This window comes from Leptidea sinapis, chromosome 27, assembly GCF_905404315.1.
Source record: "Leptidea sinapis chromosome 27, ilLepSina1.1, whole genome shotgun sequence".
Lineage (NCBI taxonomy): Eukaryota > Metazoa > Arthropoda > Insecta > Lepidoptera > Pieridae > Leptidea > Leptidea sinapis.
In genome coordinates, this window is record NC_066291.1 from 4,074,928 (window position 1) to 4,147,016 (window position 72,089).

General features: G+C 34.6%; 5 protein-coding genes across 5 annotated transcripts; 4 read left to right on the forward strand and 1 right to left on the reverse strand.

Moving 5' to 3' along the window:
* Positions 1-1,922: 1,922 nt before the first annotated feature.
* LOC126972817 (26S proteasome non-ATPase regulatory subunit 11) lies at positions 1,923-3,616 on the reverse strand. The gene has a single exon (XM_050819894.1). It carries the CDS (start codon positions 3,463-3,465, stop codon positions 2,203-2,205), a length of 1,263 nt encoding a protein of 420 aa, XP_050675851.1. The 5' UTR covers positions 3,466-3,616; the 3' UTR covers positions 1,923-2,202.
* A 3,773-nt stretch (positions 3,617-7,389) lies between these two features.
* Positions 7,390-9,530, forward strand: LOC126972777 (uncharacterized). The gene has a single exon (XM_050819818.1). It carries the CDS (start codon positions 7,493-7,495, stop codon positions 9,425-9,427), a length of 1,935 nt encoding a protein of 644 aa, XP_050675775.1. The 5' UTR covers positions 7,390-7,492; the 3' UTR covers positions 9,428-9,530.
* Positions 9,531-10,433: 903 nt separating this feature from the next.
* On the forward strand, positions 10,434-45,270 carry LOC126972803 (WAS/WASL-interacting protein family member 1). Its single transcript, XM_050819869.1, has 8 exons — positions 10,434-11,135; positions 13,454-13,752; positions 33,705-33,843; positions 34,925-35,150; positions 36,023-36,132; positions 37,821-37,927; positions 38,869-39,043; positions 45,128-45,270. Exons 1-8 carry the CDS (start codon positions 10,793-10,795, stop codon positions 45,202-45,204), a joined length of 1,476 nt encoding a protein of 491 aa, XP_050675826.1. The 5' UTR covers positions 10,434-10,792; the 3' UTR covers positions 45,205-45,270.
* Positions 45,271-45,382: 112 nt separating this feature from the next.
* LOC126972854 (uncharacterized) lies at positions 45,383-46,825 on the forward strand. The gene has a single exon (XM_050819956.1). It carries the CDS (start codon positions 45,388-45,390, stop codon positions 46,216-46,218), a length of 831 nt encoding a protein of 276 aa, XP_050675913.1. The 5' UTR covers positions 45,383-45,387; the 3' UTR covers positions 46,219-46,825.
* A 15,853-nt stretch (positions 46,826-62,678) lies between these two features.
* Positions 62,679-64,657, forward strand: LOC126972852 (myb/SANT-like DNA-binding domain-containing protein 3). The gene is made up of 7 exons (XM_050819953.1): positions 62,679-62,908; positions 63,024-63,249; positions 63,355-63,516; positions 63,597-63,620; positions 63,703-63,780; positions 64,189-64,267; positions 64,361-64,657. The coding sequence occupies exons 1-7, from the start codon at positions 62,859-62,861 to the stop codon at positions 64,582-64,584; spliced, it is 843 nt and encodes a 280-aa protein (XP_050675910.1). The 5' UTR covers positions 62,679-62,858; the 3' UTR covers positions 64,585-64,657.
* Positions 64,658-72,089: the final 7,432 nt, after the last annotated feature.

The following is a 72,089-nucleotide window of genomic DNA, read 5'->3' on the forward strand; positions in this document are numbered from 1 at the left end:
AGTAGCTATATCCTTTAACTGATTACATACTAAATGGCTATCATAGCTACAATCTTATACTATGTGATATCGCTAAGGTGTCTCAAAAATCATTAGCTTTGTCTTGGGTATTTTAGAGGTTGTTCACATTGTTTCATATCAGCATTCTCTCAGCCTTTATAATGTAAAACGAGGGTACGTAAAACGAACGTAAAGGGTAAACAAGGAAATATATATCCATTCAAAACAACTTTATGAATGTAAAACAATGCTAGTAAGTTGGATAAATTCACTCACTTATACAGAAACTGAAGAACTTTTAACACAATCATATTAATTTAACAGTAACACAAACATTTTATTATAGACATACTTATACAAGATTCATTCATTTGATCACAAATACACATTGACTCACACACACTTCATAATACCTCTCACACCTTACTTATCACTCACAACACACTCAATGCACACACCTTATTTCTTACTATACATACTTTTTAGATATACTTCTTAGTAGTTAGGAGTTTGATTGTCTGTAAATAATGCAATAAATATTAATAAGCTATGGAAGAGCGGAGTCTTCTAACACAGGCGCTATAGTGCTTAAAAGGAGGCTCCAATCATGAATATTGATTTATGTACATACTTGCTAAAGAAAATAAACATTTTGTATTCTACATAATTATTTTGAATTGTGTCTTGTGGGACAGAAAGAATAAGCAGTTAAAGCTCAGGAACCTATTTGTCAGTCATACTTAAAAAGACTCTCATGAGGCTACGACTAACCGAACAGTTACAAAAAGTCAGCTTCATACTTTCATTGGTTGTTTAATATGACATACTCTTGGTTTTGCTTGTAGGTCTCTGTCAAGTGTTTATAATCCTTTCCACCCCAATCAGTTAGGTATCAAGTACCTATACCCATATCATTGAGGTTCATTGATTTGTGAATACTGTTAACTTGCTGTAAGCCATTTTATAAGACAACCTAGACTTCAGTAGCCATATTATTATGGTCACAAAAAAGGATGATATAATTTAATGCAAAGACAAAATTTTGTACCTACTTTGGACCAATAAAAGTAGCCTTTATAATTTCTTTACAATAAATCCACTAATGCTTATGATAAAAATCCATTGATAATAACAGATTCAGTGACAAGATTTGATACATATGAACATATTAGCTACCATGACAACTAAAATTGTAAAACATTCTTTATTTGAAAATAAAAAGTCTTATCTGTTGATAATGTGTTCCTGTGATTTTAGCAAGTCATGTTGAGAGCAAACATGAATGTAAAGTATTCAGAATATATTAACATGCACAACACATAAACAAAGGATTTGAACTGAGTCCCCTAGCATCAATATCACTAACCACAGAGCCAAGAGGTCAACAATACCCATATAAGAAAAAATTTGGCTGAAGTATTAGTATTATATTACAAAAACAACATTGTATTTACTTATTCTTAGTTTGAAGACAATGAATCAGCAAGGATCACTGAACTTAAGCCAAAACTTTACTCTTAAGTGTGGCTTAAGCTTAAATTCATAACATGGATGCTTAAATACACATCGAGACACACTCAATTAGAAGCACAGAATATGTATTTGATTTCAATAATGTAAAATAAAACATTAGGCACAGTAACAAAAACATTAATCATGATGAAATTTTATTTTTATGTCAGGTTTTTTGTCCACTAACCTAGTGGGGGTTTTCTTGTTAAAGAGTATATTAAAAAAAATATTTAAATATTCTTCTTTTATTGTTTTTTGGTTTGAGCTGGTCTTGTTACCAATGCTCTAAATAAATAAAACAACAATAAATCAATCTATGTCAAAACTTATGTTGTAAATGTAAATTATTTTATGTATTTGCCAAAACTAAGAATAGCTCCACCTACCTACAAAAGTAAATAAAAGATATATCTAGAGAACACGTTTATTTCTCAATTAAACAGAATATTATAATTTTTCACTAGCTTAAGTTAGAAAGAAATAAGTAATATAATGATGCATTATTAGTTCATTAAACATCCATTTCCAACAGTAAATAAAGGGTCGGTTTTACTATGATTAGTTTATAATCTGTTATTTAAAATGAAAAACTTTAGCATGTTAAAAAATAGCATTTACAATCATTTCAACTGACAATTTAAGTTTTTTCTTTGATATAATAAAACTTTAATGCTACAGATTTACCTCGGCCTATGATAACTTCTTAGCTTTCTGATAAAGAGTATCAACAACTTTGCTCATGTGGTGGATTGTTTCCAATACTGTTTCATAAGTCTTGTCAAGTGGTGACTCATCAAAAACAATTAAAACACCCTCACCCTGATCTAGGATTCCATTTAGTTTCTTATCAAGTATCATTTGAGACAACTTCTTCTCCACTTGCACAACAGGTAGACGAATAGAGCGTGCAACATGATCAACTTGTACCCTCATGTAAGGTTCAACAATACGGCATAAATTCTGTTCTAACATAGTGTCATATAGAGCACCAAGATGTGCACGAACTACTGCATCTTCTTCCAACTCAGGTTTATATGTTTTCAAAGCCGCCTGGAAATCTGCAAGGGATCTCTTGTGAGAAGCTGTTGCAACAGCTCTCATGGCTTCCAACTCTTTACCAGCATATTTAAGGGCAGTTTTACTACCACAAACTATTGCAACCTCTTCAGCCTGACTCAGCATAATTTTAGACAATAACATATACTTGAGTGCAGTCAAAGCTTTTGGACTGTCAGCTCCATCATACCCTTCAAATGCTTCATAAAAGTATGAGTAAGCAGTTTTGAAATCACGCTCATCTGCAGCATGCAGGATACCTGATTGTAAATCTAATGCTGCTTGCATTTTGGGAGGACAATATATAGCATTAGCTGTTGTTCTAGCTGATGTGAGAGAAGCACGAGCTTTTGGTAAGTTGCTGAGAGCATGATAGGTTTTGCTTTCCAATAGTAACACTTCAACCAACAAATTTTTATCATCTAACTTTTTCAGTTCTTTGAGTAGGGCAGTTGCAAGGTCTAGAGCTTCAGTGTACATACCAGTATCAAAATATAGAGCAATCAATCTCGCCTCTAGGGATTGTCGTAAGAATGTACGTCGTTCTTCCTTGGCCCATTCTATACATTCTTTACACAACTGAACCTCGATTCCAATGCCAGCTTCTAAATCCAAAAAGAAATCCACTAAAGAACGTACCAGCTTTGCTGCCTTAGCCTTGCTTATCAAACTTAGGAAAGGTCTCGTAGCTTTTATCAGATCAGCCAGCTCCTTCGCTTTTCCTTCTTTCTTGTATTTCTCGCCGAGATTTAAGATACCTTGTTCTTTAGCCCTTATATTTTCTTCATCATCTTCAGGGAGTTCTCCAGTACTTACCATTTTGTCGGTCATGCGGACGTCGTCGTCCCTGTTCGATGATGCGACTCGTGATCTCTCAAATAACATTGCACCGGCCATTGTGTATATTTATCACAAAAATGTATTTATATAGTAGCGTGAACGAGGATAACACTTTTTCTTTGTAATTTTGTATAATCGCAAAGTCATCGACGACCTTTTCATAAAACAAATCGTAGACGCGTACAAAGTTGCCACATCTATTGAAACTTGAAAGATTTTACCAAAACGTTTGACAAGTACCTAGCATAGTTAACTAGTATGGACTGTGGATTAACTAGTAAGTACCGTAGACAAGAGAATTACGGAATCCCAAAGTGTTCAATATCGAAATTGGTTTCCCAGAGTTCGCATTATAGGAACACATATTTTGCAAGCCGACAAGGTATTAGTTGTAATAGCACGCAATATAAATTTTTCATTATACTTAATCTACATTTCACAACATGATGCATTTTATAATAATAGGATTGAACGTATAGATTTTAGGGAAAAATACTTTATTTGTTTGTGTAACTTGAAATAATTTAGTATATTTTTAATTCGACATTTATATCATAAGATCTTATTTTTAAACCTATTAACACGCTATTGGATATATATTTTACTAAAGCCTATACCTACATATTACGCATTTTACATTTATTATATATTACAGACTGTTTATCAATCACCTATCTCAATAATCTCTTAAATCTCTAGAAGACACCCGTAGGACAAAATAAAGAAGGATTATTGCTACAGAAAAGATTCCTTCTACTCGCCACCAATATATATTCAACTAGAGACAATAACTTCCTTACTTTTAGTTTTTAATATTGTTTTGTTAACTTGCAATGAGCGATTCTCTCCTAACACAGATTATCTAAATCTACCAAGAGAGTTTCATATGTGATTGTAAATGACTGTGTACAAATAAAGAAATTTTGAATTTGAATATATACCATAAGTATATTTGAATGACAAAAAAAATGTTTTTGAATTCACAATAACACCTACGTTATTTCAACGCTATAAGGTTGACAACTTTATTTTCTTCCTAATAAATTTTTTGAATTTTTCTTATGATGTAATTTTGCGTTTTAATCTTTTGCACTTTTGCTGCAAAGGTTTATACTTGTTAAATATCATTTTTCGAAGAGTGTCATCAATACGCGGCTCAGTAAATTATTCAGGAGTAATAGGCGGAGCACATGAAGCTCTTAGTGTTGGTAATTGATCTACAGTACGTTGAAGGTTTCTAGAAATAGGTGGAAGCTCTCTTTGTGAGTTAATTATTTTTTGACATTCTTTAAACATTCCTGCAGTTCAAAAACAGATAATAGGTTAATAATTGTTTTTGTGTAAATTTTTCATAATATTTAACTCATGTTTTCATTTTTGACACTAATGAACCAATAGTATACAAATGATTCAAATTGTTTCAATTTCAAAATAGCATAAAAATAATAAATAAGTCTAAATAATGTTTATGTATTCTGGGTAACGTCCGGAACGACTGAACCAATTTTGGTGAGACTTTCTGTTGAAGTAATTAGGTATTACTTCACATTCTTCTAAATAGTAATAAACAAAAAACTTAAATATTAAACTTAGACAGAAATGATAGGTGACCTTTATTTTCAACAGAGTAACAAGAGCCACTAATATGTTGTTTATTTTTGTATAATCTAAAAGTAAATAAGTACGATAACTTTTGAATATGGTAGGCACAACACAAAACTTTTCTTTTCTTGATTCCAAATAACATTTTGAAACAAAAAACTTTGAACTAAAACAAGAATGTTTTGAAGACTTCAAATTTTTTGTGTGTATAGAGAAAAAAAAGAGTCTCTTCTCTACTGTTCCATCCACCGGGAGCCCACTCATATAAGTTGAAACAGTTTAATCGATAAAGAATCCGTTTCCTTTTCATCGTTTTCCTTACATAATTTAATAATATCCGGACGACCGAGCTTTGCTCGGCTTTTTAAGAAAGTACAAAATTTTAACAAAAAACAAACTAATAGAATATCTTAATTCTCGAACCGGGGTCTTCTACTTTCCGGTTCGCCCAGCTATTATAGTCTGGTATATAGTGGCGAAATTTACCATTGTATTCTAATATTATTGTAGCAGTTTCTCATTAAAACACGGATAAAACATTTTTTTTTAAATTGAAACCTTGCTAGATCGATTTCTCGCCCCCAAAACTTACGGTATACTAAATTTCATTAAAATCGTTGTAGCCGTTTCCGAGATTCAGATTGGGAAATTTAATCTTAATATTTGTTTTGAACCATTTATATTCAAATTATAAGTACTTACTGTTAGATGCGATATATCGATGGCAAAATTGTGACTGCACAACACTATAACCAATATATTTTAGCATATTTCTAAAAATGGCTATAATATGAGTTTATTTACAAACATAGTAGGCATAACCACAAACGTTTCAAAAAATAAATTCAAAATCCAGCATTTTATTACTCATTACAAATCAAAAATAGCTCACACACACTAGCTCTAAAGAAAAAAGCCGCTCTAGTTGCCCGGACGTTTGAGTAGTTAAGCTATTTTTGATTATTACAGTTATTGTTACTGTTACAGTTATTGTTACGATTAGTAACAATAATTGTAACAATCAAAAACCTATAAACCTGTGAAATGACAACTCACCCGTATTCATCTGATTTCTTACTGCTACAGCTTTAACAGCCTTAAGTAATGCAAGCCAATTTTTGATTAAATGCGTTTTTGGAAATGAACAATATAAACAAAAATACACTTTTTTCGCTTTAAAACAGTGGGTACTTTAAAACAGTAGGTACTTTAAATCACACACGCGATGGTCGACAGACTGGTGTTCAAGATAAAATAAATTAGCGTCAGCTTATTGTTTTGCATTTCAAAACAGACAAGGTGAGATATGTTTGTGGATTTTGTAGTTAAGTAGTTAGTTCTGTTCGCGTACGTTAGAAAAGTCAAACCAGTGCTGTACAGCTCAACTTATAGTAAATTCTCCAGGCTTGATAATTGCTCCGAGATATATTATATGTACAGACAGATTCTACAGATTCATTTTCATCGTTTCGTCATACTCAAAAATCAACCTTTCTAACCAATTTCATCAAAATCTTCAGAAGCTATTTTGAAATACACAAAATAAATTTTATAATAGGTATGTAACTTATAACACGTTGAAATAATATATAAGAGTCACTAAAAAATGTTGTGTGTACAAACTACAAAAGCAGAATATAAACTTCTTTGGAAAACAAATTTTAAATCTCGTTAATATTAATTATCCTAATCTGTTCTCTAAACCAAATGTTTTTTGTCGATATTAGAAATTATTTGATTTTCTACTTACTCGCGGCTATGCGCTAAACCTGCACGATACAACGCTAGTAGGGAAGATGTTCTACTTTTTCGCGGCCGCGTGCTATGCTTGCACGATACAACACCAGGAGTGAAGATGTTCTACTTACTCGCAGCCGCGCGCTTAACCTGCACGATACAAAGCTAGTGGGAAAGATGTTCTACGTTTTCGAGGCCGCGCGTTGAAACCTCGTGAACCTCGGAAATGATATCCATATTGTTGAAATCATAAATTTGGGCGGTGGCCATTATGGATTTAATACATGATACTAAATTCGTTCTCTGCACCCTCGAGAACCTCGGATTCGATATCAATATTGTTTAAATCATAACTTTGTGCGGCGGCCATCTTGGATTAAAAAAACAAAATGGCGCGTAACCGAAAATAGTGACGATTTGCCATAAAATTTCTCTCATACGTCGATCAAGAAGTTTCACTTCAATAAATAATAACAAAATACTATAGATTTAAGAAAGAGATTTTATTGGACGAAAATTTGAGTGCTGGTTGGTGTCAAAGTATAAATATATTAATTGTTTCTTTTTTTGTAAGAATTTGTCAACTCTATGCATGATCTTTTCACCTAGACTTTTGACATATAAATAAAATTCAGCCTGAAACTTAAAAGTGTTTTCATATATTATTCGTTTTTATATTACACGAAGTACAAGTTAAATTTATTGATATAGGTACCTACTTTCAGGATCAAAATATATAACGAAGATGTCGTCTCATAGGAGATTAGTTAAATATAATTTAGATAAACAGGGGTCAGATGGCTTTCTATTTGATATAGCTAAAATAGTAAAATACTTCTATGAAGTTCCAGTTATTTTTTTAACAAAAACTGATTATTCTGATAAACTATTTAACACAATGTGTTCTATGCGCAATGCATTACAAGGAGAGACAAAATCTCAAGTAATTGATATAATCGTTGATTTTCACTTACAATGGCTGCACATTGTTAACGAAGTTGAGCATTTTGCGATGCGCATTAATGAACTACCAAGAGATGAGATATATGAAGCGATAAGTTTCACAATTGATGCAACAAATGCACGACTCCATTATTTTCAAAAATATATGGATAAATATAAGCCCACTTTGTCGAATGAATATCAATTTAATATAAATTCTGAGATAGAGTTACTTCAAGCAATGCACATAGACATTTCTCATATACTTCATGAAAAGTTAAAATGTTTTAGAACTTTTGATTCTGATGATGAGTTCAAGTACAAAGTTAAAAGCGTTACCGAAGAATTTTTGGATTGGATTGATTCAGTAACTGATTCAATGGCGGTTGAACTAACTAAATATGTAAACCCAAATGTACGTCTTAATGAAGATCTGGCTAAAACTTTGCAACATATTATAAATGAACTTAACATATCAAAAAATGCCACAACAGAAAGAATGCTTAAAAATTTAAAACTTAAAGGGAGAGAACTCGCCTCTATGATCCGTACTACACAAAACCACAATTTGGAAATTGGCAAAATATATAAGAAAATTAATGAGTTGGAAAGCCAAATATATAATCTTAACTTAGAACCTACTAATCCAGCTAGGCTCGCATTGGAACAAAAAAAAGATTACTTAGAGAAACGGCTTCAGAATCTTGAAAGCGAAAAAACTAGTTTAAAAGAACTTCAAAATTTAGCTGATGTCCATCTTGAATGTGTACCAGAGGATGATTTATGTATATGTGAAGATTTTTACACATTTCGAATTTTCAATCATGACTTACCACAAGAAAAGAGAGAGCATTTAGTAACAGAACTGTGTTATGTATGGGATTTGGCCGTCTTTGGAGAGAGGAGCCATAAGTCAATTATTTCTATTTTGAGCGCTGCTGATATAAGAGAAGAGTATACGGATGAGTTAGGTACGTATTATATTGACGAACATAGTAGAAAAATATATAAAATCCCTGATGATGAAACGTTGTATCAACTTAATGAAGTTGGAGAACTGGTACCTCTAACGGACGATGGGAACCACGTTTACTTCTACGATGAATGTGGCCGATATTTTATTGACTCAACGAGGCAGCGAGTTTATAAAGCTTATGCAACAGCTAGTGAGTATATGTTGGACAGTTCAGGTATTCTTTTAAAAGTTAAAGAAGAGCGAGACGGTGTTGTATACTTATATGACAACTATGGCCGATATTATATCAATGACGAAGGAAAGCATATTTATCGTGAAGACGATACTGCAAGTGAATATGAAAACGATGGTTTTGGTAATCTTGTACGCATTCGGAGTCACTTAGATATGTTTGAGCTATGTCCTGATGATGCCAGAGTTACTGATGAATTTAAATATTTAAAGTTAAATGTCGGTAAAGCTTTGCGTGAGTGCATAGCTGAGGTCATTTTGCATCAACCAGCAGATCCTATCAAATATTTAGCTGCGCGCCTTGTTAAATATAGGGAGAATATAGAAATGAGAGAAAAGCGTGCTCAAGAGGAGGAGTGTCTTAACGTAGAAAGAGAAATCAAAATTGCTGAAGAACGAGCTGAAGCGGAGCGGCTTGCGAGGGAATTAACTGTAGTTAGCCATGGCGGAAGTGAAGTAACTCTTGATTCTAATCTTGTGAATTACACATCGATGCATCCTGAATCTGCCGGTGCTAGTACGACATTTTGATGCATATTATGTCATATATTTAGCATTAATTTATAAATTGAGCTTTATATTGTTATAAATTTTGGTAAGAAGATAAAATTCAAATTAAAAATGTCGTTTTTTAATCTTATACCTGCCTAGATAATTTACCGACATTAATATATATGACGAAGTAGAAATTTTCAATATTTAATTAGAAGTTTACTTTTTCCTCAGACCACAGGATGCAAGATTGCCATCGCATCTCAATAATAAATTTATATAATTACAAATGATTTATATAATTATACTAGCTGACCCAGCAAACGTTGTATTGCCGATATTAAAATCGCGATACAAAAGTAACTGTTGCTCGTGGATTGGTGAAAATTTGAAGTTGTATGTATTTTTTAATGCTGACTCATAATCCAACAAATTTAAAAAAAATGTCAAAGAAATTAAAAAAAAAAATTCGTGTGGTCCCTTAACATTTAGGGGTATGAAAAATAGATGTTGGCCGATTCTCAGACCTACTCAATATGCTCACAAAATTTCATGAGTATCGCCGTTTCGGAGGAGTACGGGAACGAACATTGTGACACGAGAATTTTATATATAAGAAGTGGTAGGCAGTGTTGCTAGGCCCCCCACAAGATGGACCTATGATCCTGGTCAATATTATCGGAATAGGTGGGGTGAGGGCAGGGTAGGACCGATCGTCGTGATGATCTTTGGAGGAGGCCTTTGTCCAGCAGTGGCCATCTTTCAGCTGAAATGATGATAAAGATGAAACTCACGCCCAATATGTGCAGGTACTGGCTAGTGTCAGACCTATTGGAAGTCCTTCATAGGGATGAGATCTTCTCGCACTAGTCCAGTCACTATTTTTATTACTATTCGCTACTTTCGTAACATCTTATTCGAACTGGTTGTCATTATAATATTTTTCTTTCCATGTGGTAGTTGGTACACTTCTACTGCCTGCGCCTTCGTAGACGTAATCGTTAACATTAAAATGGCAACATTATATGTGACAGGCGACAGCTGACTCCGCCATATTGAAATTTAAGAATTACTATTTTATTTTAATGTTCGTTCTTGACTACGACCGTTTAAAACTATGTGTTTATAATACAATAAAGTTATCGGCAGTAAATGATAACATTTCGATTATCTCGTTTCATTGAGCTTAAAATGAGGTTAATATTGTGCCTTAAACGTAGGCAATGATTAATGTTTTCGCAAAAGACTCGACTTTATTTATGTAAATTAGAATGAATAAGTGTTGTGTGACGTGCTTCTGGTCGAGTGTTGTCATTTGGAGCCATAGAGGAGCTTATGGTGGCTGTTGACACTTTTAATAAAAAGTTTATGGCTGTGTGAATTAAGTGATAAGTGATTACTAAGATGCCTCCAAGACCTCCGCCACCTCCTGGGCCTCCGCCCCCGCCAGGGCCTCCACCGCCGCCTATTTTCGGTGCAACAAAATCGGCTTCATCTGATGATAGAGGCGCCCTTCTTAATTCCATAAGACAAGGAGCAAAATTAAAAAAAACAGTAACAGTGGACAAGAGTGGACCCTATATCCCTGGGAAAGTTTCAAGTGTATCTAATAGTGGCCCTGTTGGTAATGGAGTAAGGAGTGGAGGCAGTGTTCCCAATGGTGGTGCTATGCCTGGTCTGGGAGGGTTGTTTGCGGGGGGCATGCCAAAGCTACGACCTACAGGAAAGTCAACAAGCAATGTTGGATGTAAGTTTTTCTATAATTGCTCTGCCAGTTATTTGTTAAGATTTTTTAATGCAACATAATACTATTAGGACTCCTTATCAGGAGATATAAGAAGAATAGAGGTACTATTAGTTTGCTTAAATTCATAAAAATATTTCTTGCAAATGCTTATTTGTCATATTTTTTTTGCTTAAAATAACATATAAGTATATTTTTTCACTCATTTTATGTATCCATTGCAGTCTGGTCTTAATTCTTAGACATGATTAATTCTTAGACATGAAAAATAAAATTAAAAAATAATAAACATAACATATAAAATACAATATTGATAAGAGTACTACAGTTAAGGTGCATATTTCCCTACAAGTACTTCTTAGGAGATTTCTCTTTAAATTAAAAGGAAGTACTTATGAATAATTAACTTCCAGTAAATGTCTTAATTATCAGTAATTTGCTAATAATTATTATAATATCTTCCTAGGAATATACGAAATTGCACTTAATTTTCGTAAAACAATGTCTGTGCTATCATTTAGTGGGCATGTTATCAAATGATAAGAGATAACTCATGATAGTGTTTTACAACAACAATTAATTTTGATGATATAACTACATTTATATAAACTCCCAAACTATAGTACTCAAGGAAATTACAAAAGTAGCATGTTATTTTTCAAATCCCCTATCCATTCTTGTACATACAAGAGATACAAGATATACACATGTATATCTAACATAAATCTAGAAATAAAATACAGTGCTTGTCTTTCTTGTTTTTTTTTTTGTTATATTAATTTATTGTCTACTCTGGATATAACACTTATTTGATACTAATTTGTATGCTCTTAAAAATACTGTATTTTGTTTTGCCCACAAAGCTGGGCTTTTTGGTATTCAGCAAAATCATCAAATATGTTAGCTCTGATTATAACTTTACTTACATTTGAACTACTATTTATTAACCATTTTAATACAGCAGACCATATTTTCATGGGTAAGGATCGGACTCTGATCAGATGTAGTGTGAAAGGGCTCTTAAGATGAACTGTAATACTTAGTCTGGCCATTGTACAATATTTTGCAATATTAAAATGGAGTGGGTTAATAAAGAGAACCGAATCGCTGTGATTGCATTACACAAAGCAGGTATGGAGCCAAATGAAATTTTTAAAACTCTCCATATGCTTGGTATTAGTTAAATGTTTGTGTACCAGGCTATTAATAGGTACAATGAGACCTCTGTTTGTGACAGAAAAGAAACTGACCTTCTACATAGTGTTTGTACAAAAAAGGTGGTCAAAGCAGTAAGGGAAAGAATTCGAAGAAATCCTGTCAGAAAGCAAAAGATTTTATCTCTGGAGATGAAGAAGATAGCACCTAGAACCATGTTGTGTATTTTAAAAGATGACTTAGGACTTGCAGCCTATAAAAGATGTACTGGTCATTTCTTAACTGATAATTTAAAAAAGAATAGGGTGATATCCAAACAACAACTGAAGTGGTACACAAAGGGAGGTCACAGAAAAATTTTGTGTACAGATGAGATTTTTTTTACAATTGAGCAATATTTTAACAATTAAAATTACAATATTTATGGTCAAAGCTCTAAGGAAGCTTCCCAGTCAGTTGAAAGAATGCAATGGGGACAATAACCGACTTCAGTGATGGGCTTTGGTGGGGTATTATGTAGCTATGAAGGAGTGCCATACTTTTGTGAAAAAGGTATCAAAACATCTGCACATGTGTATGTAAGGCCCTTAACAACACTATGTTCAATATAACCAAGAATGGTCCTTCTAGCAAGACTCGGTGCCTGGTCAGAAAGCTAGGTCTTTGCAGTCTTGTTTGGAAACAAGCATTTTGGACTTCATCAGAGCTGAAGACTGGCCGTTGTCTAGTCCCGATCTTAATCCACTGAATTATGATTTTTGGGCAGTTTTAGAGAGTATAGCTTGCTCTAAACGAGTCCCTCAAACAATCCATACAATTGGCAGTGAAGAATTTTCCCATGGAAAGAGTGCATGCTTCTATTGATAACTGGCCTCAATGTTTAAAGGACTGTATTGCAGCTAATGGAGACCACTTTGAATAAGCTTTTTATTGTTTAAATTGTTTTATATTTATGTATTAAACTAACACACTGTAAAAGTAATAAATGTTATATGCAATAGATTTTTTTTATCTTGGTTTCTGTATATATGGCAAGACTAGGTATATTATGTGCATGGAGTTAAACCAGCACAAACAATCTTAAAGTATTGTTTATCCATACTAATATCCCACTGTCATACCTTGATGGCCAATCCTATTTAGTAATTATTTTGAATTTTTAACAGCTTCTTCAAATGGCCTAGTCAGAACCGGCAGTGGTAATGTGCCACGATACAATCCCCCCCAACCACATAAGTCGCCGGAAAAGACAAGGTCATATGGTTCCCCTAGTGGGAGCCTTGTAGCAGCTATATCAGAAGCGTTAGCGTCAAGGGAATCACCTAGAGACACAAGTGACCATTCGCCGAGAGAAGCTCCCAGAGATCCTCCACCAGCCAGGCCTTCAATAAGGCGGCAACCCAGCGAGGTCAAGACAAGAGGGCCGCCGCCAGAACCTCCCGTACAAAAGCCCCCAATCCATCTGGTGAGTAATCATATTGATTGAATAATTTATATTTTTCGTTCAAAATGAAGAACTGATATTGTCTTGCCAAACAAAGGCGACGATAGCTAATAAGCGCCATCTTCGAGAGGTCCGCGTCGGGCGCAGAAAGACATAAAACACCAAACTAAAGTACCTTGCTATCTGCATTTTTTGCCTTTTATTTGTAAATTTTTATATAACCAAGGCATGTCAAATGCCCAATGTAAAAGTCAAGTTCGCGATTTATCACACTCAGATAAGTTTTACGTAAGTAAAGTCTAAGAACGCTCTCTAGATCTCAGCCAGTGACATCAGGTCCAGAAAGACACTAGTAAAGGTTCCGTAGCTGTTCTAGCGCGTGCGGAGGTGAAGCTATAATCCCAATGAACTGTTGAACCAAGTACATCATTGTAATTTGATTGCAAGGGTCGCAAATGATAATTTACCATTAGATTATCACAAATCATGGAACGGTCCTTTGTAAGTGACAAATCTTAGGCGCGTTGAGCACATTATTTTGTGGGTATTGAATGAGATTGGGGATGGGATTTGATTTGGTCTTAATTTATAACAGCTGTATTGACGATATACTTAAATATAATAATACTAGCTGAAGCGACAGACGTTGTTCTGTAGATGGTAAAAAAATACTGTTTTATAGGAATTTGCCAATAATATATCAAAATATCGAGAATTATTTCGTAAAAAATGCTCCCTATTATAATGAAATTGTTTCACAGCAGAACTGTCAAACCGTACGCCTCACCGAAAATATGTCATAAAAAAACAAATATTGGAAATAAAAATAATTATGGGTCCCAAATCGAAATAAAAAGTATCCTATCTCTCAAGTTGGACTGAACTATACTCCATGAAGTAATCACCATTTAAATCTGTTCATTAGTTTAGGAGTCCACCGCGGACAAACAACGTGTCACGTAATTTATATATATAAAGATTAGTCGACTTTAAATCTGGCAGTAGACCTTTATCAGTCTTACCTACAATTAACAAAATTTTTTGAAAAAATAGTTTACTGAATCAGTCGTAACATTTTCATCATCATCTTTGCCTAGCGCAGTTAAAAAGAAACTGTATTTCGTCTCACTCTCAACGGTTGTTATGGTTACATTCTACGCAGTTTCGTGTTGAATATGTTCAACTTTGGTTGCTGCGGTAATTTACATTAACGTAAATAGATGATTAATTATAATCCCGCCCACGTTTTACAGGTGCTAGGTACTCATACTGTAAACATGTGCAACTCTACTGGGAACACTCCCGGCGCGGCTATTTACGGTTTTTTTGTTTATGGTACTGTGCAGGTTTAAATTTAGTTATTATTAATACTACACGGTCTCCCGCATTCGCCTTATGCGTAAACTAGACTCATAGACTAATGTTTTATACATATCATTCAAGTCAAAAATGCGTTGGTAAGAATGAGTTTAATTTTAGGCTTTTAATTGAATAATAAATTTTACTATGCTTTTGTGAACTTGTACATTCGTTTATTACGTATTAATGAAATCCATACGGTATATTTGCTTGCCTTCCTTTTATATAAGAGGTGACAAATGAATAAGAGGCTATAGGAAGTTGTGAGGCAATCACATCCGCAAAAGCAGGGGTGAAGGGGCGTTCCCAGCCTTTAAGTCGTATCGGTTCGGAAAAATCGGTATTAACCTGAACAACTCCTGAGAACTCCCCGTGATATATGCGGTATAACATGCAGTAAGAAACCACATCTCTACGCAACGCAAAAGACTCAAGCCGATCGGAGATGACTTGATCGTCGATAATTCGAAGCCGCTTTTCGTATGCGGTCAAACGGATGATTGTGGTAATAGGGGGCGCCCGCGCAGAGATGAGAACAGTACTCCACTTCGTGTGAGGCCGAATTTGCACCTAAGCTATAAGAGAGATGTGAGTTTCTCTCTTCATCTTCTGCCGCATTTATAATGGGGAGTGATCAGAGGAGCTATTCGGGTGGATTCCAGCGGCCGAGTTCCGAGGCCGTCAAAATGTTATATACGAACGTTACGCAATGCGTCTTGCAAGAAATTTCTTGCCTCGCACAGCCACTTTGTGGAATCAATTACCGGGCGCTGTTTTCCCGAACCGATACGAACTTGGACTTTCAAGAAGAGAGCATACTCTAACTTTAATGGCAATGCATCTCCTGAGTCCTGGTGCTGCAGATGTCCATGGGCTGCCTCACCACTCCCCATAACGTTCACGTTCACCTCTTGTCCGTTTGCCCCCTCTTATATATAAAAAAAACCTTCTGGGACACCAGCGTGTATAGGTTTAAAGTTATAGCATATACCGTTGCTACATTCCCTCCGATTGGCTCCGATCAGCCAAAAAGCTGGTGATCCATTTGCACAACCTCTCAGAAAGCCCATAGGATGGCAGTTTTGCTATAAGCGCTTTGAGCCGACTAGACCGTTTGCGGCCACTCATTGGTGACAGTACAGGTGGTGACCATACAGGTGGTGCTGATTGATGATGCATCATCGCAGAGCCTTAACCGTTGCGGACATAAACTTTTTTACTAATCTTCCTTAAACGACATTGGTGAGCACTTACATGGGATTTTTGGAAATTTACATGTAAGAGGATAAAATAAGAGATGAAACTTTAATTGTGGAAACAAAAGTGACGCGCCATCAAATTGATTGCGGAACCAAACAACAGGGGAGTAATTCTCTATAGAGCTGTATGTATTTTGTTGATAGTGGCGAGCGGTTGTCCGCGACCGTGGTGTCTCCGTGAAATACAGCCCTTAGGATAAAGGGCATAGAGTTCTGTGATTTGGGTAGTATCGTTGAAAACAAGTATACAGTCACAACATAAAACGAAGTGCAGTAAGGAATCTTGGGGTAGATAAAAACCAAACTGGACGATGGATAATAAGATAAAATTTAACACTGGATGCAAATGATAAATAATATACATTTTTATTAATATACTAGCTGACCCAGCAAACGTTGTATTGCCGATATTAAAATCGCGATACAAAAGTAACTGTTGATCGCAGATGGGTGAAAATTTGAAGTTGTATTTTTTTTTAATGCTGACTCATAATCAAACAAATTTAAAAAAAAATGCCAAAAAAATTAAAAAAAAAAAATCGTATGGACCACCCTTAACATTTAGTGGGATGAAAAATTGATGTTGTCCGATTCTCAGACCTACCCAATATGCACTCAAAAGTTCATCGGTCAAGCCGTTTCGCAGGACTTCAATGTTTAACACAATGACACAAGAATTTTATATCTATATATATAAAAATAAATTGCTGTTCGTTAGTCTCGCTAAAATTCGAGAACGGCTGGACCGATTTGGCTAATTTAGTTCTTGAATTATGTGGAAGTTCAGAGAAGGTTTAAAAGGTGAATAAATGTGAAAATGCTGCAAAATTAAATAAAAACAACAAATTTGTTTTTCCTTTGATGTGTCCATACATAATTTCTATGAGAGAATTTATTGACGCACGGTTTGACAGTTCTGCTGTGAAACAATATCATTACGACAGCAGGGTGCATATTTTACGAAATAATTTTTCATGTTATGATATATTATTGACAAATTCATATAAAAACATTATTTTATATATTATATACAGAACAACGTCTGTCGGGACAGCTAGTATTAGATATTTATATTTCCACGCGGAGGTTAGCAAATGGGTTTGTCCTCACTCCTTAAATATACACAGTGGGTGGTGATTTGTTTTATAATAGTACTATTTATATTCAAGTTAGCGCACTGTAAAATACATTTGGAATGTACTTGTGGTCGGTTATTGAGTTCGGATGACGATGGTATTATGTAAATTTAATCTTCTTGAACATCAAGTACTGTTCGTTGCAAGGAGTTGTTCAGCCACTTGATTTGTGTTAGTGTAGCAAGATAATACTATAACAGTGAATACATTAAAACATAACCTCTCTAAAATATGGAAATATAAAGTGGCGAATAAATATTAATTCACTAGGTTTTTTTTGGTTTTTATTATCTTATATATAAAATTCTCATGTCGCGGTGTTTGTAGTTAAACTCCTTCGAAACGGCTTGACCGATTCTCATGAAATTTTGAGTGCATATTGCGTAGGTCTGAGAATCGGACAACATCTATTTTTTATCCCTCTAATTGTTAAGGGTGGTCCACCCCATTGTTTTTTTAAATTTTTTGACATTTTTTTTTAAATTCGATTAAGGAGTCAGCATTAAAAAATACATTCAACTTTAAATTTTCACCCATCTATGATCAACAGTTACTTTTGTATCGCGATTTTAATATCTGCAATACAACGTTTGCTGGGTCAGTTAGTCTTATATATAAAATTCTCGTGTCACAATGTTAGAACTACCTTACTCCTCCGAAACGGCTTTACTGATTTTTACCAAATTTTATATGCATATTCAGTAGGTCTCAGAATCGGCAACTATCTATTTTTCATACCCCTAAGTGATAAGGATTGTTCACCCTAAAAAAATTGAAACTATCGGTGACTTTACTGTCCCAATATACTTAGAGATAGAAGTTTGAATGGAAATTGCAATTCACGCGTTCCCAATATAATGCGATAAGAATGACTTATCGGGTATATTGGGACAGCTTCAGATTATTGACAGCTAATTACTGACAGTAGGTAGTAATTTATCTCAAATTATCTAATTCTGTAGATAGTATATTAGGAACGGCCGTTAACAGCATGAGACTATCTAGTCGTATAAATTATCTGAGTGAAATTTGATATAAATACTCGGATTTTGGATAGAACTTCTTTATTGTATCAGGCGTTACTTTGCGGAAATCCATAATTATACAAATGATTTAAGTTTTCTTTAGTGTTAATTCTGCCAATATATGTTTTTAAAATAGTTCGACACGTGTTTCACAGTCTCGTGCCAGATTTTGGCGAGACAACACGTCCTGAGGATGCCTCGTGGAGAGGCGAAACACGTGTCGAATTGTTTTAAAAACAAACATTGGCGGAATTAACACTAAAGAAAACTTAAATCATTTGTATAGAACTTTTTTTGTTGATGAGATACACAATGTGATACACGGATATATACAGCGGAGTTTTGAACAATGCTTAACTTGTAAGCATATTGGGATGATGCCAATTACATATTTTCACTGCGTTTCTATTTGTCCATTACACATAACGTAATGAGCGCTGAGGTGGCGTACGTTTTGTTTTCAACGACGTGTGAAGAATAACTTATAAATTGCATGAGAATCCTTTAGAAAGATCTTGTTAAGTTCTATCTGAAAGTACGTTTATAATTTCCGCCCTTAACTTTTTATACAAAATGACAGTAATAACTATTAAGTCCTATTTAAACCTTATATATTCAGACAAATATTTTATTCAAAATAGGATGTGACATCACTTATTGTAAGTCAAAAACTACCATCCATTCGAAAGAGATTGCCTCAGACCTGAGAAGAATGGGCGCAACAAACTCAACTGGCTTTTTTTTTCATAAAAAAATATGTTTACAAAGTAATATTGTACAATTAAACTTATTATTTAATAGCCTGAGAGCGGTCGCTCCATTCTCAACCTGTAGAATCTACCACACAATTTACCACACAAACGTTTTTGAACAATTCTTTTCAATATCGTAATATTTTTGTTTTGAACATTTTCTGGGATCTTGTTGTAAAAGTATATACATCGCCTCACAAAAGTCTAACTAACTCGATTTAGCCGAGTAGTAGGCATAACAAGTTTATGTTTGTTCCTCGTGTTAACATTATGACTATCACAATTTCTAGCAAAATTCTCAATGGGCTTATGAATATATAAAACAACAGTCAAAATGTTTATTTCTTTATATTTTTCTCCTAATATTCTTTAGGATCTCTGTTATAAATAGCGTGAATAGCCCTCTTCTTCAGCACAAAGATGGTATTATAATGCTATGAAAATAACTAAAGTATACTAGTCGCGCTGTATCTTTGTCAGTTAACTATAATTTTTTTTAACGGCATATGCTGCAGAACTAAGCCTACTCGCCAATCCTTCAATATGGGGGCCCCATTGCAATTTGGAATCAAGAGTGATGCCTAGAAATATAGCAGATTCCACTGGTTTTGCCACCTCTCCGTTTAATAAAATATTCGCATATTATAAATCTTATTGTTATCTTAATATATAAAAATTACGTGACACGATGTTTGTCCGCGATGTACTCCTAAACTAATGAACGGATTTGAATGGGGATTTCTTCATGCAGTGCAGATAGGTCCAACTTGAGAGATAGGATACTTTTTATTTCGATTTGGGATCCATAATTATTTTTATTTCCAATTTTTTTTTGTATGAACATATTTTCTGTGAGAGAGTATTTTAGTGACGCACGGTTTGACAGTTCTGCTGTGAAACAATTTCATAAATACAACAATTACGTTACGAAATAATTCTTGACGTTATGAAAAATTCTTGACAGATACGTCATTTAAAACAGTTTTTTTTTATTATCTACAGAACAACGTCTGTCGGGTCAGCTAGTATGTATATTATTATTATTATATGCAGACCTCAGTACTTAGCGTTACGTTGAACGATTTCGCCTTGCTCCATTATTCGATAGAGAATACAATCAAAAGATTAGGCTCTGTCAACTGTAAGGCTTCGACGTGTGCCTAATTAGATTTGCAATAAACAGAATTTGGGCAATTAAATTTTTTAAACAATCACTTTAATCTTATCAACGGCCTTTTGAGCCTTTGGCTTCTATGGTGTATTGAATTAAAGTTTCTATTGTGTAGATACCTTTTATGCAAACTGATTTAGATTTTCGAGTTTATTACGAAATTATAAAATATAAAGTCGATTGCTACAAACTTAGATCATTTATATTTCTTGATAGTCTCTGACAGCTCTGAAAACGTCGTAAAAAATTAGGTTGACAGTGCATCTCTATTTTGAGCAATGCACGCATAATAACACTAAGTGACATACAAATCGCGAGTGTAAGACGTAGCTTGTCACGCACACTACAGTAATAAATCTGCCCTGTCAGCGGTTGTCTAACAGCAAGAGGCTTCATCTGGACGTATAAATTATCCAAGCCCGTTAGGGGTTTGTAGTATTGTAGTATAAGTCATCTTTTCAAGAAACTTTATACCAGTGGGAGGCTCCTTTGCACAGGAAGCCGGCTAGATTATGGGTACCACAACGGCGCCTATTTCTGCCGTGAAGCAGTAATGTGTAAACATTACTGTGTCTCGGTCTGAAGGGCGCCGTAGCTAGTGAAATTACTGGGCAAATGAGACTTAACATCTTACGTCTCAAGGTGACGTGCGCTGTTGTGGTGCCGCTCAGAATTTTTGGGTTTTTCAAGAATAATGAGCGGCACTGCATTGTAATGGGTAGCGCGTATTAATTACCATCAGCTGAACGTCCTGCTCGTCTCGTCCCTTATTTTCATAAGAAAAAGAAAAAACAGCTTAAACTTTTCAAGTAGGTAAACAGCATACCAGTTTCACAGAAATAAGTTCAAGTCCTACTCGTTCAAAATGTAATAAATAAATAACCAAGCGTAGTAGACGTTGTACTGTTAGTCTTCAATAATTCGACCTTTTGTTCTGTTCAGTAAGTGTAATAGCTGGGGGGACGGATTATTTATTGTTTGTTTGATAGGATTTTGGCGACGTTGTGTCTGCATCTGTTTTGTGGTGTCTTAATGTTGCAGGAATATTAATTTACTTATAACATAATGCATTGTTGGTTAGAAAAAGTGAATGAAGAAAATGATTGCTTCCACGTAGACAACTTGTGGCGATCTGTTTGACCTGATCGCTGGCCCAATTCCACTCTCACACCACAGGCTATTAAATGTAATACCATCCTCGCCATCTGTATTTGTGGCTTACCTGCAGTGCAGTTTCCAAGGAACTTTCTTCCACGTACTACCGAGCTATGGAATAAACTTCCTTGCCTTACAATCTACTATTGAGTATGAGTTCAGTACGGGACTTAACAATAAACAAGTCGAACTCACATTTCTTTTGGAAGGAGAACGGAAACTCTATTATTAAGAACCTCTATATAGAGGTGAAAAATTCAGTCTCTTACCCCCGTATATATAATGGTCCGCTAACTTAAAACAGCCGCTAAGGGGTGTTTTTTCTCATCTCACTTAGGTCAATAGAAGAAGACAGATTGTGAATTAGCAATGCTTTAAGTTAGCAGACTATTATGAATAAGGGGGTAGTGTTTACCCGCACAAGTGTGCTCAGGGCGTCTAAATGTGGTTTTTTTATAACGTATATATAAATACATCAAACATACATATATATGTATATATTTATAACCATAAACCAGCCAGCTCTCAGTCAGCCGCAAAGTTAGGGTTGCCAGGTTTTTTGCGGCCAATTTTTTATAGGCAACCTATAGCTAATACATTGCACACTCCCTCAACGTTTATTTAAAATTAGTTTTATCAAAAAATCAGATGTCTGCAGAATCGAGCAGTGGGATCATAGGCTATTACAAATGTATTTAAAAAGCACAATGTTTATTATTATTATTTATTTAACCAATAAAGCCCCTATCCTTACAGAGTGACCTATTGCGATCGAGGCTTGACTTAAATTTAAGTATTTAAATTAATATAAACATAAATCTTAGAGCTACTACTAACAATCTATACCTACTATACTAGATTATTACTATACTAATTACTATTACATACAACAACTACTCTAATTCTAAACTCGTTCAGTGAGCAAGCCAACAAGTCAATCCTATGCGAAAGTTCGTTTAAATTTCGTAAAGCGACTGTAATGTGTTATATCGTTCACCACGGTACGGAACCATTCGTGTTTCGCACTCAACCTGTTCTCATTTTAACCGTAGTAGTAGTAATTTGCTGAAGCGTGTAGGTATGTTAAACAATTCATGCATCCCCATTTGAACGGCAAGTGTTTTCGCAATGTTCGTGGGTAATACTGTGTGTGATTACATTTCAGGACGTAGCCATTTGACCTCGTTTCGCAATCTATTTGTCCCACATGGTGTGGCGAGGGCCTGGAAAAACAATCGCTTTAAGGCGACAATTAATGCTGGCGACCTTGAGCGATATGAGTTCACGGCTCCTATGTAACAAAGCCAATACTTTAAAAATTCTTGCGTCGAAAATGTAACATTTTAAAAGGCGCAAACAGTTTAATTGCTTACAATCCTCATTATTGATTACTAATCTGAATAAATGTACCTACACAAAAAAAGTAAAAGCTATAAAAACAACTTTTATGAGAGTAGTATACTAAACAAATGCATCATGCCGAGAAAAAACTTGTTTAACTGCAAAGAAAACTGGTAGTTCATAATAGTTCTGGAGTGTTAACTTTAACCAACAGCAAGCATTAGCAACCTACAAGTAAGACTTAAGGGTATGTGTAACAGGATAATGTAGTGTTCATAGCTCCAGATGCTATATATTCACCACAAAACTTGTCTAAAAACACTTGTTCTGTTTACCCTTCGCCTTAATATAATTGTCTTGTCGTTAAGCTGAAGATGGCTTTGATTGAAATATGTTGCGTGGTTGAGGCACGGAAATAATTATTGAATGCAGCAATCGTAGCAATTATCATTTATACTTTTTCAAACAACGTCCTAGAACAATTATAAAAAATGAATTATTGAGATTAGTGGGCTTCAGGGAAAGTGGCATTGTGAAGGGTCGAGAATTATTAAATCGAATATAAGAATTATTTAAATGGAAAAGGCAAAAAATCTTTGCTCAAAATCATAATCAGTGCAAGTGGGCTCTCATCATTTATACGTATAAAAAAACTACTTACTAGATTTCGTTCAAACCATGGAAGTTTGCATGGTAATGTACATGATATATTTTTTTTAGTTTTATCATTCTATTATTTTAGAAATAACAGGGGGGAGGGGGGCACATTTTATCACTTTGGAAGTGTTTTTTTCGCGCAAACTGTTCAGTATAGAAAAAATTAAATTAGAAACCTCAACATCATTTTTGAAGACCTATCAATATGCCACACGTATGGGTTTGATGAGAAAAAGTTTTTCGAGTTCTAGTTCTAAGTAGTTCTCACAGAGAACTGTTCAGAATTTGGTTACGATTGGAATGACAAAACGTTCTAAACGCATAAAATCCGTGCCTATTTATTTGTGCCGTGCGTTGGTTTCCACACCAGCAAACATGCTGAGCTTGGGACCATTTATGTAATGTATCGGTAGTATTCTTTCAGATTTTGTTTGTTTATTGTTTGTCTCCTTTATAAGTTTTATTTAAAGTTATGTGTATATTTTTGTGTACTATACGTTTCAAAATAATCATTTTTCATTTCATTTAAAACTTATCTTGTTCCGGGTTACCCTTTTACTTGTACTGAGCGTTGTTAAAAAAGTAATTTTCAAGCATAATATAATTTGTGCAAAGCTTGCGTTACCGTGTGTGAGATAAGCAGCGAGGAATATTCATTATCTTCACGCGGTGCTCCTCAACATGGTGAACTGCGATTTCCGTCACACCTGTAGGTAATATGCGTGAACTGTTTTAATAGCTTTGCATCGTATTGGATACGTCATTTGATGGTGTTTCCCATTCGACCTTTAAATTAGATGCAATCTGAATATCTTTATCATCATTTTTATCGCTCCAATTAAGTTCACAATAGTATTAATTTTTAAATTGGAGCAGATATCTGGAAGTTTGATGCAAAATTAAACTAAAAAAAAATATTTCCAAGAACATAAGTATCAGCTTGAACCATTTGACCGCGTCCAACACAGAGCTTTTCGATTTGTCGAGGACCCAGTGCTCTGTGAAGTGTCGCCTCATTAGTCTAGTCGACAAGTTGAAAATGGTACAAAATAGAGATACCGCTTTTAAAATTATGTGCGATAGCTCATTGGATCCGGAATGACGCTTAGAAAAATGTGCCAAAAGCGTGTTATATTTAGCTTATTAGCACATAAAAAATTGCAAAAGTTATAAATAATTAAAGATGAAAAAAAAAAATGGCATTTCGTTTTTTGCCAATATTTCATTAACTATTAATGTTTAAGAAATTTCAAGATTCTGAAAGAAAAATTTTTGAACTTGAACAAAAACTAAATTCCTGTCGCCCGGTTCTACCTCCGCGCAACTAATTAGGATATCATCCCCACCATCTAGGTCCTCCACAGTGTGGTTGCAAGAAAATTTCTTCCACGCACAACCACGCTGTGGCATTCCACAAGGAAGCTCATTAGCTTCCTTGTGCGGTGTTTCCAGCGCGATAAGATATGGGTAAAAAAAGCCTGTGTGTACCTATCTAAAAGGCCAGCAACGATCCTATAATTCCTCTGTTGTTGCAAGAGAATGTAGGCGGTGGTGATCACTTAACACCAGGTGACCCGTACGACCGTTTGTCCTCTTACATACACACATATAATCACGCCTCTTTCATGTAGGGATAGGCAGAGACCACTTCTTTCCACTTGATACGAACCTTACATACTTGTTTTGCCTCGTCCACTTTCATTATTCCTTTCATACATGCTCTTCGGTTTAGGGTACTCTTAACCTGGCCTTTTTTCAAGACGTCCCTGATTTGATCTCGAAACGTCCGCCTAGGTCTACCCCTTCCAACACTTTCATTCACACTGGCTTTATACACTTTCTTCGTCAATCGGTCTTCATTCATTCTTTCGACATGGCCAAACCATCTCAGCATACCTTTCTCAATTTTTGTCACAACATCTTCTTTCAGACCACAACGTTTCCTTATCTCACTATTTCTTATCCTGTCACTCAGTTTAACTCCTATCATACTTCTCAACGCTCTCATCTCAACTGCATTTCCATCTCATCCATAATTGTCCTCTTCATCCATAAAAAAAGACATAAGTTCCGTGGTAACATTGACAAGAAAGCTGTTTTTTGACGTTACTGACAGATCCTTCAACTATGGAATTCATGTATTTTATACAATAATTCAAACATTTAAGGGAACATGGTACGTTTGTCTTTTTGAATGCATTTTTTCCCTTTCATCAAACACGTGGTGGTATGTTTTATTCCGATCGCGTATCAACCTTCGACCAAGCCATACTGAAGAGTTTTGATTACGTTTTTGTATATCGGGAAACACACTCATTCTAATTTACTTATCACACATTTCTACCATACGAAAAATTATCGATACAAGCGGCTTAGATAATGTAGGTATACGTCGAGATAGTCTTGCTGGTAGACAACTGATAAAAACAGGCCAGGAAAATTAGTTTAGTGTGCGTGACAAGCTACGTCTTACAATCGCGATTTGTGTTAATGTGCGTGCATTGCTCAAAGTAGAGGCTAACTCTAAACTCAATTTTTTTTCGTCAGCGAGCAGGACGGTTAGCTGATGTTAGTTGATACGCCCTGCCCATTCAATTTTTGGGTTTTTCAAGATTCCTGAGTGGCACTGCATTGTAATGGGCAAGGCGTATCAGTTATCATCAACTGAACAAACAAAAAAATAAAGAATAAAATAAACTTATGGCCTTTGGTAAAACCAGTAACTAACAAAACACGTAGCATGGCCAAGCCTATTATGATTCAAGCCGTTGTCCTCTCGCGGTCCCTTCGCACAGCTGATTTGTCATACGGTGATGAGTCAGCTGTCGTGATTCATTCCGTGATGTGTTTGTTAGAGACCGGTTTGTGGCGCATGTCACCGTTTCCGCAACTGGTCTGCGGTTACGGTAGATGTGATGCATTTCCTAAATACATTACCTACTTACATACCTATCATTTTAAAGGTTTACCCCCTTATTCATAATGATCCGCTAACTTTAAACAGCCGCTTAGGAGTGTTTTTTCTCATTCTGACTTAGGTCAATAGAAGAAGGCAGAGTGAGAATTAACAATGTTAAATTTTAATTAACAATTAATATTATTTAATTTTATAAACATTATTTGTTTCTTTTTATTTTTTCTATTTTTTTATTTATTGACACACAAATTATCTTGCCCCAATCTAGACATAGCATGTACTATGGGTGCAAGACAACGATATATTTAATACAATATACTTACTTAAACATACATAAATACAAATAAACATCCATGACTCGGACACAAACATTCATATTCATCATATAAATGATTGCACCTACCGGCATTCGAACCAGGGACCTCTAGCTCAGTAGGCAGGGTCACTAACCACTGAACAAAAGGGGCCGTCGTTTCATTTCACCTGTGTGTTTCTCTACTATTCACAAATTTTATTTATATACAACTGACTAAAAAATCTAAATAAATTATAATAGATACTAATCATTATTAGATATACTGGGACAGCTGTCAAATCGTCACAAAAGTTTTCACTTTTGTCGTGTAATGAGCACTGTTCTACTGAAAATTATTACGTTTTAAAAATGGACACACACCTATTAATAATACTAGCTGATGCCCGCAACATTGCCCGCGTAGATAAAGTGTTTTTACAAATAATAAACAAGTTCGGAACTGAAGATTATCTCATGTCCTATTCCAGTTCCGGTTCCCGTTTTCACTCCCAACATATTATATGAATCTTATTTCGCGGAAGATTACTATGGCAAACTAAAACTACTATTGGTATAGTTATAGCTCATCGACGGGAATTTCAGTCGTAAAATCCCGCGGGAGCCCTGGATTTTTCCGGGACAAAATGTAGCCAGAAGTCCTTTCCCAAGCTCTAGTCTATCGCTGTACCAAATTTCAGCAAAATTGGTTTAGTTGCTCCGGCGTAAAAGCGTAACAAACTAGTAGGGATAAGTATTGTACGAGTAGGTAGATACTTACATTGTTCTGGCATTTTAATACATTTAATAGTTTACAAGCAATATTTATGACTAAGCAAGCCTGGTAAATTCTCAATACAATAATATTTTATCATAGCGCGTTTTCCTACTAGCTATGTACCTTATAAATATACTTACATGTAAGGACATAGGCACTAGCTTTTAACCATTACTACACGTTTCATTTAATATCGCACTCATATTATAAATTTGATTTGCCAATCGATTGCGTCGTTGTTTTGCATTGAAAATATTTTTTTCGGGGTAAATTCAAATGTGACACCACTTATTGAACATCAAAAACTACCACCCATTCCAAAAAGAATGCCTCAGACCTGAGAAGAATGGGCGCAACATTCAGCGGGCTTCATGACAGTTTGTAGCAAATTTTCTATGTGCCTATGAACATACATTACATTATCAAGAATATAATATAATCCATTCTTACTTTTAGAGACTTTTACCCTAGAGTCTAATACGCACCTTTGAGTCTTATAAGCATACCAAATATTAAGGACATATAGAGAAAGAATAGCTTTTCTAATACGACAACTATTAAATATTTATGTGCGTGGCATCTTGACACCCAAGATGCTATATCTTCAAAATTTTGTAACATACGTTTCGTGTTATTTTATATTGAAACTAGCTGACCCAGCAAACGTTGTATTGCCGATATTAAAATCGCGATACAAAAGTAACTGTTGATCGAAGATGGGTGAAAATTTGAAGTTGTATGTATTTTTTGATGCTGACTCATAATCAAACAAACTTAAAAAAAAATGTCAAAAAAATTAAAAAAAAATATTCGCGTGGACCAACATTGTGACACGAGAATTTTATATATATTGAAATTAATAAAATACAAAATACTTACTGATGATATGTGATCCCAGTGTCTTTCTTATTTCTTGTAGTATTATTTTTGCAAAGTTTTACTACGTAACCGGGAATTTACCCACTTGGGCGTAGTATTAGTTGTCGCACTTAGCGACTACGCCTGCGGTATCTAGTTGGAGCGCAGGGAGACCAATACTTAATCTAACATAGGTATTTCTAACGGCCATTCCCAATATTCAGTCCATCTCCGGTTTTGGCCTACGTGAGATAAAAATTCGTAACTATGATTGACTTTTCTGTTCTAATAAACTTATCGACGGTAACTCATCTTATCCGTACACGCTGTCTGTCAATGGGACGACGTATAGCTTACCAGGGATAGAAGTTTGTATGGAAATTGCAACAGTTAACTGGCGATAAGAATGACTTACGGCCGTTTCCAATATAGTATCTACAGATAGAGATAAATTACTACCTTCTACTGTCAGTAATTAGCTGTCAATAATCTGAAGCTGTCCCAATATATCCGATAAGTCATTCTTATTGCCTTATATTGGGACGCGTGAATTGTAATTTCCATACAAACTTTATATCGCCGGTAAGCTATACGTCGTCCCAATGACAGACAGCGTGCACGGATAGGGTTAGTTACCGTCGATAATTTTATTGGGACAGAAAAGTCAAGGAAAGTTACGATTTTTATCTCAAGTAAGAGATAGACTGAATATTGGGAACGGCTGTTAGCGTGTATATTAGGACAGCTTCAGATTATTGACAGCTAATTACTGACAGTAGATGGTAGTAATTTATCTATATCTGTAGATAGTATATTGGGAACGGCCTTAAGTCAAAGAATGTAGGTTCCGGATAAGTCATCGCCAACATATCATGAAATTAAAAAACTTTAACCGAAACACGCTTCATCTTATGGTATAAGTATTATTCCGATCGGTTCAGTAGTTTTCGCAGTGTAAACAATTTTAAAGGCCGGATCTACAAGTTATAGATGTTTTATATACAGCATGGATGTGTATGACGTCATTATCATATTATTTATCCGCATTGTTCTGTTGGAGATTACATCAAGTATAATCCTATTCATTGTTAGATTGTGTATTCTATCATAATAGAGTATAATTATAAAAAAAAACACCCAGCTTTAAACAATGCAAAAGAAAAACAATCAACTTGGCATTACAGGCTAGTTTTCAAAACAAATATTATATCATAAATAGTAGTTTAAAAAAAAACCAAGAAAACACGCTTTTTATAGAAAACTGAACTAAAAAAATTAAATTTATTGTGAAATTTAAAATTAACATCATCCTGCCTTATAGACGATTGATGAAAACTATACCTACATATAAATTAACAAAAATCTTATTTTGCAAATTGAAAAATGGAATAATTTTATAAAATTATTGTATTGTCTCGGTCCTCGAATAAATCTACGAAGATTGAACGAACTCCGGAAAATTATTTTTATTTCCAATATTTGTTTTGTATATACCTAGACATATTTTCCATGAGAAATTATTGAAGCGCGGTTTGACAGTTCTGCTGTGAAACAATTTCATTATTCATTAATTATTTATTTATTCTAAGTGATACATCAACAGTACACACATATAACAATTACATATAACACTATCTAGGAAATTACATTACTGATACCAATAACAGATGTACACAACATTCACAGTTGCTACTGTGGAAATTATTAACTATTACATACTTATTATTACTAACTATTAACTAATTACCAATATAATATAAAATAAAATTCAATAACAATTTAAAGTTGATTATAGACATTAAGTTACATAAGTTTAATTATTACATATAAAAAGGATAAAAGATATTTATTTATTATATTTTCATTATTACAACAGGGAGCATATTTTGCGAAATAATACTCGCATGATATGAAATACTATTGTCAAATTCATAAAAAAACAGTTTTTTATTTATTATGTGCAGAACAACGTCTGTCGGGTCAGCTAGTTGATTTATAATTTCGTATATGCGCCGGTCACCGTTATTTCATTAAAAGTGAAGATTAAAAAAAAAAGACAAATAAATAGATTTAATTTAAATGGGAAGTATGCGAGTACGCTTTATCATATTCGGTAACGACAAACAAAAACAACTAAGATAAAATATTTTTATTTTATAATAACAATATGTTGTTCTTCCTTATGCACTGTGCGAATATAGAGGGAAATATTGTGCGAGCGAGAGATGTATAGCAAGGCCGCAAACCTCACAGTTATTAAAACTATTTTTAGTGTTACTTTTTGTGTAGTCGCGTTATTTCCGGAAATACACCCATGGATAAATTACTAAGCAAAAACCTGTCTTAAGGCGAAGGGTAAACAGAAAACACGTAAACAAGTTGTTTTTAGACAAGTTTTGTGGTGAAAATATAGCATTTGGAGCTATGAACACAACTTTACCCTGTTACACATACCCTTAAGTCTTACTTGTAGGTTGCTAATGCTTATTGTTGGTTAAAGTTAGCACTCCATAGCTATTATGAACTACCAGTTTCTTTGCAGTTAAACAAGTTTTTTCTCGGCATCATGCATTTGTTTTACTAAACAGAGTTTAACAGAGAGAAAGTTGTTCTTATAGATTTTACTTTTTTATGTAGGTACATTTATTCAGATTAGTAACCAATAATAAGGATTGTAAGCAATTAAACAGTTTGCGCCTGTTAAAATGTCAATATTTTCGACGCTATTTTTTTGAAAATATTGGCTTTGTTTTATAGGAGCCGTGAACTCATATCGCTCAAGGTCGCCGGCATTTAGTGTCGCCTTAATGCAATATATGTACGGTAGCATATTCGCGATACGCTTTATTACATTAGCTATACACTTACAATTTTTTTTTTTATATTAAAAGCAATAGTATTTTCTTTGATTAAACGCCAGTGTTACACATTTAAATTAAACACTTTTAAAGGATTGAAACGCGTGTAATTGTAAATGTGTTTTTACATTAGATTTTTGCGTAAAAATTACGTTTTGTGTCCCCCTGAAAACGAGATCTGGAAAGGTCTTGAAACATCTGGTTAGCTAAAATAAAAATGTATCTTTTACGCAAAAATCTAATGTAAAAACACAGATACAATTACATGCGTTTTAATCCTTTATAAGTTTTTTATTTAAATAAACAGCAATTTTTTAAAAGCATGATGTTAAACCTGCGTAATATAATGTGTTTGTGAACTTACCTCGTTATGTTTACAATTGACAATCGATCCAAGTTTACAATTGATTTCTCTTTCCATGAACGCTCGTCAAAGTATCTGCGAATATAATCGCTGTGTCCTGGAACAGAATACTTTCTAATTATTAGCGTAAGCGCATAATAGGCATTAATTTCCTCAAAATTGATTCCTATAGAATTTAAATTAATATGTTTCTAACTTAGATTAAGGACTAGATACCGCACTACCTAAGAACAATAGCCTATTTATTACGGCAACTATTAGATTCTTAAGTGCGTGGCATCTTGAAATGAATAAAATACAAAATACTTACTTATGATATGTGATCCCAGTGTCTGTCTTATTTCTTGTATTATATTTTTTAAGCTATTGCATAGCTTCTATCGCGGGCCTTAAGCGTGGAGACCGAATCCAGAAATTCCGTAACGAAAATAACCTAACACTTACTAGATCTATATAGATATTTCGCCACGGTCATTTCAGTTGCCGTGGAACAGCGGTTATCACGTATGCTTTTTGTGCAGAAGGTCCCAGGTTCGAGCCTGGGGTACGTCTTGAGTTTTTTTAATTTTTATTATTATGACAAGCATTTTTATTTAGTTTCACCTGTCCCGTTGCTGTCTTTAATCAAATCTTGCAAGTTAAATTTTACTCACTTCCTGTTTGTTTGTTTTTTTAATTAATTTTATAAAAAAAAATACTGCATAAATAAAATAAATAAATAATTATAATTGCATAAGATAATAAAAAATTCAATGCAATAGCTTTACCGCAGCAGGTCCCCGAGTGCCATACGTCTTTTTTTAATTTTACTACACAACCCGGCATTTTAGTTTCAATTATTAGTAAAGTTTAAAGTAAACATGGCGCACGTCAACGTCACACATTATTCGAGTCTGGCTCGAGTGCGCCCACTTGGGCGTAGTGTTAGTTGCCGCACTTTGCGTCTACGTTTGCGTATCTAACTGGAGCGCCAAGAGGAGACCAATCCTTAATCTAAGGTTTCTAAATTATATTATTAACCTAAAGTAGCAAACACAGCTAAACTATTATGAGCTGTTTCAGCTGTCAGTGACTTCTCGATACCAGACATATTACACAGTCAAATCCAAATCTTAAAATTATTGAAGGAAAACTTTTTTATAATATTTGCTATAAGTATACTTGATGTCCTAGAATTTGTGGGACAAACTAGGGCAAAGGAAAATAACATTTTTTGTCTCTGAGCTTTCAGATAAGCAAAAAAAGTATATATATGTATCTGTTAATTATTCCTAAAGTTTATTATAATTAAGTTTTACATCAAGCGTGCGTAAAGTACCGTTTCGGAAACATATTATGATATCAAAATCTGCATGATATCAGCGGGAAGCATGCAATGCATGCATGCAAATGGTATTAATTTTGAGAGGTCTGCTTATTAGACCAAACATCACTTGGCTGTTGCCAGTGCCTATCATGCCTACTTTATGAGTAATTTGTGTAAAAATGTGTCAAAAATGTTATATAAGGTAATAATAATAAGTGACGCCACAGTTCGATATAATCGGAGTCTCTTATGGTGAGATCTGCTCCTTACGTCATTCGTTCACATACGAAGCATTTGACGTAAAATCCATGATCCATTGATGACGTTGAGCGCGACCTGTTTATGCTCATTTTGTTTTGAAGTAAAATAATCGGTCAGAAATACCATTTTTTATGAGAATAACGGACGAGACGAACAGGACGTTCAGCTAATGGTAATTGATACGCCCTGTCTTCTTCTTGATAAAAGATTCTTGAAAAACTCAAAAATGATGAGCATCACTACAACAGCGCTCGTTATCCTGAGATGTAAGATGTAAAGTCTCATTTGCCCTGTAATTTCACTAACACAATAATACTTATTCATCATTGCTTCACGGCAGAAATAGGCCCGATGTGGTACCCATTATCTAGCCGGCATCCTGTTCAAAGGAGCTTCCCACTGGTAAACCTGGCTTCATTCTAAACGACTCTATTATTTGCGTCTTCGTGAATATATAATAAATATAGTATATGTTGTATTCCAGAGTTCGTCGGAGTCTATTCTCGTGTCGGATCGCACGAGCCACCCCCAGCAGCCTTCAGAACAAACACTGCCTACCAACGTGGCGACTACGCTGCATCGCAACAGGAGTTCCCTGCACTCCGGACCGCAGACTTCGCTGGGTAATTCTTGATTCTCCATAATTCTTACTTCTTCAAAAAATACGGAAAAAAAATTGTTGGTACTTTAGTCTTTGTAATGTTCCTCGTTTCCTCACGAGTGTAGCAACTAATCTTTACTATGTAGCACTACACCCGGACACGTCCGCACGCAACCAATAGCCGATTAGAACTGGCATTCCGCTGTACTGTGCATTCTTTTTATAGCACTCAACGTCACACGGTTAATGTCACTGTCGATGTCGTGACAGTGACAATGATAGTTAACACATATTCTGTTAAGACTAGATGTCAGTACACTACAGTCTTCCTAGAATATGGTGTACCACAATTACAAATATCGATTTTTTTTTCTTTAGCGACCATGGTTTTCCATAGCATGTGCCTTTTTTTAAAATAGCTATCATGACATATTTTAAAAAACACTAAAAAGTTTTGGCGAACTGCAAGAACAGAGCGAATGATAAAGTATCTTATTATATATTATCCCCCTTATTCATAATAGTCTGCTAACTTAAAGCATTGCTAATTCTCACTCTGTCTTCTTCTCTTGACCTAAGTCAGAATGAGAAAAAACACTCCTAAGCGGCTGTTTAAAGTTAGAGGATATTAAATTTTTCTACTCTAACAGGATTCTGGATAGATTAGAAATTAATTTAAGTACTGTTTAGACTCCTAAAACTGTTCTTCCATACTTATAACTTAATAGATTTCCGAAAGATAAATAAAATTGAAAAGTTGTTTTACGGCCGTTTTCAATAACGCATCTATCTCTAGTTTAACTTACTAGAGGTGGAAAAATCTATTCTTTTACGCTTACTTACATTTCAATAACCTATCGACAGATAGCATTGCACTATAACGAGTAATATAACCATATTGGACATTACTATGGATAGATAAGATCTTATCATGTGTATCGGTGACAGCAATGTATCCGTAACTAGAGAAACGTTATTGAAAACGGCCGTTACCATCTCGAATTTAAAGATAATGTCACATGTGATGTAATTTATGGATTATTGGCCCCTTATGTGTATGTATATGATAGAGATTAAAATATAAGCATGTGTTGTTATGTCAGGCGGGTCGATGACGTCACTAACATCAGCTCCTCCCACGCCCACTCCGGCCGCGTCTCTGTCCACCTCGGACCTGTCGGAGCGGCCGCGTGTCAACCACGGTAAACCCAACCTGGCGCCAAAGCCCCCGACCATTGGCACCGCTCCCGACCGGCCTTCACCGCCTCCCAAGAAGTTGCTGGTCAATGGCAAGTTGGCGGCGAGAGCGCAGAGTATGAGGGTGCCGAGGTGAGATGTATTTTAAATTATTTATTTAGAATTTTGGAACTACCCTCTATAAAGGCTTTATTTATAATAAGAATTAAAGATATGAGCAACCCATTCGTCGGATCATAGATGCAAGCTGCATTGTGATTGGCTGGCAGATAAAAGATATTAATACAAATGATTTAAGCTTTCTTTAGTGTTAATTCCGCCAATATTTGTTTCCAAAACAATTCGACACGTGTTTCGCCTCTACACGAGGCATCCTCAGGACGTGTTGTCTCGCCAAAATCTGGCACGAGACGTTAGGATGCCTCGTGTAGAATTGTTGGCGAAACACGTGTCGAATTGTTTTGGAAACAAATATTGGCGGAATTAACACTAAAGAAAGCTTAAATCATTTGTATAGTTATGGATTTCCGCAAAGTAACCCCTAATTCAATAAATTTTCTTTAAAGATATTAAATCACAGTACCTGATTAATATAAAACCGAAATAAGAAATGTGCTTACCCTTTGTTGCTTAACGATTAGAAGGCGTCGCTGCTACCGATCGAGCCGGCGTTTTGTGCAAAGGAACTGAATTTTGAAGTTATTGAATCCACACGCAACACATCTTTTTGTTTATTATCTTGCCCTTAACTAGGCATAGGCTGTACTATGGGTGCAAGACAACGATACGATATATCTAATACGATTAGGAACGCGATGTTATTGTCATAGTATGTGTATACTTTGAGATTTCTTCTCCTTGATAGGTTTCTCTTTTTTATCTGTGGCTAGCCGCATCACTTGCGACTTTGCCCCCTCACACATCGGCATAAGGATTAAATCCAAGCGGCACTAGCTCGTTGTTCTCCTACTTATATATTCATACTATGTAATGTAACTTTACAGATCTCCCCCGGTGTCCCCGCCGTCTCCGCCGAGTCTGTCCCGGCCGCCGCAGCCTCCCCCCGCGCCCGCACACCCCCCCATCGGCACTAAGAACCCGGCCTCGCATTTTGGTGAGTATGAATAGAATGAAGGTATACATCCGTTCAATCTATACTACTTTAATATCTATATATATAAAAATGAATTGCTGTTCGTTAGTCTCGCTAACACTCGAGAACGGCTGGACCGATTTGGCAAATTTAGGTCTTGAATTATTTGTGGAAGTCCAGAGATGGTTTAAAAGGTGAATAAATAGGAAAATGCTCGGAATTAAATAAAAACAACAAACTTGTTTTTCCTTTGATGTGTCCATACATAATTTCTATGAGAGAATTTATTGACGCACGGTTTGACAGTTCTGCTGTGAAACAATTTCATTACGACAGCAGGGTGCATATTTTACGAAGTAATTTTTGATATTATGTTATATTAATGACAAATTCATATAAAAAGATTATTTTATTTATTATATACAGAACAACGTCTATCGGGTCAGCTAGTTATGAATAATTATGATGTGATTTCTTTTCACAAAGTATACGCCAGTGAAACGGGGGGCTGGCCATACTATAAGAGTGTATCTACCATATTCAATGACGTCCATACATATAGACAAATATGTCGTATAAAAACAGCCGAAACACGGAACATGCTACATAATATGCTTCGACTGCTATACATTGCCGCATTTACTCCAGTTTAAAATATTCTTCATCTATAAGCAGCAATGTAAAACATTCTATTCTATTCTTTCTAGTGGCTTCTGTGGAAGGGGCACGACAACTCGCCAATGTCACGTTTCAGTAGACTTAAGCTTAGAGTGTGTCATTTGATCGGTGTAAGCGAATCTACAAGTGATTATAGTAATGACCGGTGCCCAGAATCAATGTAAAACATTAATTCAGTTCAGATTTGATTCGGACAGTGACAATTGGCACACAATGAAGGACAGTATGCTTACATTGAGTATTAACAAACGTTGGACATTCCGTTATCAGACTGCAAATGATATGTTCTTATGTATACAACATCATTGACCATATTAATTTAATTTTAGGCTATTTTATATCAGCAACATTGCTTTCTATAGAGCAAGTACGTATAGACATAGATTTTACATAATATGTTAGTTTACATATGTCAGCTTGATGTGTTAACGTCATGAACTGCCATAAGATATCGCAATAATTAATAATTACATTTATTTAACTACTGTTAATATTTAATATAATATTTAGATCTTTAGTTAACTTGATTCGTGTAAGTTAGTTGGCACTACAGCAGTGCCAACTAACAGTTGGTAGCATCATCACGGTAGACGGTCGTGCCCTATATAAGCCAGAGCGCTAAGTTCGAGTGAACATTACTTATTGTGAAATCTAAGAGGTAACGCTGCCCGATTTGTATTGAATTATTAGAAATTATTTGTGGAAACTGTAAAATACAGATATTTCAATTGGACGTAATTCCTGAAAAACGTTCCAAACCACAAACATGTCGAAATTGAGTAATGATCACAAAACTGGTCACGTGACTGACAAAAAATAGCAGCGCTACTGTCACTCTTTAAATGACATCATGACTTAGTAGCCCAATCCACATGTATGGAACACACTAATATTTGTTAAACTTTAAACACGAATCCATTAAAGTGTGATGTTTGTGGCTTGGAACGTTTTTCAGGAACTACGTCCAATTTTAAGTGCGTTTAAATTACCAACCCCTATTAAGTTTGGTTCCATCACTGTTGTTACCGCAGGCACGTTGAGAGCTCCGCGCGGGATGCGTCCCCCCGCGGTGTCACCTCCGCCGCCGCCGCCCACTCGTACCGGCTCACTCGCTCCGCCGCCGCCTCCGCCGCACTACGTAAGTAGAATTGTTGCCGCCACACCTTTTGCCATGTGCCTCCCAGGGGCATAAAAAGATAGGGAAGTCCCAGGCCCAAGAGTTTCTTGTGCCGCTTCTTCTCTCTCAGAGCGCCATTTGTTTCCGGAGCGGTAGTAGTATCTAGTATATTAGAAATGACATCAAATAGAATTCTAAAGGAATCAATTTTGTGAAAATAAATGCCTTTTATGCCAAGGGTGTCGTAAGAGGCCACTAAGAGCATTTACCAGTGGAAAGTTCCTTTGCACAAGATGCCGTCTAGATTATGGATACCACAACGGCGCCGTGAAGCAGTCATGTGTAAATATTATTGTGTTGAAGAGCGCCGTAGTTGGTGCAATTACTGGGCTTTAGGGCTAAAATTTGACTTTACATCTTATGTCTCAAGGTGACGAGCGCAATATTAGTGCCGCTCAGAATTTTTGCGTTTTTGAAGAATCCTGAGCGGCACTGTATTGTAATGGGCAGCTGCCAGCTGAACGTCCTGCTCGTCTCGTCCCTTATTGTCATAAAAATAACCTAATTCTGTCTTTAACCATTGGTTACACTTACACTGTCGGCATATTAGACATTCCATCTCTGGTTCTCGGTTAATGGGTTCATATTGACAGATGATGGCTATAATCTTATAAAAAAGGAGGTACCCGTAATCCACTACGTTTTATGCAACTGTTCGCTTTCAAACTTCGTGGCCAATCGCGATACTGTAATTACTGCTATTCCAAACTTATGTCAAATGACTGCACGTTTCATACTAAACTAAATTTCAATATTTACTTAGGCAGTTCCGCATCTTATTACGTAGTATTTACATCCTCTTTGGCCATCGGTTGGGAACGGACGTCCTCGAGTGTAGTGCTACTTACTGAAGTTGTTTCACTCGTGACCAAATTGAGACATTAGAGTGGTAATGATTGCAGAGTTCGAGCAGCGAGGAAGGAGGCAATGCGCCCGCTCCGCCTGTGCGCGGGTCTTCGATACGCGGCGCCGCGGCCGAGTGGGAGGCGCGGTTTGCGGATTTGTTCCGGACTCCCGCTGCCTTCCCGCCACCCGACCCCTTCCTGCGCATCGCCAAGGGCTACAGCAGCGCGCAGGGTAAGTGCTGAACCGACATCACTCCGCGCGATAGCGTGGGACGCGCCGCCATCTTAGTGACGTCACACCGTATCATAATATGACAGGGTGCTGGGATCAACTCAAGCAAAAAATATTATTAATCGCAAAGTGTAAGGCGGCAACGGCTTGCTGCATCATTAATAATTATAATAATACTAGCCAACAATAAATATAATACATTACCGGTTACATTATCTCGGGACCTGACGACGATGACGTCACATCGTCGCTTTGTTACGGTGCGCAAAACAAGCATCACTAGGATATTATTATTAATAAATAAACAGCTATTTTTTTGTCAGTAATATATATTGATTTTAAGTTGTTGTGTTGTGCTGCTGATTATTATTATAATTGATTGATCAATGATGGAAAATCAATGAAAGAACGTGAGTTAAGTAAAAAAATATATTTTTGGTTAGAACTATTATAGCGACACAGAACAACAAAAGTCAAAACGTAACAGTTAAAACTTCAAAAACAACGCAGTGATTGCACGAAAATGTCCCTAACGGTAATGAACCTGCAAACCGTACTAACGCAACAGGACGGGCGCGAGGGGGTCCAAGGGGAACGGGAGGGGGGCTTCATGTTCTAGCGAAGTCCAAAGATAATGTGACTGTGTAGTACATTAATTGATACATATGATAAACACTAATTAATGATTCTGATACAAACCTTCGGATCCGATTTTGTCGTATATAAAACAGTTGTTGCGTTCTAGTTGGCATAGTAGTCAGTGTCATGCCTTTTTCTGCATGTTGATCTTGGCACAGTGTAGTCTTCTTAAAAGTTGACTGAAGTTAATGGACCACAGGCCCATATTTAGCATCTTAATAGCTCATATCTTGTGTTGTCTTTATTATCACTTAAAAGAGATTGCTTATAGCCAATATACAGGATGTATTTGTTAATATAAAGCATCATAAATTATTTGTACAATAGCCCGAGTTTTATGGTTATAGTTTGTAAAATGGCTTTGATCCAGTTCGGTTCAGCCCTGTTTACCCCGAGTTTTTCTAAATTGACAAACAAATTAATAAAATCATATTTTACTATATATTTTTCGTGCTAGTTTAGATAAAAATATTCAGTTTGCTGTAGTGTAAAGGACAAGGGAAAGAATACAGGCTTAATAATAAAGCTTTAATACTTTTTTATATTGAATGATTAAATTTGTTAATAATTTGGAAGTACCCTCAAAATTTGTAGAAATATTTTTGGTAAATTAATAATTAATTGAGTGCAACTCAATTTATAAACGATTCAATTTGATGTTGAATTTATAATATTGGAGTAATTTTAAATATAAATGAGACTAGTTGTTAAATTAATTTTGAAATAATAACATTTTAGAGTAATAGTAATTTCTAATTAGTTATGAACAAAAGGCTTCTGTAGAGAAGGAAAAGTAACGATTAGAATAATATATTTTAAGACTACTGTATTTGTATACTAAAGTCATTATCTTAACTTTATGTTTAGTTTTAAGTTGTATTAGGACTGAGTAGCTGTTAGAGCGAGACGCACAGACAAATGCTCTTATAGTCATTATAATTGTGTATATAATTGATTAAGTGCAATAGGTACAAGAATGGCATAATATTAGGTAATGTTAAGATTAAATAATTGTCTATGGGAATGTTCTATTCTAATCTATAGTCTATGGGTTGATGAGGTGCATGTGAACGCATGTTGTCAGTGTAAAATGTTTTGGTCTTCGTAATTGTCCCGTCCAATTGTGCATTTATGTTGTAATGTCATTCCGAACATTTACCGTTTCATTTACCCTTATTTCCACCATAGTGTAAGTAAATATTTTAGTGGTATATAAACAGCGCATGCGTAGATATTTTATTATATTAGTACAAAATTATTGTGATTGAGAATTGTTTAAGGAAACAATTCAGCTCTTTAATAATCTATATACAGGGTGTCCCAAAGTTATAGGACATGAAGGGAAAGTACCTTAAATATCGAAGATAGGCTATTTTACTGACAGAAGACTTTATGTTATTTTTAAAAGTTAGTAATTCTGCATTCAAAGATTTTCTAAAAATTACTTCGTCTGGGAATCGATCCGACTTAAATTTAAAAAAAAACACCCCCACTTTTATGATGCCAATCGAAACAATGGCCAAAAACTAATAACTCTTCTTAAGTAAAATAGTATAGTATATATAATATTTTTTTCCCTTCATGTCCCATAACTTTGGGACACCCTGTATATTGATAAATAGTAAAGTCTTGAAGTTATGCGGTACCAATATTTAAATCTTAGATCATTTATACGTCTAGATAGACTGTGACAGTTGTGAAAATGTTGAGGTTGACAGTTAACCTCTATTTTGAGCAATGCACGTACACTAACACAAAGTTACATACAAATCGTGAGTGTGAGACATGGCTAGTCACGCACACTAAAGTAACAAACCTGGCCTATTTTCATCTGTTGTCTAGCAGCAGGAGGCTCTATCTAATCGTATAAAATATTATCTAATATTTATGGTATGAGCCATCATTATTTTTTTTCTATATTTTCGATACAGTTTTACCACTAGTAATATATATTTACACTATCCTTTCGTTCCCATTTTACCAAAATGTGTTTAATGTAGCTAGTTATATTTAAGTATATGGGGTGAGACATTTTGGTGGAACCAAGTCGTTGAGCGAATTATAGAGAGAGATAAATGACGGTAGAATGGAATTTGATCTTTTGACTTTCTTAATGTCTTGCGAGTGCTGATAAGATATGAGCACTTACAGAGCTTTATGTGTGATTTTTAATATCCTTACTTTGTTCATTCTTCTCGGACGGAACCCGAGAGGTGGTGGAGGGTTCGAGTCCCGCATCGTTCTTAAATTTAGGTTAAAAATTTAACTTGTGCTATAATTAATCCGAGAAGTGAGGGATATCACATTAAAAATAACAAATTGATCACTTTTGCATCTTTTTTTGTTTGCACAGAATGATCATTATGTCGAGTCAGCTAATTTAAAAAATGGTAATCATTTAAATAAAACACTTTTAAAAGGTAACTCTGAATTTTTAAATAAAATATTTAATTGGACATTGCGCGTGCTTTACACACTTTCAGTATGTGAAGTGTCGATTTAAATAAATAAATGTTGATAATATTCTATAGTATCATTATAAAAACTCAGTAATTACCCGGTTTTAAATCTTAATTAAAAAGGGTTTGTTTCGAATGAAATTAAAACAATTATACATTTAAACGTCTCGTACTTCTGTTAATCAAAAAAATACAATTTTTGTACTTTTTTTTGCTGTTGACTAGATATTTTATAAGATTATTTCTTACTCTTGTTACAAAATGGAGTTTTCTTTAGTGAACCGAGTAGATTAGAACGATAAAGAGTAACGATAATTTCCATTAGTGCATTTTTTTTTAAATTTTACTATATCTCGCGCCGCATGTTGTATTATGACGTCACAGCGGTCAGTGACTTAAAATTTCAACATAACGTTCTTCATAGCAACTTCCTTTACAATTGCTTTAACCCTACACATCACGTTCAAAAGAAAGACAATGTATCTTAAAAGTATTGAGTCATTCGCACTAGCTAGTGAAATAACTGGGCAAATGAGACTTGACATCTTATGTCTCAAGGTGACGAGCGCAGTTGTAGTGCCGCTCTGAATTTTTTGGGTATTTCAAGAATCCTAAGCGGCACTGCATTGTAATGGGCAGGGCGTTTAAATTACCATCAGCTGAACGTCCTGCTCGTCTCGACCCTTATTTTCATTTAAAAAAAAACTCAGATCATTCCATTCTAACAACTTTATTTATCGATGGCAGTGGTACTATCAAAATGTTATACTTTACACCTGTATTTCTCGAGTTCTCCTAGATTGCTCTTCTCTCTTTTGTTCTTCTACTAGGATGTGAGAGAGAAAACAAAATGAAGTTCATACGAAGATTTCAATTTGAGGGTACTCTGAAATGCGGGCATAGTGTATTATTATATTGAGTCATTATTATATTCATTTAGCCTAGAGTTTATTTTGTTATCGTTTTATATTGTTAGCGTATATTGTATGGGTAGAAATTAATTAATACCTTTAAAGACTATATACAGGATGTACTTTGATATGTTAACTCTTCTATTTTTGATAATTGATGCAGGCATAATGATCTATTTATCTAAATTGTCTATGCTGGCATATAGATATATAAAATTAACATATTATGATTGAAAGTTCAAGTATCATGTCAACTTACGCTTATTTCTGAATTATGGGGCCAATGATGTTTTAATGTAAATTTTTCATATTTTTAACACCATAATTATTTATGATTAAGCCCGGTACCATAAAGTAGATATAATTCTAAAAATAAAGTAAAATATGCATTATTCTAGTGCCTACATGGAATATCTGCATCCTGTATATTTTTTAATTTTATATTTGCATGTATATGACGATCATATAAATCGCATGTAGATTATAATGTCGAGATATGTCCGTAGATCGAATTGTGATTGTTATTGTGAGGTGCCATTATTGAGTACGTAATGCCTGCTTCATACATTTGTTACAGCGCCATCTTGTGGTTGCGTTTGAGTTCAAAGATAAATTAGTAATAATTGCCAAGATTACCGGCAATCATAAGATGCGCTTGAAGCTGGTTTACACGATGCAATTTGTGTAGATAGTTATATTATATTCATAAGTGTATCGGATGGGTGGACCTTTAGTAGACCTTTAATCAAAAATGTTGGCGTGAAAATTCAAGCCAATGAAAAGATTCGTGTCTCTGGGGTTTTGAAAAGAACTTGTTAAAGGCTGCTTACTTATTGAAAGTAGTCAGATGTTGTTAACCTTTTGTATCTGACTGTATCTTGTTACGCGTGCTACTCGCCTTATCATCCAATTAATCGCTTCCAGTCTTAAGGAAATTGCACATCCCTGGAATATTATATTTCTGGCCTGTGCCGCTCACTACACGCATCTGGGCTTCTTCACCGAGCGGTGTCTACATCTCGTTATCTTTTGGCAGCTTCCGCAGTAATATCTCATATTTCAGCTTTTTTATTTTATGATTAGCAGCGTGCAAACCAGCCGTAAATATTGAATAAGTGGTATAGATATGTGATGTTTTAAGCTTAATTATATCCAAATTTATATTTTATATTTGTATAATAAAGATTATTATTTTGAAGTGTTGTTCGAGAATTTCATTGTTTAACCCGAGGTTTAATCGCCTGCTTATTGTCTTGTGAAAAGCTTCCAATTATTTATTTTACAAACCAATCGATAAACTTTAAAAGAAATTTATTAACATACCCTAAATTGGTTTACGTGTTTAAATTTATGTTGTTATCGTATGTTGGCTTAATTCATTGTAGAATTTTATTTGCTTATTCATTTTACATTAATTAGAGAGCTATAGTAACTACAAATAAAATTTTATGTAACCAAAGTGCTCTTTTCGTGAGCAAAATTAATTAAAGCTCCCCACTGTCTCAATTAAATATCCAATGTACTTCTTTCTGACGCGTGACAGCTCACTTCATCCGACCTTAAGTCTATCTATTTTTCAGCTTTCAATTGTAGTACCTACCTATGTAAAAATCTACATCGTATTCTGTCTGTGTCAAACAAACAACAAGATATAATATTTTCTGCTTCAGTTTGTTAAAATTTTAATTAAATGGAACTGTTTATTGCCGTATATTATTGCTTATTATGGGGATCGCAGTATGTATCACTTGAAGGTAAGTAATTTGTTTCAAATGCACGAAATTTTAGTAGCATGCTACGAATGACGCATGGTTTTTAATTTATTTTTAAATTTGCAAAATATTGCCGGCACCGTTTTTTGTCGCTTTCAGATAACCCTAGACTAAAATTGTTACATTTACATAGATTAGAATACAAGTGACTTTCCCAATTTTGACATTAACACAGACTAATAATAAACATAAGAGATGAATTTGAATAACGTGCCTAATGCATTTACAAATATATATATACACGGTTGCTGTTTAATTATTGGTAATAAAAATACTTATTGCACAAATTGTGTTTGAATGCAGTGAGCAAGGCGCAGGCGCCGCCTCCGCCACTTAAGGTCCCGCTGGACGGTTGGTCGGGCACGTCGAGCGCCTGCTAGCGACCGCCGGGGGCGTCCGCCCCCGCCAACACACACTTGGCATCCACATCACACCTCATCCCCGACGCTCACCCCGCACACGCCCTTCTATCCGTCGCACACGCACTCTTGTGGCCCGCGAACAAAATCGCCGCCATCCCAGAAAAAGACGAGCTGACAGTGTTGCCAATAGAGGAGGCCACGATGCCTGCCGACGACGTGAGCGATTTACGCGATGTTGTGGACGCGATCAACAAACTCTGCGACACTATGAAGTCTTCGAATTATGATGATATCAAAGAAAACCCCGAACCGACTGTCGAGACGCAGACGATGCAAAGATATACAGAAAATGAAACTCACGATAAAGTTACGTTTAAACTTTGTCATGTAAAGAATTTAAGCAATACAGGTATCGACATAAATGTACCCGTACATACTGTCGAGGCCTCTGAAAAAGACAACACTGAGAAAATAGTTCTGGTATCCGAAACCGATGACCCTAAGAAAACAGTCGAGGGATCCCGAATAGGAATCCCTGTGCAAACAGTCGAAACATCCGCAATAGAAATCCCAGATAATGTTCTCGAAGCATCTGAAGAAGTGGTACTTGAAAAAACTGTCGAATCATTCGTTGTAAGCATCCCTGTACAAATAGTCGATGAATACGAAAATGAAGCATACGATCAGGTTGCTGATGATGTTTCAGAAACGGAACAGCTTGTGACTGTCTGTGAACCCATGAGTGAATACTACACAGCCTCCTCCGAAGTATCTCTAGTGTCTGACGATATGTCGCATTTGGCCAAAGATAACTATGCAGAATCGTTGATGTCCGATGAAATACCAGTCGGTATGGAGGAATCCGGGGACGGTAGGGACAGTGTGACAGCGGGCCACGTGGCAGCTATGAGAGAGAAATTTGAGAGCATGACTCGAACGAACACCCCCTGCCCGGACCTGATGAGGTCTGTGTCACCCTTCGAGCTGTTCAGAAAAACACCATCTCCTGATCATTTGGATAAGATTAATTAATTGTTGTTTTTATTGAATTGTGCATTTATTTAATATTGGTAATCGAAATAGTTTCCCTTTTCACTCGTTGATTACGCTAGATAACTGCTAGATACTCGCAATATTCCTATTGAAATGCCCAATTAACAACCTAACCTTAATTATTAACCTTTACGTAATAGTAGATGTTACATATTATATTATGAAAAATTAGGTTTCATTGATTACTAAGTACCTATAGGTAATCTGTAATAAATAGACCCCAGACAAAGTATCAACTGGTATTCGAAATGTTCAATTATGTGTTATTTGTATTTTTATAGATGAAGGTCACAACTAGTCGTCATATCCCAGAATAGTCTTAGAGTACGTGATGATAACTAAATTATTATGGCTACATATATCAGTTGAACTAAATATTAGTACAAGAATGAATTTGAGACACTGTTCAAGCCACGTCTTTACCCTTACTAGTTTGGTGGTAAGCGAAAGATATTGTTATGACCTATATCTATTTACGTATATTATCTATTCGATAAGGTGCATATTAATGTAACTATTTAAATGGACATATCGTGAATACATTGTAGGTTTGTAATTCGGGAAGCTGTTAAGGACATAACAAAGTTCCGTGAGTAGTAGGGATTCGCCGGTTCTGGCTCACAGTAGTGGGGATTCGCCGGTTCTGCCTCCCCGGTTCTGGCTCACTTGTTCGAGATGCCTACTAAAAAAAAAAAAAAAGTTTGGTGTCAAACTGGGGGTTTTGATGTATTTCCGAGCGATTGCGCTGATCCGTTTTTCGATATCTCTTATAGTTTCAAAGTTAGCTTTTTAAGTTAAACAGATCAATACTCATTACTAATCAGTGGTAATTAACCTAATGATTGGTGAGCGACTCAATGTCGATTCTTTGAAAGTGATAGATGTAATTAGTAAATTACCTCTCACATTCGTTACTACGATTAAAACGACAGTTTTGTGTTGTGTTTATTATTAAGTTAACAGATGATATAAATAAAGTATATAATAAAACATCGTTGCAGATTGTATCATTTTAAAAATATTTGATGAAATCATTCAAACTCTTCTTATTAAACTTAAAGTATAGATACATTAAACAGTACTCTCAACACATGCTGCGGTAAATAAATTCTTTACTCTTGTAGTTTTGTAGATATATTTTCTGCAATTGCTTTGTAAAAACCTCAGCTGGCATCCCTGAGTTGGACGATCATATGAATTGAAGTATTGTCCAATACCCTGCTCACCAATGTGTATTGCAACCCAGTGAGAGCCTGGCTTATTTTCACTATCTACATTGCTGACAATATAACAGGGCGTTACAACGTATATCGACAATCGGTTTGCTGCGCAAACATTATTTTGAATACTGAGATCAATTTTATTCAAATAATTCTGTATCTCGATTGTATTCGTATTACCTTAGAATAATGTATTTAAAAGTTATTGGATTACAACTTACAATAAAACAAAACATCATTTTAAGTACATATTTAATTTCAAAATGATAAGGCAATATAGTAGTAAGTTTAACTAAAACGAATACACACCCTTACAAACAATCAATTCAAACAAAAAATCAATCAAACGATCATACATAAACATAACTGTGGTAATCTACTGAAATATTATGATTTTTATCAATTTTATTGTACAAGAGCTTACTCAAAACGAACTTTGATTTATGAAATATGTAACTTGAGTTAAGTGATAAAGCTCTTTGTCATTTTCTTTATGTAACAAATTTTGGGATAAATAAAATACACTCCTCCTCATCCACATCCACACATCTCCTCATCGGGTCATTAATTATTTTTAGTATTAGTTTAAGATTTTTCTTCCGCCAAACATATTATAGAGATCAGGTAGTTATATCTTGAAACTAATTGACATGGTTGAGATTGTATAAAGGTTTCATTTCATCAAAGCATCAGGTGATTTAGATACAATTTGTGTCACTGACACTATTCAAAAATATTATAAAATTATTTACGAAAACTGATTTTCCACACCCACACACAATGCACCCTCTACTACAAAAAGGGTTCATATAATATAATGAGACTATTTATTGTTAAACTACCATTTATTGATTATATTTAAATAGAACAATCTATAAGTAAAACAATATACAGTATCTACATCATAACTTACTCCACAAGTTATATATCTAAATAAAAGATGTATCTACTCTCATTCTTTTCAAAAAAATAATTCAAACTTAAAACTTATATAACATTTATTTTATTTTATGATGACTCCAAGCTAAGGTATCAATATAATTTGCTTAAATATACCGTTTGGTATGACAAACTAGATTTATTTATGCTTTATTGACTTAAGTCTATGCATTGAACAATATTCATTCTTATTTTTAAATAGGCATTATTCATTTTCATATACTTACTTAGTAACACTTATAAAATTTGGAGTTGCATTTTCCCGCAACATCTTACACATATCTATCTAAGTCCTAGGAATTCATTAAATATGTTAACTTTGTTCCATCTTTAAAATAGCCTAACTATTATTATTTTATATATTGAGTTTTAGATAACAAAATATTTTTTCTGCACTGTCAGATGTTTCGAAACGCAAGTAAATCAGGTTTTATATCTCTTTAAAAAATTTATACATTAAAATATAAGTATCAGTGTACAATAATTTTAATATATTTCGAAACTTATTTAACATATAGTTATAGTATAAGTCATCGTATTAGAGTTTTAGAAATATCCAATATACCTGCAATATACCAAATAAATATGATTATTGAGGAACAATTTAGTCTTTTGTAATTGAACTGCAACCAATTTTCATTTTAAAATAGATAAACTTTGGAATTCTATCTTGGCAATTAAATCATACAGTGCAATTACACATTTACTCTTTTTTTCAATATTTTCCATTGTTATTTAAATATTTGAGGTATTCATTAATTTATAAGAATCTTTTCGAAATCAGATGTAGGTAGCTTGCATGTTTGTATTTAAATCTATGTAATTTTGTAACCATGCGCTTTGTTTGAATTTTAAAATTCTATGATTTTTTTATAATGAGACGATTTATTGTTAAACTACCATTTATTGATTATATTTAAATATAAAAATTTATAAATAAAACAATATACAGTACCTACATCATAACTTACTCCACAAGTTATATATCTAATCTATTATTTTCAAAAAAATAATTAAACCTTAAAACTTATATAATATTTATTTTATTTTATGATGACTCCAAGCTAAGGTATTAATATAATTTGCTTAGATATACCGTTTGGTATGACAAACTAGATTTATTTATTCGTTGAGTGAAAATATTATGCTTTATTGACTTAAATCTATGCATTGAACAATATTCATTCTTATTTTCAACATCTAATACATACGTTTAGATCTAAGACCTAGGAATTCATTAAATATGTTAACTTTGTTTTCATCTTTATAATTATCGTACAGTACTTCTTTTTATTGACTTTTGGGTAGCAAAAAAATTTTTCTGCAGTCAGAGGTTTTGAAACGCAAATGTAAATCAGGTTTTATATCTGTATAAAATTTTTATATATTAAACTATCAGTATCAGTGTACAATAATTTTAATTTATTTCGAAACTAATTTAACTAGTGAAAGTCATCGCATTAGAGTTTTAGAAATTTTCAATATATAAAATCCCAACTAAATAGGTTCATTGAAGTACAATTTAGTTTTTCGTAATTGAACTGCAACCAAATTTTCATTTTAAAATAGATAAACTATGGAATTCTATCTTGGCAATTAAATCTTGTACAATTTTACATTTAATCTTTTTTCAATATTGTCCATTGTTCTTTATACATTGAGTTATTCATTAATTTATAAAAATCTTCGAAATCAGATGTAGGTAGCTTGTTTATGCATGCTTGTATTTAAATCTATGTAATATTTTAACCATGAGCTTTGTTTGAATTTTAAAATTCTATGAATATTTTTTTTTCTGTGGGTGAGGCATTGCTTTAAATTTCTAAAGTAAATGACATATGTATTTTTATTACGAAGGTTTGGAACAAATTTTATGCTTTTGTATCATCAATACTTACATTTTATATTCTCGGGGCATAAGGATAGGTCAGAATGTAAATCATGCAGTTCAATTGAATATTCTTGGTCTACTTCCAAAATAAAACCAAATTCAAAATCATCCGGAACATCAAAATCTGTAGGGACATCTACCCATTCAAAACCTTCTGTAGGAAGGAATCGAGATATAGCCCATCGGTAATGGTTATTAGCATCAAAATAAGTTATAAACGACTTTCGTTTTTCTTTGTCCTGTTCTCGCATAGTCAAAGTCAAAGTTCTTTATTTGCCAGAAATATTCACAAGTAAAGTCGTTACAAATTTAAGAGTAGGCACATGTTTCGTCTTGAGAGACATGCAAATATTTCAGTGGTTTCTTTTTATAATATTGTAACCTATACTTAATTGTTTAAATTCGCTTTTTTATAACGATTCCTACATTGAGATATACAGTCTCAAATACCCGATCCAATAAAAGCTATTTGTTCAAAGCCCTAAAGTAATTCTAATTTAATTTTTGTGCATTTTAACATAGCACCCCAACTTAACCCAAGCGCTGTATAATAATGTGCTGGATCTAGACCATATTATGTTTGTAAAAATAGAGCTGGGAAATTTTCAAATACATATTTTGTTTTAAGTGAAACATTGATTTTAAGATATAAATCTGAATTATCTAACTTATAATCTTCATCGGAAATATGTGTGTGTCGGTAACTGTATTGTAAAATATATCACGATCATGGAGTTCTGAAAGTTTTAAGCAATCGTGTGGTGTTATAAATTCAAATGGATCAATTCTTTTTTTCTGAGACGCAAAAAATTATTATTATTTGGAAAATTTAGTCTTAAATTTTGAAATTGTTCTTCCTTCAAATATTTGACAAGTTTGTCCTATCCTTATGCCCCGAGAATATAAAATGTAAGTATTGATGATACAAAAAGCATAAAATTTGTTCCAAACCTTCGTAATAAAAATACATATGTCATTTACTTTAGAAATTTAAAGCAATGTCTCACCCACAGAAAAAAAATATTCATAGAATTTTAAAATTCAAACAAAGCTCATGGTTAAAATATTACATAGATTTAAATACAAGCATGCATAAACAAGCTACCTACATCTGATTTCGAAGATTTTTATAAATTAATGAATAACTCAATGTATAAAGAACAATGGACAATATTGAAAAAAGATTAAATGTAAAATTGTACAAGATTTAATTGCCAAGATAGAATTCCATAGTTTAATAAATCTAGTTTGTCATACCAAACGGTATATCTAAGCAAATTATATTAATACCTTAGCTTGGAGTCATCATAAAATAAAATAAATATTATATAAGTTTTAAGGTTTAATTATTTTTTTGAAAATAATAGATTAGATATATAACTTGTGGAGTAAGTTATGATGTAGGTACTGTATATTGTTTTATTTATAAATTTTTATATTTAAATATAATCAATAAATGGTAGTTTAACAATAAATCGTCTCATTATAAAAAAATCATAGAATTTTAAAATTCAAACAAAGCGCATGGTTACAAAATTACATAGATTTAAATACAAACATGCAAGCTACCTACATCTGATTTCGAAAAGATTCTTATAAATTAATGAATACCTCAAATATTTAAATAACAATGGAAAATATTGAAAAAAAGAGTAAATGTGTAATTGCACTGTATGATTTAATTGCCAAGATAGAATTCCAAAGTTTATCTATTTTAAAATGAAAATTGGTTGCAGTTCAATTACAAAAGACTAAATTGTTCCTCAATAATCATATTTATTTGGTATATTGCAGGTATATTGGATATTTCTAAAACTCTAATACGATGACTTATACTATAACTATATGTTAAATAAGTTTCGAAATATATTAAAATTATTGTACACTGATACTTATATTTTAATGTATAAATTTTTTAAAGAGATATAAAACCTGATTTACTTGCGTTTCGAAACATCTGACAGTGCAGAAAAAATATTTTGTTATCTAAAACTCAATATATAAAATAATAATAGTTAGGCTATTTTAAAGATGGAACAAAGTTAACATATTTAATGAATTCCTAGGACTTAGATAGATATGTGTAAGATGTTGCGGGAAAATGCAACTCCAAATTTTATAAGTGTTACTAAGTAAGTATATGAAAATGAATAATGCCTATTTAAAAATAAGAATGAATATTGTTCAATGCATAGACTTAAGTCAATAAAGCATAAATAAATCTAGTTTGTCATACCAAACGGTATATTTAAGCAAATTATATTGATACCTTAGCTTGGAGTCATCATAAAATAAAATAAATGTTATATAAGTTTTAAGTTTGAATTATTTTTTTGAAAAGAATGAGAGTAGATACATCTTTTATTTAGATATATAACTTGTGGAGTAAGTTATGATGTAGATACTGTATATTGTTTTACTTATAGATTGTTCTATTTAAATATAATCAATAAATGGTAGTTTAACAATAAATAGTCTCATTATATTATATGAACCCTTTTTGTAGTAGAGGGTGCATTGTGTGTGGGTGTGGAAAATCAGTTTTCGTAAATAATTTTATAATATTTTTGAATAGTGTCAGTGACACAAATTGTATCTAAATCACCTGATGCTTTGATGAAATGAAACCTTTATACAATCTCAACCATGTCAATTAGTTTCAAGATATAACTACCTGATCTCTATAATATGTTTGGCGGAAGAAAAATCTTAAACTAATACTAAAAATAATTAATGACCCGATGAGGAGATGTGTGGATGTGGATGAGGAGGAGTGTATTTTATTTATCCCAAAATTTGTTACATAAAGAAAATGACAAAGAGCTTTATCACTTAACTCAAGTTACATATTTCATAAATCAAAGTTCGTTTTGAGTAAGCTCTTGTACAATAAAATTGATAAAAATCATAATATTTCAGTAGATTACCACAGTTATGTTTATGTATGATCGTTTGATTGATTTTTTGTTTGAATTGATTGTTTGTAAGGGTGTGTATTCGTTTTAGTTAAACTTACTACTATATTGCCTTATCATTTTGAAATTAAATATGTACTTAAAATGATGTTTTGTTTTATTGTAAGTTGTAATCCAATAACTTTTAAATACATTATTCTAAGGTAATACGAATACAATCGAGATACAGAATTATTTGAATAAAATTGATCTCAGTATTCAAAATAATGTTTGCGCAGCAAACCGATTGTCGATATACGTTGTAACGCCCTGTTATATTGTCAGCAATGTAGATAGTGAAAATAAGCCAGGCTCTCACTGGGTTGCAATACACATTGGTGAGCAGGGTATTGGACAATACTTCAATTCATATGATCGTCCAACTCAGGGATGCCAGCTGAGGTTTTTACAAAGCAATTGCAGAAAATATATCTACAAAACTACAAGAGTAAAGAATTTATTTACCGCAGCATGTGTTGAGAGTACTGTTTAATGTATCTATACTTTAAGTTTAATAAGAAGAGTTTGAATGATTTCATCAAATATTTTTAAAATGATACAATCTGCAACGATGTTTTATTATATACTTTATTTATATCATCTGTTAACTTAATAATAAACACAACACAAAACTGTCGTTTTAATCGTAGTAACGAATGTGAGAGGTAATTTACTAATTACATCTATCACTTTCAAAGAATCGACATTGAGTCGCTCACCAATCATTAGGTTAATTACCACTGATTAGTAATGAGTATTGATCTGTTTAACTTAAAAAGCTAACTTTGAAACTATAAGAGATATCGAAAAACGGATCAGCGCAATCGCTCGGAAATACATCAAAACCCCCAGTTTGACACCAAACTTTTTTTTTTTTTTTTAGTAGGCATCTCGAACAAGTGAGCCAGAACCGGGGAGGCAGAACCGGCGAATCCCCACTACTGTGAGCCAGAACCGGCGAATCCCTACTACTTCCGTGTCCTACTGTGATTTGGATACGCTCAAATTTTGTAGTGTTTTTATTATAATATTTAAATCTATACAATAATTATTATTAGAAGAAATCTACTTAATCGACCAATTTTTAGGTGGTCATTTCTATCTAAGGATACTTGATACAAATTAGAAATTATATTTATGGTACAGACTATATTACGCTTTTGTGCCGACCATAGACAGACTATTCTATAGAATTTCTTATTTGTACTTCATTTTCCATTTTATATTTAGGTAAATACTTTGTTTTTTAGGCTTCTTAAGTATTAATTGTTTTCTATACTACCTAACTTAATTTTGTCTTGAAATGGATAGTTTATCTATGGTACCTTTTCCCCAATAGTTGCCATATTTAGAAAATAGTGAAACGTTGACAATTTTTATAGTGTCATTTGTTTATGAAGAACGTTGTGATTTTTTCAATATTTAATCCGGTTACGTGGTTCAACGGTGATATTAGGTAGGTTTTTAATGTCCGTTAATAGTATATAATATGTATGTTGGGTTCGGTTGTAGGTACATAGTTCACGCTGTTCAGACGCGTGTGGTGTTGGCGGCACATGAAATTACTATCGATTGTAGTGCCGTTAACATTAGATAATAGATACGCGTCTCGAGCTGCGTTCATATAGCGTAGTTTAACATGTTATGTCTCCCCCCCTATGGTGTGCGTTGTAGTCGAGCCCGCAGTCGAACAAACACGAAGAATTACCAATATGAACTTTAACCAAATAACAAGCAAACCGTTTTCGTCGCGGACTGCCTCGTTTGCGTGATAAATGTATTTCTTTGTGAGCTTCTTTCCTATAAACACGCTTTATACGTACAATGACTATAAGCTGTATTGTGTCGTCAAGGTTTTTGTCATTATGCATCAAGTTGGGGTTCTATGAGTATTAAATCCGTATTCTAGGTGTCTCGCTCTCAGTATTACGCCATCCACCGACCTTGTAACCCAGTAAATAATAAAGGGTGATTACTTTCAGATATCTATCATCATTAGGAAAATATTTCTTATATACTTACCGAAACTTACCAATGTTGTTTTTATAGAACATATTATCGTTTGGTCAGTAGCTGGATCTGAACATGTCTACGTTCGTTTAAGAGTTTTTATTAGCCAATTATGCGCTTTTCATTTTCTTTCTATCCTGAAAGTGAGCTTACTTGTTAGAATATCGATATGAGATATAAAGCGTGTATTACATGATCAATTAATGTTCAGTACCTACCCCACTCACTTCAGTTGGTTGACAGAACTGTTTGCATTGCGAATAAATTGGTTTTAGGCGTCAGCTGCGTTAGAAGGTCGATGGTTTCACCTATGTTCAAGAGAAATGTCTGCACAATGATATATTAAGTAGATCCATTTACGGGCACATAGAAAATATAATATTATAGTTTGAACGAACAAACGGCAAAAGATTATGTGTAGTGAGGCGATTTAAAGAAGTTATTTGTGAGGACAAATTCAAAGGCGTCGAGCGGTCGTTGTATCGCAGTAATACTCAGGTCGTAATATTATCACTAGTAGGAGCCGGCTCACTGCCAGTAGGTACCCTGTACTCCAAGTGCTCTTTCAGTCGCTTCTTGCCAAAAAAATCAAAGATACTTAAGCCGAGACATTTTGAATACGGACAAGCTTTAACCCTGACCATTATCGTACCAACAATCCATTCGACTAACAGGTCGGATTCACCAATGAGGCACCTATACTTGATGGTATAGAATTTCCTACTTAATAATTTGAATGGTGGTGGTTTTTGCATACGACTATTAAAACTGAGCGCCATGCTTTTTGGATCGAATCAAACCCTGTGAGTCCGTGCGTTGCGTGGCGGGAAAGCAACGCGTACCTTTCGTTATTGTATTTCATTATACGGTTTTATAAGCACATTTTGTTTTATTTCCAAACTTCCACTCAGCATGACATCGTGAAAATGGGATATCGCTAAAATATTTAACCACGTGCAACGCAGAGCTGCTGGAATGGTTGGAGATCTAGCGCTGCTTAACTCTTGGCGATGCGTTCTCTACCCATACGTCCTCTCTACATAGGAAGGTATTTTGTGGGAGGCTCCTTTGCACAGGAAGCCGGCTAGATTATGGTTATCACAGCGCCTATTTCTGCCGTGAAGCATTAATGTGTAAACATTATTGTGTTTCGGTCTGAAGGGCGCCGTAACTAGTGAAATTACTGGGCGAATGAGTCTTAATGTCTCAAGGTGACGAGCGCAATTGTAGTGCCACTCAAAATTTTTGGGTTTTTCATGAAGCCTGAGCGAAACTGCATTGTAATGGCTGTATCAATTACCATCAGCTGAACGTCCTGATCGTCTCGTCCCTTATTTTCATTAAAAAAATGTATGTACAATAGAGGGCTAGTGCGTGTTTATCGCATTTATCATGTTTCAAACAGTTATTTGGCCCATTGGAAGAATTCAACCACAATGCCACAACCAAATATATCTGCATATGGTGGCGTTCCTCCAAACTACACGCTGTTTTCAGTGAATTATATTCCACATGCAACCAAATTGTGAAAAGACCTCTCTTGCGTTGTGTTTCTTGGTCGATATGAAATGAGTATACCCTCATAAAAGAAGCGTGAAATCCCGCATCAAAGGTCCAGCAACGCTCCTATTATTCTTCTACTGTAGCTAGAGTCAGTTTGGGCGGCGTTGAACACAGCACCTACGCGACAGGTCGAGTTTCAATTCAGTTGAATTGAAATGAAGAATGAAAATGAAGCCTTATTTACTACGTTCTCTGTCACATTAAAGAAGGGAAACGTTACGGGGTAAATATTTATGCTATCGAATAATGCCTACTACTCGGCTATGTCCAGTTAGTATGTCTTTTGTGGGGCGATGTATATGCTTTAACAACAAAATCCCGGGAAATGTTCCAAACAAAAGTATTACGTTATTCAAAAGAATTGTTAAAAAACGTTTGTGAAAAGGTTACTATAACATAAATGACTTTCTTAATGATACCACAGATTAGGGATGGAGCGACCGCCCTCAGGCTATTAAATAATAAGTTTAATTGTACAATATTACTTTATAAAAATATTTTTTGATGAAGAAAAAAAGCTCACTGAGTTTGTTGGGCCCATTCTTCTCAGGCCTGAGGCATTAATTTTGGAATGGGTGGTAGTTTTTTTTTTTGACTTTCAATAAGTGATGTCACATCCTATTTTGAATAAAAAATATTTGAATTTGAATCGCTGCAAAGTACACCATGATACTGGTACTTTTTTACTACCTTCAATGGTACTTACCTCATTCTGATGCCTGAAGTTCGCATTTACCAAAAAGAAGTCCTTGACACGATACAAATAAGGCCAGAGTTTGGCCAGACTCGAGAATCATTGTTCTCAGAATCTGTATGCCTGAGTTGTCTCACACCATGACACGTCTGCGTTGCCTCTCCATCAACCATGACCACTAGGTCAAGTTTTGAAAGCTTGCTAACTAACAAACCAAAGGCCAGCTGAGCTGACCCCTGCTAACTATCAATTACACCATACTTTTAAAATGCTGAATGGTAATCATGCATGCCTCGAGAACAATGATTATACTATTTATTTAGATTTGATAATAGTCTATTAGATTGATGATAGTCTATTTAGACTTATAAATTATCTGTGTGTGACAGCTGTATACACTTCGAGAAAAGTTACGGCGAACTGTTAACCTCTATTTTCATTAAAACAAAGAGACTTATCGCAAGTGTAAGACGTAGCCATGCACACTAAAGTAATAAATCTGGCGTGTTCTCGCTTTACCAAATAGAGCCTCTATAGGTACGTATATATATATAAATTATCTAGGAATATTCCCTATAAGCGATCGCTAACACGGTTTCATTCTAGGCGATCCACTTGACCTCGTATTTATGTAATAAAGTTGTCGAAACCCTTAACCATGCCTTTGGATATTATTATCTAGGCTTTGGACAAGTCTTGGCACGGTAGTCAGCTTGGGAGGTTTCCAAGTTTAACACGCTAAATAAAAATAAATAATATTTAATATATATAATGTGGTCTTTATTCAATGTCCACTTAACAACTGATATCGAAATAACAAATTTAATGTCTGTGACCCCGGATCTACCCGTGTACACCAGGCGGTACACGGACTTATGAATTAAAATTACTGTGTAACAGCATGTACAACGGAATCATGTGTAAGCTATTAGACATAGGTTTTATATTTTGGACCATAAACAATGAATATATACCCCAATGATATTCTATCACTGACCTGCATAAATACCACTGGACAGGCTGTTCCATTTGTTTGACAGCAATTTTTTTGGCTGTGAGAGAAACATACAATACTATGAAGTATTTTTGCATTTTAAATTAATTTCGGTCGTTTTCCGTGTACTACAAGAATCAACGTAATAAAGTACACATTTTTTTTTGTAAATAGTTTTCCTATTGATGTTTAGCTGCGGTTGTCATCACTAGTTTTAGTTCCGTAGACTCTCGCTACATGGCCAACAGCGCCAAAATGGCGATAATTAAACAGGCACAAAAGCACTTTGACAGCCGCCAGTCCAGTGGTAAATAGTTGAGGTCAGTGCATTTATACATATGGACATATCATTACTACTGTGTGTAAATCCCCAAGTCTAATTGTGCTATAAAAAAGTGCCCAAATAATACGTTCGCCAGGCAAAAAAGATGGTGTGACTTATCACCGGTAAGTTTATTTTATTAGTATACGATGGGTTGGCACAAAGCGTAAATAATTTAGTAAAACTAATATTTTTTCATTAAATATACAATTACATTTCATTAAAGGTACAATTATTGACAAGTATTAACAAGCATCCCTCTCCGGCTTGTCAGAATGAGACACATAAAAGGACGCGACAATCACACAGTCAGAAATGAAAACTATTGAGTCTCTCTTTTTAATATTTATATTTAAAGGCCCAAAACAATGATTAGCTATATTGTATTTTGTGTACGGAAAGTCAGTGTAGATAGAGTCGCGTTTTTAGGCCTAAGGGCCTTAGAACAATATCGTATTTGTTGTGCACAGAAAGTCATTGCCAGTAAATATGAACGGCTTACAGGAACGTGAACAATTACAAACTAGTGCTATCACTAAAACTAGTGCTACACGGTATCACAGACGTATCGTTACCTAGTGATAATTGATACTTATTTACACCGCAAATCTGTAAAAGCTAAACTTTTTTAGCTTTTCCGTAACTACACGAGATAGTGAAAGAGAATTGGCACCAGTTGGTAGCAAGAGAGAGATGTGAAGAATTTTACAAACCAAAAGAGTCGAGTGGCATTTGCTCGAATCATTTCCTAGAGGTTGATTTATATTTCACCGCTAAAGGACTTAAGCGTTTAAAAGTTCATGCTGATAAAGATATATGATATAAGAAATGGTAAAGTTTCCTTACATTAAAAGTATTGAAATCTCTTTCCAAACTCTATATATTTAGTCAAATTGATGCACATACAAAAGTCCAAATTAGTTAGATTTGTAATATGACAAATGCTGTCATACAAAAATAAGTTGATATCCTCTTACACAACAACATAATATCCCAAATGATATCCTGGAAAAGATGTCTTAGTCTAATAGACTAATTTTAACAAAATATAAAATTTATTTCAGGGAACTTAACATTTTAATAACCAGTTTATCGAATTATTTTATATATTTGAGTAGTAGTAGTAGTATAATATTTGAGTATTTGTTCTCTCATTATAGGTTACCTTAAATTATCCTAATCCATTTTAAGCGTTAAGGAGTAATAAACCAAAAAATAAATATTAGAACTTTCGCCTTTGTGATATGAGTGTGATTTTTGATTAAAAACGTAGAAAACCTCCGACTGAACAGATCTTTATTTCAAAATAGGGACAGACTGACAAACTTAAAACATATAGTAACCCTCTTTTTCGTTAGGGTTTACAAAACATTCCTATTCTATTCTATTCTTCCTACTGTAGCTTCTGGGGAAGACATACCACAGATTTGCCAGAATCACGTTAAAGTAAAACATACCTAACTGCTACTTCACTGATGTCACAGTCCAAATCGGGTTCTAAATTCAAAATACGCAGCTCAAACTGAAAAAATACTTACATTGCTGCCTATTGACCAATAATATTTTAAACAGGTGGAGTAAACGCAGAAATGTATAGACATATCGGCTTTGATTTTGTATGACTTGCATTGCCTATATGTATTGAACATCAGTGTCCTACCCTCAATTTTATATTAATGGTTGTATCAATAAGAACGTAGACTCAAAATAGTTAGCGCTAATTCTCCACGTTCTTTGCTTTATATTTTCGATATTTTTTGCTCATGTAAATGTTAGTCCTTTTTTCTAAATGTTTCTAGAGCCCATAGTAACAGTAACATAGGGCTCGTACACCCTATAGGGTACACGAACTCGGCGGAACCGTTCCCCGTGTACCGCATACTCCAACTGTTTACGTGTTAAGAATTCCCAATAGTCTACAAACTTGGATACAAGATTCCTGAGTCGCTCACTCAAGATCAACACATAGTCCTCGAAGGCTACTCATCTGATCCAATGGCAGTGAATGCCATTGCAGGTACCACAGAGATACAGCAGAAATTTGCAAGCATTGCGTTTCAGTTTGAGGGGCGCCGTAAATCAGCAAGCTATATAGACGCCTTCAGCAGACCTTGGCAACACCAACTGGCATAGGTATTCCCCCCCGCCGAGCCTATTTATTACCCAGAGTTTTAATACACCTACAACTACATCACAGCCACCTCCACAAGTACATCTATTAACCTTAAAAGATTGAAAAATTGGGGTGGGGTTCCCAAATAAAAGTGTGGTCTACGCAAAAGAAGGAGCTGCCGAGAAAAATCTGGCGAAAGTTTACTTTAGTTGAAATGGTGTGACAGTACTCAAGTAAATCCAAAAGCACCTAATCGCGCTGATATTGCTAAATTCTTAATAAATCGTTTTGTCAATGATATTCTACATAATTCACCAGCAGATAACAAACACGTCTTCATGTACAATGCTGTATGTTTTCCTGAGGCACATAAATATAAAGGTTTTACACAAAAATAAAAACCGATATTATGTGCCGAGAGGGAAAACATACAGCATTGTAGGAAGTCCTTCCTGGTGAAGACTACCTATCACAGACCAAGTATAGTACCTAGACTAATTGATAGCTTCCGTCTCATGATATAACACAAGTGTTCTTTCACTATCACTTTTACATCGTAAAACACAACATCGCACCATATTTCCTTCGATTCCACTTAAAATTGTCACTGATGTTGAATAAATAGTTGATATTTCACACGTTTCATATCAATAATAGCTTATTTTTATAGACGCAAATAAAAGTAAACAAAATATCTGTGCAGCGCTGTCAAGTTTGTTTAGCACACCCGGTGTGTACCATATAAACAAGATATTATCTGTCTCATGTTGGCCACGCCAACCCGATGTCTAGTTACTATACTTAGTCTATGCTACCTATGATATTCAAAGTGACAACGGTTACCCGTGTCATAGCTGAATTGACATTCGATGACATTTTGACACATGAGTTCTTAGATAACGCACTCCACAGAGAACATAGAACGTAATTAGATGGCAATTATACATTGCTTCTTCACATACAATACTGTATGTTTTCTCTCTCGGCACATAATATCAGTTTTATTTTTGTGTAAAACCGTTATAATCTATCGGTAGTGCTTGACACTTTTTTATCGATTGTCAATATTTTATTTTTAATTATTATCAAATTTATTTCATTTTATGGTATCTATGTTTTTGTTCAATAAGTTTATTGATCTTAAAATTGTTTATAAGTTTATTAACCTTTAAAATCCTTTTTATTTTATTATATTGTACATGTTGTGTAAAAAATTATTTAAAGCCTAAAAATTAGGGTTAACTTATTTCCGTTAATATGTATTCTGTTCTAATTTCAGATTCAGATCCCATACCTACTTCAAAAACATTTATTGCAACAACCGAAAAACGAAAACCAAAGACGTCAAAACTGAAACTATTACACAACGCAAAAATAACTATTAAAAAAATATTAATTATGAAAATTGTTTCTTTCTTTAGGATAACTAAAACGTATCCCTTGTTTAAACTTGACTTAGGTCCATCTTAAAATTAATAAAGGGAACCTTAAAATTAGATCACATATCTTATGTAACTATCGATATAAGATTAAACATAATATTTATATTACAAGATTACAATCCTTACATTGGTATACTATATTGGCAGCTCTACTATTACGCCACTAGGTTATGTTGGTACCAAGATTTAATACGCGTTTCATACAAGTGACATTTCTCATCATTTTCTATAGCATTCCTATCGTGTAGTTTTTAAATTCTCTTTGCATTGTAGTTTTTGCAGTGTATTTTGATTGTTGATTGATGGTTCATTCATCATTGTTTATTCATTAATGTTTTGTATGAATTGTATTTGTATCCATTGAATTATTGTAAAACGTAGTCAAGTGATTATATTCTCTTTGATTATTATTAGTATTTGTTATTTAGTGAAGTAGTGCACTTTTAGTAGAAAATTTTAATTTCGGTTAAAATTATAATGGAAGAGCAAAAATTCTCATATAATGCGTTTGAGAAATTCCTTTCCAAGTAGGTATATGCTATTCAAAACAATATTAACATCCCATAAGACATAGGAGGTGCTTAATTAAGACCTAAGTATTCTGTATTGATGTGGTTTACTCTAATTTTATTTTGATTGCAGAGAGAGAAGTTCAAATTTCTCTCCAAAGGAAATAGAAAGACTCTCAAATTTATTGAGTAAGTATAAGGAAGTTTTGATGTGCAAAAAAACAGATGCCATCAGCTCCAAACAAAAGGAAAATACATGGAAGCTAATAGAAATGGAATATAATGCTGTGGGAGATGTTCACCGCACATTAAAACAGCTGAAATACAAATTTGATAATTTGAAAAGATCAGTGAAAATGGTACTATTATTTTCTTATTCTCAATACAAAATTAGTTATTACCTTTAAGACTTGGTAAAATTATCCTTTACGAAAAGTGAATTGTGAATATGTGTTTACCTGTAGGAAGCTAGGAACAAGCGCCATAAAATGTTGAAAACTGGGGGTGGACGATTGACACCTCCCCTATCACCATCTCCTGGACATGATGTGGCCCCTGACTGGCTGAAATCTATGATGTCTACATCAGAGGATGGAAACCAGGCAATTTCTGATGATGATGTCAAGGTATATTATTTTAAAATAAATTTTAGTAAACAATATTTGGTTTTTAACTAACTCTTTTCTAATTCTAATATTTGTTACAGCCTTGTATGGAGGACCTGGTTAAGGTATGTTTATTTATTAACTGAATTTTCATATATAAAAAAAATTGAATGATAATGATAGTTTCTCATTAAATTTTTATTACAGCCCAACAATGCGCAAGAGGTGGTTGAAATAATTTTAGAACCAGAAATACCTACTCTTGAGAGTTCCACTATAGAAAAGGTAAATTTTTGGATTTTATTAATATATCTGGCTGGTGTACCGGACCATCCAGTTTTCCAGAACTTTTTCACCTAGCGGCAAGCTGTGGAAGTGGAAGTGTGTGGTGGAAGGTGGTGTGTTAGTTAAAGTTAACTTCAACAGTGTTCCCACAAAACTATAACATGGGGTTAGTCATGGGGTTAAATAAACTAATTCCTTAACTGCTGCAAATACTGCCAATGTGTTACACATTGGCAGTACCTACAGTTCTTCAATTGTCCATGGCTGAAGGAGATCTCTTAACATAACCTGTTCATTTGCCTGCTTCTTCTATAACTTTTTACAAGTGCAAATTTTTATTAAACACCAATATGATTCACATAAAAAAATGGATCTGTAATATTTATTTGCAATTATTTAATTTTTCAGATTCCTGATATGGAAGACTCATTAGATTCCAGCACACCACATTCATCATTAAAGAGACCCATATCAATGCCACTCAAAAGTAAACTATACTGTTATTATAATAAGAATTAATAATGTTATAATTATAGTGTATTATTTTATTGTATAAATATTGTTACTTTTACTTTTTCAGGACTGGCCAAAAAACAAAAAAATGAATCTTTAAAACCAGAATTACATAGGAAAAGAATGTCAGTCATAAATGATCTCCATAATTTAGAAATAGAAAGAATCCAGAAAACAATGGCCAGAGATCAGGAGCTTCATGAGCAAAGGTTGCGTCATAATGAAGAGAAACATCAATTAGAATTGACAAAATTACAGTTGGAAATAGATAAATTAAGAAAAAATTATTAATGCTTTAAATATTTTTAGGCATTTTATTTATACACACTAAATTTAAAGATTTTAAAATTATGATTATAACTGATATAGTATTTTATTATTTAACATGGGTGGTGTGGGTTTAGACTAGTTTCGGAGGTCCTTTATCAGGGTGAGTAGAGTGGTTTCACTGTAACATCCCGTCTCATACTGAGTATGAGTTGTATTAGAATAAAAAATAAATTGGGGTTCTCATTACTTTTACTTTTGAAATCAACTGCTTTACAAACAAATAATATCAGTCAAAATGAATCTATATATAAATGTAAAACGGTAATGATTCAGGATAATATATATCCTTTTTTTTTATTTATAAATATTTGATTACAATGACGTATGCTTAATTAACCACAGTGCACCTCATATAAAATCAAAGCCGAAATATGTCACATGCCACAATAATAACTGTTCTAATAATAATTAATTTCTGCATTTACTCCAGTTGTTAAAAATATTATTGGTCAATAGGCATTGACAGTTAAAGAACAATTGAATTAGCTAAAAAAATTAATTACCCCCCGCCAACTTAAGAGTGAAAACACTATTTCAGTTTCAGCTGCGTATTTTGAATTTAGAACCCGAGTTGGACAGTGACATCAGTGGAGTAGCAGTTGGGTATTTTTTTAAACCAGACGAAAAAGCTACCCTAGCTACAAGTTTTACGTTCGTCAGTCTGTCTCTATTTTCCGATGAAGATCTGTGGAGTCAGAGGTTTTTTACGTTTTTAATCAAAAATCACACTCATAATGGGGAAAGTTTGTATGTTTATTTATTGGCTTGTGTTTATATATGTTACTTCTTTACATTGTAAAGGGATTTGGATTTAATAAGTTAAGGTAACCTTTAATGGGAGAAACCAATACTCAAACATAATATAATTATTTAAATGTTAATAATAATAATAAGCATATTTATTCAAGAGTTATAGATTACATATTTTAATGTGTTAGTAACTTAAAAATATACCTTCAAACTAATGTTATTACTTAAACTATAATCTTGATCCCATCCGGGTATATGCCTCCTCCATCTTCTTCCACAACTCTCTATTTTTTTGCTTTCTCTAGCCAGTTTTTACCTGCCACTGTAAGAAGGTCATCACTCCACCTCATTTTGGGTCTGCCTCGGTATCTGTTAGGGACCACTCCATGATGTCGCTTTTAGAGTCCATCTATGGTCTGGGACCCTAGCCACATGTCCAGCCCATTGCCATTTTATTTTTAATGCATGTTCAAGGACATCTGTTAGGTTTGTTTTTTTTCTGATGGTTTTGTTGCGGATTTTATGTATCTTTCTGAGCCTCAAGATACTTCTCTCCATGGCATGTTGTGTTGTTAGTAACCGATGTTTAATTTTCCCATGTTTGGCTTGCGTATGTGAGGCATGGTAAGATACATGTATCCATTACCACCTTTTTTAACTCTAAGCTGAAGGATCCTTTTAATATTTCTTTATGTGACCAGAACTTGTTCCAAGAGTTTTTGATCCTTCTTTCTACTTCTTCTTCGTTACTACATACATAGGCTGAACTAAAAGTATCGGGAATGGAATATTTCCACTGTTCCTGTCATATTAAAATATTTTTAATTGAAAACTCGTTGGTTTTAAAAATCGAATACCATTTATTTATTTAAAAAAAGATTCTCGGTCTTGTCACAAGGTCTTCTCAAACTTGTTTAGTCGTTGAGAAAATGGAATTGACTCGATAAAATTCTAGAGCGATGATTTATTATGACTTTCGAAGTGGTTTAACACAAAAACAGTGTGTTGACTGGACGATTTCTGCATTTGGTGATGAAGCCACATCCAAAACCATAATTTATAGCTGGTTTGCTGAATTTCAACGTCGTGTCAAGCTCAGTGATGATCCCCGTCAAGGTCGTCCCAAAAAAAACGTAGTCACCAAAGAAAACGTTGATGCTGTGCGTAGGCTGATTGAGGAAGATCGACATGTGACATACCGCGAAATTCAGGCAACTTTAGACATTGGCATGAGTCAAATACAAATAATCTTATATGAACAATTAGGTGTAAAAATGTTGTTTTCCCGATGGATACCGCATTTGCTCTGTGAAGAGCAAAAAGCGGCTCGCGTTACTTGTTGCGTCAGAACTCTCGAAAGATTCCACGCAGGATCCTCAAATGCTGTATACAACATCGTATCAGGTAACGAATCCTGGATATACAAGTACGAACCCGAAACAAAAAACCAGTCACGAGTTTGGGTGTTCGAAAATGAGTTAAAGCCAACAATAATTGTTCGTTAACGGAGTGTTGCAAAAAAAATGGTGGCCACGTTTGTCTCCAAAACCGGCCATGTTGCGACTATTCCTCTTGAGGGACAAAGAACGGTTAATGCAGAATGGTATGCTAGCATTTGTTTGCCACAGGTCGTTTCTCAACTCCGTAAAGAGAACTGCAACCGCCGCATCATCCTCCATCACGACAATGCGAGTTCTCACACCGCGCACAGAACAAAAGAGTTTTTAGAGCAAAAAAACATAGAATTATTAGACCATCCGCCGTACAGCCCCGACCTAAGCTATGATTTCTATACTTTCCCTAAAATAAAGAATAAATTGCGTGGTCCGAGATTTTCATCACCTGAAGAAGCTGTGGACGCCTACAAAACGGCCATTTTGGAGACCTCAACTTCCGAACGGAATGGTTGCTTCAATGATTAGTTCCATCGTATGGAAATATGTGACAAATTTCGCGGAGAATACTTCGAAAAGCAATAAATGCATTTTTGAATAGTAATGTTGTGTCACTTCCTTGATTCCCGAAATTTTCAGTGCCGCCCTCGTATTAGAGTTAAAAGATATTTGCTTCAGAAGATATACATAATCTTCTACAAATTGTATCTGATTTGAGTCGATTTCTCTATAGAAATCGATATATAGAGAAGCCTATGCTTATGATGGTAATTCGTTAAGATTTTCGTATTACTGGTGTTCATATGTAGGCAAACTTTTTTGCTAGCATTATGCAAAGCTTGCATCATTTGCTCGAGTTCTGAAGCCGAGTTATCAAAGAGTGCTATGCCATCTGCAAATCTTAAGTGACTTAGGTACTTGTAGCTGTACCTGCAAACAATAACATCAATTAATACAAATGTCTAATATTAGAACTTGTAACGTAATACCTTCGTAGCATTATAGATCGTAGAAATATTAATCGTGCATATTAACTGTAATAAGCGTATGCCGAAAGATTCGTTCTTAAAAGAACATATCCATTTTATAATGCTATACATCAAGTCATAGAATCATGAAGATCACCAGTAGTCATCTCATCGAAGTACAAGCATCGTCACGTTCTCTCGAAGACCGCAGATATACTTACGTGATCAGTCATATGCTCCGCGTTACACAACCTCACAGCAAGGCCGAGCGTACTCTACTAAACCGTCGCGGGGTCGATCACTATTCATTCAATTTTAATCAATGAGCGACAGAGTGGGTGCTCAATGCTCATTGACATCGGATGATCGATGATCGACGCGAGTTTACACAAGCGCTCGCTGGCCGGCTTACTGCGATAGCATTAGTTTTAGAGCATAATATTATTCTCAATTCTTATTGAATGAAACGTTTAACTATTGGTCAAAATGTAAGCTTTAGTATTGGTGTGTATTTTCTAAACGTGTAAATATTTTTTTAGTAACAATTGTAATTGGTTAACTAGTTTTAAGGATTTTGTATGTATATCGTGTAACTGAAGTAAAATATTTCTTCCACATATTCCTCGCAGTCTTCATACTACTCAAGCAGTCGTTTTATTTAATCTCCAAACGCTCAGTCTCTAAATACTTATTGCCAATCCATATGCCGTTGGCCTTCCAGTCCAATTGTTTAAAGACATTCTCCAATACTGCTATGAACAATTTCGGTCTTACGCCTCTTTCTATTTTTATTTCTTCTCCTCTAGTTTCGAGGCGTATTGTACTCGTACTTTGTAAGTAAATATATAGCCATGAGTAATACTATCAAATGCTTTAAAGTAATCTACAAATTTAAATGTTAAGTTCTTTGAATTAAATAAAATTTGTCTTTTAGACTTACATATCTTTTCCATTTTTTTGGTATATGAAGTGTAAGCAGTCATATAAAAATATCAACTTAACGTTATATATTTTGTATGACAGCAATAAAAAAAATTACAGTGTATTTGGGATATAAAAAGGTAACTTTCGTGGAAATTAAAATTTTGTATAAAATAAAATTAAAAACCAACAACTTAGATATTTGAATTTAACACATAAATTTTGAGGTTATGTGAAAAAATAAAATTTAAAAACAAAACTTTGCTATTTAATTTTTTTTATAGGACTTGTAGTTTCATCGGAAATCGAGTTTTTAACCTTAAACCTCCCCCCCCCCTTCCTTTCCAATGGATTTCAACCTACTATAATTTTTTTGGTTTCAAAAATTTTCGACCGTTGTCTATTCCGGCTCCGCCACGTAAAATTGTTAGACTTGTCTTAGACTAAAAATTTTGATTTTTATGTTTTTAATAAAAGTAAAACATCTTATTATTTATTGTCAGTATTGCCAGTGACAGTTGGGATACTAACAGAAAAAAATTTAAGCCTATTATGTAGGTACAAGTAATATTAAATCCTATTTTGAATAAAAATATTTAAATTTTTATAATTTTTAAAAAATATTTAAAATATTTAAATTTTTTAAATTAATCTGTCGAAAGCTGCTCTTGGTAACTTTAACCAGCCGTCCCTGCCACCGCTGCACATGAGCAATGCGGTGTTAGAGCTCTATGCCTGAAGTATACTTCAGACAGAAAACTGTTCGGCGAGCTGTTTTCGTTGGACATAAGGAAGTCGAGCGGCCCCGAGAGCATTTCTCCAATCGTGCTTATAACGTATGCCCCTGCGTTGACGCCAGTGCTAACGCGTTTATTACGGCACTCATTCTCAAAAAGCCTATTCCCTGACTCATGGGTGTCAGCTCTTCTTCATCCACAAACAACAGCTATCACCTCCCTGCTCTCCAAAATCATGGAGATCATAATTAACCTAGTTGATCAACGATTGTTGATAGTTGGCCGGAACGCGATCTTCTGGTATACCGAACAAAGATGGGCGGCGGTGATCGAAACCAAGGGAGAAGGCCTGGCAGTTAGCCTCGATATAGCGATGGCCTTTGATCGTGTATGACACAAGGCGCTTCTCTCAAAACTTCTATCATTTGGGCTTCCCGAGACGTTATGCAAGTGGACCTCCAGCTTCCTTACTGGGCGCAGCATACAGGTCGTTGTCGACGGTTATTGGTCGAACCCGAAGCCCGTGATCGCTGGTGTGCTGTCTCCTGCACATCAATGATATTATATTGGACACCAACATACATTGCTATGCAGGCGACAACACTGGTGATGCCGTAAACGTAGGTCACACTAAAAGTTTTGCGTAACTAAAGAATGTATTATAACCAAAATTTTTCATGCGATCGAACCATTTTTTAAAACAGGAGGACCACCGATCTGAAAGTGCAAGTTTTCTACTTGCTGATGGAACGCTATCACTGCCTCTTAGGAATTGGTAAAAGTGAAACGTCTCATCACATATTTGATTTTGGGGAAAATACAGAAATCACAGAGTGCTAGGTCGGGGCTGTGTGGATGGGTGACGAGTTGTACTTTTACGGAAGCTAAAAATGACTTAGTTTTGTTGGCCATGTGTGAAGAAGCGTTGTCATGATGTAGGAGAACGCGGCTTTATCGTCGTCTTTCGCGAACCATTTTTAACACCCTGGGTAAACAAATGATAGAATACCACTCAGCATTAACACTCTTTCATCTTCAAGTGGAATGGTGCAGATGGGACGCGTAGCTGAGAAAAAAAAATGCGACCATTTTTTTGCCAACGTTTCTCGCTTGCCTCACCTTAGTTGGCCTGTTCTCATTTTCAAACACCCATTCACAAGATCGCTGTTTTTTTTCGGATTCAAAACAATAAATCCACGTTTCGTCTCCTGTGACAATGTCATAAACAGCATTAGAATGTCCGTGGTCGTACTTTATTAGCATCTGTGAGCACCATCCCACGCGAGCCCACTTCTGCTTCGCTGTCAGTTCATAAGGGATCCAACGACAAAAAAGTTTCAGAACTTTCAATTCTTAGTGTAAAATTTTCTGAATTTGGCTCATACCAATCCCCAATGAATTGTCTCATAGGTATTCCGCGGGTTTTCTTCAATTAGCCGCTTAACAGTAGCCACTTTTGTTATTTTCATAGACGGCAGCGGCAGTTGAAAGCCGCCCTTCACGAAATTCGTTATGTAATGAAACCCGACCTCTCTCAAATTCAGCAAACCATCGCCTCACGGTGCTTAAAGCAAGGTGCTTCTCTCCCAAAAGCATTTTGAAGTCTTGCGGGGAGAGACAACTTTTAAAATCATAAAAAATCGTCGCTCTAAAATCTTTTCGACTTAATTCCATTTTCGTTGCGTACGTAGAACTAAGATATTCGATAAAAAAACAATTGACAAATGTTTTCCCCTAATTGTTTTTTTTTATTACTAAGAAGGTTGCAACGTTTCAAGAAATATAACATTAGAAATTCAAATCCGATTAGCTATAAGTGCTAAAATTTTAGTGTGCTCCATGTATACGGGCCGTGCAGGTCTCTCTCGGGAAAACGTCGACCAGTGCCGCGAGAAACTTGTTTTCCATTGAGTCCTCTCTTGAGAAGGTAGCGGAATGGAGTCCATTGAACCTTGTCGAATTTAAAACCCCCAGAACACTAAAGTTTGCGCGTGTACCAATAAAAAAAATCTCCCTTAAAGCCTCGCGTAGTATCGGAGTATAGGTCTCGAAATCTCGAGCGATTGCCAATTCCGCGGTCAACTGGAGGGCAAAGCTAAATTGACTTCGAAGAGCTGGGCGTCAAATAGAGCACGGCAATACTTTAAGCAGACCCACATTCTAGCGCTCTACCAAGAGCAGGTCCGGCCACATATGGAGTATTGCTGTCATCTCTGGTCTGGCGCACCCCATCAGCTCGATCCAATTGACCGCGTGCTACGCAGAGCAGCTCAAATTGTGGGAGACTCAATGGTCTGTGGACGACTAAATCACTTGGCTTTGCGTAGAGACGTCGCTTCATTGTCTTCTACCGCATTTATCACGGGGAGTGATCCGCAAAGCTATTTCACCTGATTCCTGCCGCCAAATTCCACCTTCACACGACACGCCAAAAATTGGGATATCATCCCCCACCACCTTCCTCTACAGTGCTGTTTTCAAGGAAACGAACTTCTTTGTGCGGTGTTTCTGGGACGATACGACATGGCTACCTTCAGAAAAAGCGCGTACACCTTCCTTTAAGGCCGGCAACGCTCCTGTGATTCCTCTGGTGTTGCAAGAGATTGTGGGCGGCGGTAATCACTTAACAAAAGGTGACCCGTACGCTCGTTTGTCCTCCTAGTCCATAAAAAAAATCTTAATGATTTGTGGGCCCC

What these genes read in the sequence shown, in the direction of transcription:
- LOC126972817 (XM_050819894.1), bottom strand. Translation starts at nt 3,465, where the DNA reads ATGGCCGGTGCAATGTTATTTGAGAGATCACGAGTCGCATCATCGAAC.
- LOC126972777 (XM_050819818.1), top strand. Translation starts at nt 7,493, where the DNA reads ATGTCGTCTCATAGGAGATTAGTTAAATATAATTTAGATAAACAGGGG.
- LOC126972803 (XM_050819869.1), top strand. Translation starts at nt 10,793, where the DNA reads ATGCCTCCAAGACCTCCGCCACCTCCTGGGCCTCCGCCCCCGCCAGGG. An exon ending in GTCAACAAGCAATGTTGGAT is followed by an intron (nt 11,136 to 13,453) that starts GTAAGTTTTTCT and finishes AATTTTTAACAG; the next exon opens with CTTCTTCAAATGGCCTAGTC. An exon ending in CGCCGCCTCCGCCGCACTAC is followed by an intron (nt 37,928 to 38,868) that starts GTAAGTAGAATT and finishes TAATGATTGCAG; the next exon opens with AGTTCGAGCAGCGAGGAAGG.
- LOC126972854 (XM_050819956.1), top strand. Translation starts at nt 45,388, where the DNA reads ATGCCTGCCGACGACGTGAGCGATTTACGCGATGTTGTGGACGCGATC.
- LOC126972852 (XM_050819953.1), top strand. Translation starts at nt 62,859, where the DNA reads ATGGAAGAGCAAAAATTCTCATATAATGCGTTTGAGAAATTCCTTTCC. An exon ending in TTTCTGATGATGATGTCAAG is followed by an intron (nt 63,517 to 63,596) that starts GTATATTATTTT and finishes TATTTGTTACAG; the next exon opens with CCTTGTATGGAGGACCTGGT. An exon ending in AGAGTTCCACTATAGAAAAG is followed by an intron (nt 63,781 to 64,188) that starts GTAAATTTTTGG and finishes TTAATTTTTCAG; the next exon opens with ATTCCTGATATGGAAGACTC.